Source organism: Hibiscus syriacus, unplaced genomic scaffold (genome assembly GCF_006381635.1).
Source record: "Hibiscus syriacus cultivar Baekdansim isolate YM2019G1 unplaced genomic scaffold, ASM638163v2 tig00111848_pilon, whole genome shotgun sequence".
In the NCBI taxonomy this organism is placed as follows: domain Eukaryota; kingdom Viridiplantae; phylum Streptophyta; class Magnoliopsida; order Malvales; family Malvaceae; genus Hibiscus; species Hibiscus syriacus.
In genome coordinates, this window is record NW_024063201.1 from 2776870 (window position 1) to 2848958 (window position 72089).

A 72089-nucleotide genomic window follows, 5' to 3' on the forward strand; every position below is an offset into this window, starting at 1 on the left:
CTTTCCACCAACGGTAAGCTTGACCATCTAGAAGAGATATCGTACCCTTAAGTTTTTGCTCATGGGTATCAACATTTCAGGTTAAATTAATTTACCATGTGCAATATCAACATCAATAATGGAGTTCCTTCGGCGTTGGTTGCGAGTACGGTACATGTGTGATTAGGGGCATGTAGGTCTCATATGTTTTTATGTTGAGGCTATAACTTGTATTTAGATTGCACCTTATTGGATTATGTTTTTATTACATGTATGATTTTTTGGACTTGTAATTTTATTTATAAATTATTTCATGGTATTTAAAATGGTTTAACAAAAAATTTATTTTTTCTGAACTTTTATTGTGGGTCACGTCGGTGGCCCTAATGTGACACCTCTTATCAGTTTGGGGTGCTACAGGTTCCTAGATAGTGGGTGCTAGAATCACATGAGTGGTGTGAAGTCGTTGTTGAACAAGATTGATGAAACTTTCAAAGAAAAAGTAGCACTTGGTGATAACAAGTAGATTCAAGTGGAAAGGAAAAGTAATGTGGTAGTCAAAAGCAGTCCTGGTAATGTGAAACTTCTCAATGATGTTTATTACAATACTAGTTTGTCATAAAATTTGTTGAGAGTAGGACAACTTATGGCTACTGGATATTCTATCATATTAATGATGTCTGTTGTGTGATAAAAGATAAAAAATATCAAACCAAACTACTGTGGATGTTCGCATGACATCAAACAAGTTATTCCCACTTGTTATTTCTGATGTTGAAAACTATGCACTTGTTGTCAAAGAAACCAATGATTCAAAATTATGACATTTAAGGTACGAGCATTTAGATGTCAAAAGTTTAAAATTGTTGTGTCAAAAGGAAATGGTTTTTGGATTTCCTAGAATTAAGTCTTTAAATAAGTGTGAAGGGTGTACTTGAACTTGTAAGAAACCATTTCCTGTGGGGAAGTCTATAAGGGCAATGAGATATCTTGAACTTGTACATGCTTATGTGGTGGGTCCCATGAAAACACAATCATTTGGTAGGAGTAGATATTTTTATTATTTAGAGATGACTATAGAGAGATGAGTTGGGTGTACTTCTTAATGCTTAAATCAAAAGCATTTGAAAAATTCAAAAAATTCAAGGCACTTGTGAAGAAGCAAACTGGAAGATGCATCAAGGCACTGTGTACAGACAAAGGCAGTCAGTTTGTATCACAAGAGTTTAATAATTTCTATGAAGAACATGGTTTTAGAATAGAGTTAACTTCTCCATACACTCCGGAGTAAAACAGAGTAAAATGGAAAGAAGTATGTTGAAAGCCAAAGGAGTCCTGAATCAATTGTGGGCAGAAGCTGTAGCAACTGCAATCTACTTGTTGAATTTGTTACCAACAAGAGATGTTCTCAATCAAACCCCATATGAGGCTTGGTAAAAAAAGACCGTAGGTAAGTCATTTAAAGGTTTTCGGTTGTGTTGGTTATACTTTTTTTTATTCACATAAATGCAACAAACTTGATGAAAAATAAAAAAATGCATTTTTGTTGGTTATTGTTCTCAGTACAAAACTTACAGGTTGTATAGTCTTATTTATGGAAAAATAATAATCAATAGAAATGTGGTTTTTAATGATGATGCAAACTGGATTTGAGAAGAAAATGCATGTAAATTGCGAGTGAAGATGCAACTCCACAAATTGAAGTGTTAGAACCCCCTTCTCCAAATATGTCATCTCCTCCAACTTCATCAAGTGAATCTTCAAATAGTAGTAGTTCATCCAATGATAAGACCCCTCCAAGGAAGTTCAATTCTTTGGTTAGATTTATGAAGCTACACGAACCTTGTTTGTTGTTGATCCTACAACTTTCGCAGAAGTGGCAAATAAAGAGGAATGACAAAAGAAGAAATTAAAACAATACAACGCAATGAGACGTGCATGTAACACCTAAAACCCGTATAATTATACCAATACATATTATAGATGTCACATAAATTTCTTAAAACATTTTTCAATTCCAAAAGTGATTTACAAATTTAATTTTCTTAAAATAGTAATTGCTAATATAAAAATATTATCTCAAGTAAAACTATCACATGATATTTAAAACATATATATTTATATTAAATACGTCTACTCAAAATAATAATATTGGTTCATATTATCCATATTTAAAATAGCATAAGACGATTCAATTTATCCATTACAAACCAATTTTCAAAATAGTTAAACAGAGCTGATAGGACATCCGTAAGTACATGCCACTGAACTAAGTCAAAATTAAATCATAGGATGTCTTACTGATATTGTAGTATATTCCTTGATATTTGGAGTTGCTATGTACTCTTTACTTCTAATCATGGCTTTTACCTACGCGTGAAAATCCTCACACGCTAAGTATATACTAAGTGAGGCAATTAAAAACAATAAACATTGCAATACAAATCATGCATGAAATTTAATATCATTTTCCAATGTAAAAATCAAAACGAAATAATATAAATAAAATCATTTTTATCAACAACTATTGCCCACAATTCTCAATCCATGAGGAACCCGGTGTAGGAGTTAAATATTTCACAATAGTACTGAGGTCGACCTTTGCTCAGCTAATAATGCACTGTAGTGCTGAGGTCGGGCTTTGCCCACCTGACTTGTACTATTCGTCTTTATTTGACACTCTAGTACTACTTAAACCTGCAGCTGCTAGACTCTATGGCATGCCATTAATACCACTAAACCTCAATAACATACTTGGGCTTCTAGTCATGAATTAAATCATCCATGAGAACATATAACCATGTAATAAACATTAGGGCAGTTCATACCCAAAATAATATCCATGTCAAAATCTCATAGTGATAAAACAAGGTAGACTTTTCGCAAGTCTTCATGATGATTAATAAAACATCTATGTACATGATGTATAAAATATCTATGTACAATTTCATGCACTTATTTCACTCACCTTGACACTTTATATCTATCAAAAGATGTGCCTTACTATGCTCCTAACTATATCCTTTTATATTCGATTTACTTCGATCACAAAACTCAATCACAATCTGTACAAAATCGCAAATTGATATCGATACGTATGTTAGTATTTTACTAACATAAACACATCTCTAAAACAAAATCGATAATATACTTGAAACGTATTTTCTACCAAATACTTAAACACTTAATAATTCCTTTTAATATTGACACCAAATTTTCCAAATTACACAAAATTGTCCTTCACTATTTTATCACATAAATTTTTAATACCAAAATTCCATAATTGAAATTATTACCATTTCAGTGCTTTTACAAAGGCACAATTACATTTAAGCACCCCAACTATACGAATATTTCACTTAAATCACCAAACTTTTCAAACTTCTAAAATGGTCATATTTCACATCTTAACACTCATTTCAATTCCAAAACATTAATTTCCAACATAGTACATCAACTAAACAATTACACAACCATTCACAACTTTTCAAAATTTCCAAATTGATCTCTCAACTTTTAAAAAATTCTAGAATGGTCCCCAAATTTTTCTAAGGCTTGTAACATACTTCCTACATCAGTTCGAGACCTTATATAAAATTTCCATAATTTTTCTCATGCAAATATACCATGGCCGAATGTTTTAACCTTTAAAACTAGGTTTTCATGATTTTGCTCGATTTTGATTCGATTCAAGCATGAAATCAACATCCAATCAACCTTACAACATCCCTACAATCAAAGCCCTAATCAACTCTCATCAAAACACAAAGTTCTACAATTTTCTCTTTTGACCGAAAATCATAGAATCATTTTTAGGAAGTTTGGACATGTTTTAATCATAAATCAAGCTTGAAAATGAATCTACAACTTCAAAAACATCAAGATTCATCATCAATTTCAAGAACCCTAGTGTTAATACAAATCCTAAGATTTGGGATATTTGAAATCAAGCAAGTTGAGCAAACATAATTGGTACCAAAAGATAGCATTTTTGAATAGATTGTTTTTCTATTTATGACTTGATTACTATTTTCTCTTATTTGGTTTGATGTTTTGCTATTTTGGGCACTGTGTGGCTTCTGTTGATGGCATCGACGGCTTGGGAGTGCTCGGCGGTAGCTCACACGACGGTTGGAGGAGCGCGTGCATCTCACACGCAGGTGGACGGTCCAAATTATGCTTGTCGACAATGGTTGGATGATAATGTTTAAGGTTTAAAACCCTAATTGGTTTAGGTTACATCTTGGGCCCGGTTTAGGTCGGACCTTGGGTCAGATCTTGGGCCTCCTGTTAGGCTTGGACCGAGTTCTAGTTGGGTTGCTAAGTGGGCTTTGATGTAATCTGGGTTTGGGGCTTGCTTGTAATCTGGTTTGGGCTTCATTTGGCTTGCAAAAATGTAAATATATAAATAATAATAATAATAATTTTTTTAAAACCCGGACAAAAATAGGTGTCTACAACTGCTCCTCTTTGCACATTATTGTATTAACAAGAATAGGGAAAAGACGAAAAAATACAACAAGTTTTTGTCCGGTTCTCTTTTTGTCCTGGAAATTTGATATGTTTATTGTTGAGGATGAAATTACTCATACGTGATGAAGAGTTCTGGTCGTCTAAGGGTGACACGACTCCTACATGATGAGGAGATCTGGTCGGTGGATGACATAGTTCCTACGTGATGAGGACGGTTGGTCATCTTTAGGGATAATGATAACACAGTTCATACGCAATGAGGACGACTGGTTATCTAAAGTTGACGCGGCTCCTACGTGATGAGGAGATCTAGTCGGGGGATGACACGATTCCTATGTGATGAGGATGGCTAGCCATCTTTAGGGATGATTACATGGTTCCTACTTGATGAGGTCGGTTGACCATCTTTAGGGATTTGTTTCAAGAGAAACTGTCTCAAGAGAGAAAAAATTCGTTTCAAGGGAAACAATCTCAAAGATGATGTTTCAAGAGAAACTGTCTCAAGAGAGACAAAATTTGTTTTAAGGGAAACGATCTCAAAGATGATGTTTCAAGAGAAACTGTCTCAAGAAAGACAAAATTCGTTTCAAGGGAAATGATCTCAAAGATGATGTTTCAAGAGAAACTGTCTCAAGATAGACAAAATTCGTTTCAAGGGAAACGATCTCAAAGATGATGTTTCAAGAGAAACTGTCTCAAGAGAGAAAAATTCGTTTCAAGGGAAACAAACTCAAAGGTTTTTTTTTCAAAAAAATATGTCTCAAGAGAGACAAAACTTTGTTTCAAGATAAAAATACTCAAAGACTTTTGTTTCAAAAGAAACAAACTCAAAGATTTTTTTTAAGAAAAACTATCTCAAGAGAGACAAAACTTTGTTTCAAGAGAAACATACTCAAGGACTTTTGTTTCAAGAGAAACAAATTCAGAATATATGTTTTAAAGAAAAACTGTCTCCAGTGAGACGAAATTTGTTTTGAGAGTAATTGTCTCAAGCGAGACAATATTTTTTTAGAGAAAACTGTCTCAAGCGAGATAAAATTTATTTCTAAGAAAAAATTATCTCTAGCGAGATGACACTTTGAGAAAAACACACTTAAAGGCGATAGACAATCTGCTTGTTTCCTACATGTTGAGGAAATGCCTCTAGAAGATCTGATCATTCACTTCAAGATGTTGAATCTCCAAAGATGCCCCAACATTCACCATTTATTGCTTCAACACTGATTCTAAGCATGAGCTTTGTATCTAAAACCACGTGTCAACTACCAAGATCCACTCCAGAGAGAATGTCTTGTTTGAAAAATGTTTTTCTTCTTCTTTTATTTTCAAAAGTCTGAAAATATCAATTAAAAGAATATTGAAGAATATTTAATCAAAAATTTGAAAAATATTGCCCCTTTTTAGGTTCCACAATTGAAACAAATCATAAAACAAGAGTTCATTTGATATCAAAAAATTAATTACACTTTTAATCTTCCAAAAATTATAGCTATTTGATAAGTGTTAAGATTAATGCTATGTTTGAGGTATGGTTAAGTAGGGAGAGGATAAAATATCTCAAGTTGTTGCCTTTGGTCAAAGGTTTGATATTCTCATTTCTTTAATGTTCACTAATATGATGGAGTAACTTTTATGCTCATCTACTAGAAGTGTTCTCTGACTCCCAGCTCTCATGATCACACTTGGATTGTGAGATGCCTTATCAAGGGATTTGTGCGATCACCTTCTATACAACAACTGCACAGTCTTTATATTCGAGCCACCTTTTCAGGTTTTCAAATCGAATCCTCCTTTGGTTTCAAGATGTTACTTAGAATTTTACATCTTGAACTCCCTTTGTTATTATTTTTTATTTTTTTCATCTATCATACATTAAAGATTTTAGGAATCTTTTTGCAAATAAAAGATTAATCCTGATGGGCAGGATGAAATATGAAGATAATCTCTTCTATTTAGAAATCCATGTATGATTAGAAGGGACTTTTTAAGCACGTAATGTAGGCTATGGTTCATGGTTATAAAAGAAAGTAAAAAATAGGCCCAAACAAGTGTTTAAAGGTAGTTGAACCAAGGAAGAATTCATTTTGATGCCTTCAATCTTGTCTTGCTCAATTTGGATCTACTCATATGTGTCTTTTATGATCTTCTGGTGAACTGATCTTCAAACCGGTCGTTCTTGATCATTCTTATGGTTTGAAGCTTGATGCGTCATTTGACTCGAGGGACTATTTACAGGTTCTTCTTGTCCTCTTTTTTTCTTTTTTTTTTCTTTTTCTTTGCTTTTTTCTTTCTTTGCTTTTTTCTTTGTATTTTGATCTTTGCACTATGCATTTGGTTCACCTTTCAATATCTTATCTGGATTGATGTCTTCACTCATGCAAGCATATTTCCTCTACCTTGCCCCCCAGTGTAGAGGGTGATCCTTGGTTAAGGTTGAATTAAAAGAAAATATCATTCATGCTCAAATGGGGACACAAGGGATATATTTTCTCTTTTTGTAAAGGGATAATGAAAGAAAACGATTCATCATTTCATACACAAAAGCCCTTGAAGAAAGGGTATGTAACATCACAAAAGATGGGTCAGTGACTTAAATGCAAAATTTGAAAACTTAATGCTCAATTCTGAAATAAGTTAAAAGTTCATAGATTTAATTGGAGAATTTTGATGTTGGATTTAATAATGAAGTTTGAAAATAATAAGGGTAGTACGATCATTTTGCAAGAAAGATTTTTATAATTCCTTTATAAGGAATTAACTCACGTGGAAGAGGAAAGAAAGGCCATGTTGATTCCAGAGTTTTCTTATTCTCGCTCTTTCTTCCTCATACGTAAGAGCTCAAAGAAAAGGTAAGTTTTATGGGTAATTGATTATTTGTTGATTTTAAGAGAAGGTTTTGAACCTTAAGTGATACTTAAGCTTAAGGAAAGCTTAAGTCATCTTAAAATCAAAGAATGAAGAAGTTATGAGAGATTAAGTAAAAGGAGTTTTTAAGTGAATTATTGAAATAGAAGGTTTAAATGAATTTAGAAGTCGGATTTGACTTGTCATCTATGAGAATAAGAAGTTATAAGAATTAGAATTAAGTTTGGATAACATGAAAAAAGTGGTAAAATTCTTGGTTTTAAGGATTTGGGAAATATATGGAAGAAAATAAGGTGTTAGAAGGATAGAAGTTGGTTAAAGTGATCATAGTTAAGTTTAGTAGCATAACTAGGGCTTTATACTGAAAAATTGGGTGAAGTGTCGATAATTTTCGGGTAAAAACAACCTATTCTGGGAAGGTGCATCGATGCACTATGAATGTGTACCGATGCACTAAGAATAATTTTGAAGATGCATCGATGCACACTGGAAGGCATCGATGCATGGTAATTTCGAAGCTATTTTGTGTACCGATGCACCCATAGTGCATCGGTACACCCCTAAGGAAAAAAATGAATTATGGTTCATTAAATTCGTTTAAGCTATCAATATTAAATTAAAAGGTTTAGACATCTGATAATTGCCTTAAATCTTATATTTATGTAGATATCGAGCCTAGACAAGTTCCGGAACATTGGGCAAGTAAGATCGATCGAGGAATGATAAGAGATCAGTATTGATTGGTGAGGCCAGGTGAGTGCTTATTAGTTATTATACGAGGTTTAATGGAAGTAAGACTTGTGACAAGTCTAGTTCCTATATTAGAATGCATGAGTTTAGGATTATATACATGTGTTTGATCTGAGTATCTGTGATATATGTTATGGTATGTGACATAATTTATGTGAATACATGTAGTGCGATAAGCCATATGAACTAATATGAATGATCTATATGATTAAATGATAATAATGATATCAGTGCTAATATAATCATTGTTATAAGATATATGATATGAGTATAAGAGAATGTATGAACATGAAAGATGTGAGTATGACTGAAATGTTAAGTGTCTATATTAATATGTGGTCAAAGCTACATGATATAATGAATGTGAAATATTGTAGTGTAAACAATATGACAAGAAGGGATAAGAGCATACATTTATGAGAAGACATAAGTGAATAATTATAAACTATGAAATCATATGAAAAGATCATACAAGATATGTGATAAGAAGTCAAAATCTTATGAGATATGAATATGTGAATTATGTGAAAGTGAATTATATGTATATGCAAATCTGAGATATATGAAAATAAGTGTAGTGATTATATGATCGTAATAGATTAAGTGATATGAGCTATATGAGCATATAAGAAAGTATATGAGTTATATGTGCTACATGCCACAAGTTATTTCATAAGAAATGATACGAGATATGTGATACAAAGTCATGTGATATGTAAGTGATCAATGTGTACTTGTGAATATGTGATAAAAATAAATGATTATGCCCATGTATAGAAATTGAGAGCTAGAGGTATAGTTGGCATGCCAAGAGTCGAGGGATTTACAGTGGTCCTTCGGGACATAGTGGTCCTTCGGGACATAGTGGTCCTTCGGGACAAAATGGTCCTTCGGGACAAACATTCAGTGCCCCTAGTGGGAATTTATACGAGCTGTGGTGACAGCATTAATGCACAACCTTAATAGACTCACATATCTTTAGCTCTCCACAGTGTACATGGGCCAATAAAGATATAATATAAATAAGAAGTAATATGATTTTTATATAATTGTGTAGTTGGAGATGAGTGTGGGTTGAATATATTGAATATGTTACATGAGTTAATGTCATAGTTTATGATGGATTGATATATTGAATTATAAGTAAATAAATTGAATTTATATGATATGTTATGAGTAAATACTTGAGAAGTGTTATGAACTCTATAAGTTATAGTATATAAATGTAGATGATGTGATGTTGCATATGTATGCATATGTTCATTATGTGAAATGCATAATATGAGTTATGTGATGATGTGTGTGTTGATTGATTAATAAGATTATATATATGATTACATGAAGTGTGCATAGTAGGAATGAGTGATGATATGTTATATTTAAGTTTATCTATGCCTCACTAAGTCATAGACTTAGCGTGTGAATGTTTCACACGTAGGATTCAGAGAAGCAAGAAGAGGAGCTAAGAGGAGCAAGATAGGTCAGCCACTCATTTACGAAGTTCATATCAGAAAAGAATTTATGAATTATATGGATTTGGTTTTATTTAGTTGGCATGTACTAAAAGAGTTGTATTAAATATGCTCTGATAAGTTTTGAAATACAAATCATTTTAATTTTATGTAAAATAATGATTTTTATTTAATGAAAGTTAGATTTTCATGATTTTATGCAAGAGACAAGTTTTGAAAAGTCAATGTGACACCTCAGACTCGTATCCGGGCCGGGTACGGGTTGGGGTGTTACAGGGTATCCCCAAGGGGCTAGATTTTTAGGATTAACTTTTATTCACATGAAAACCATGTAATTAATGCATGATAAAATTATTTCGAATTAATTTCTTTTTTTCCCTTCTTGCTTCCAGCATGTCTAAGTTGTTTAGGCTCATCTTCAGAAAATTGATTCGAGATGCTCCATCTTGTAGAAAGGTTTACGTCTAAGTGAACATCTTGTACTCAATGTCTTTCAGGTTTTATTGGTAGAAAAAAATGTTGATTTTGCATCTAAGAAGATGATAGTGACTTTATTGGCTCAACGAAAGGTAAGGGTATGAGTTTTTTTGTGTCTCGAAAAAGATAAAGGCAATATTTCAAAGTCTCAAAGAGAGACAATGTCAAAATTTGTTTTTGGTAGTGACCATGAATTTTTCCGGGTAAAGAAACGAGAGATTTTATTTCTGGTTCTAGATGGTATAAAAATGGTCAAATCTTGTCATATGTCAAAATTCTATAATTCCTGAAAAATTAAAAGAATATGTAATTCATTCGATATTCGAATAACTACAAGATTAAAGCTCATTCAATTATTCAACCTTAGAAGGTAGCATAAATTCAATCATTAAAAGATTTAAAAAGATTTAAGCAAATATTAAAGACATAACAAAAACGAGTTCAAACAAAACAATGCTCTTAATGCAAATGCTAGATGCAATGAATTCTTGATCAGTTTGCCCCACCATTCTTCCACTGTCCATGCCCTTGAATCAATCAGATCTTGGACCTTGCGCTTCAATGCCCCACAATTCTCAGTAGCATGTGAATGAAGTTGATCAGTTAGAAACACTTCCTCGGAGTCCCCACGAGATACGATTAATACATGAAAAGATGCTTAAATGAATGCCATGCAGAATGGAATGATGCAAATGTAGATGCAAAATGTTCATCTTAACGGTGAATATCATAAAATAATTTTCACCAGAGATAAAAGCCTTCACATTACAAGGTAGTCCATTTTACATACATGCTTTTATTTAAATGTTGAGTCTAAAGTGGATCACTGCTTCATCTCGGATCTTCATCCTTGAAAATTATGCCCCTCAAGTTCTCTGTAACCTAACTCCGTTAATGCCCCCGATAATGCTGAAGTCAGTGTGTCGCTCCTTGATGACTAGTGATGAAATGATCATAAATAATAATATATTGTTGGATCCCTCCTCGAATCAATGGATGATCTTTTCAGTATCGAATATTGTACGATCTTCAAGCAAGTCTCCTTCTTCTACTCTCTGAACTTCTTTAAGCCCTCGGTGCATGTCTATGTATGCAACTACTTGATTGAAAACTTTTACCTCTTCTTGCGAAAATTTTCTCTTGAATATTCCCTTGCAGATCAACATTTTTTGCATTATGTTATGAATGCAAATGCAATGCAAAAAAGGTAAAAATGACACAAACAAAAGAAAAAAAATAAGTTAATACAGGTAAGATAATCGATAGAATTAAAACATGCTATCTAAAGATAAATACAACACTTACCCAATCATGATATCTACCCGAGCATGTTTTCATTAGATAATCAATCCTACCCAGACATGCTTTCTACACAAAATGATTTGTTTTCAAGATAATATTCCTAACCGCATGGTATCTAGTTCGCATGCTTTTATTCCAAAAGAATAAATATATTCTATGAACTTAAAGCAAAAGGTAAAGGTTTAGAGTCGTTTCTCCTTCGTGTATACTTATTTTGGGTACCTACTGATGGACAGAGATTCAATATGACTATACCTAGGGTAATCGTTCTACAGTTCACTAAATGCATGGTTTCGGCTCTATGAAGAAAGGGTATTCGAATTGTCCTTGATATCGGTGCCCCTTGGGCTACCAAACCCTCGATCCTCACCCATTATAGGTTTCGAATGGAACGAGTTCAATTTGAGGGGATTCATTTCCTTATATCCATACGAGGAATAAATCCCTACGAAGGTATAAGGCATGTATCCCAGGGGTTATTTGCTAAAACTCATACGAAAAATAAATTCTTACGAGAGTAAAGCATTCACCCCGACTTATTTGGAACGAAGCTCGGGTCTAGAGCTTATGTTATGGAAATGTTCGTGATGTGTGTGAGGAGGAACATACAAACCTTTGACTCAAAACGAAAAAAAAGAAAAACTTGCTTAAAACCTTAACTGAAAACATAAATGGAAATGTTAGTACGATAATTTAATGAAATAAAGAAATTAGAAAAACTTCAATAAATGGATTATAAATTGTCTAAAGACTGGAACTCATGATTTTCACCACAACGACAATGTGTAAGCGACTTACAATCTGACTCTATAAAAAAAGTCCTTAGCAGAGTCACCAAGTTGTCATAACCAATTTTTTTGAAAAATAATTATGACTTTTATTTGGAAAATTGGTGATTTTGAATTAATTTGAATTCGAGCCGCCATTGACCTTTGGACTAGGTAGGTCGAATACCTAAAAGCTTATTTTAAAACAATTTTAAGGAAAAATCATTTTTTAAGACTAAAATTGGTATGTGCTTACCATAAATCAGATTTAACGGGTCCGAGAGTCGATTACGCTTGGGGAAGGATAAGAACCCCCACAACGCCCGAAAATCGAGTTCGACTTGGCTCGTTTAACAAACGACGTTGTTTGGTTTAATTTAAAAAAAACAAACAAAAAATGCGGTTTTTTCGGTTTTTCCCGGTTTTTTCCGATTTTCAGCTGGTTCGGTTTGAACGGTTCAGCGGTTCTGGCCGGTTCACTAATAGCGGTTCAACTGGTTTAGATTGAACCGGATTAGACAACGGTTCCCGATTGAACCGATTGAACCGGCCGATCCGATCCGGTTTTCAAAACAGAGATTGATGGTGCCTCTGATGGGCTGGTAGTGAGTTCAATTTCAAATAGCAAGGAATAAAATCCAATAACCTCATGCCTAGATTTGTTTTACGATGGTTACCAAATTAACAAAAAACAATTTTACAAAATTAAGTTTATGACTACATTGTTTTATAGCAACCATCTAAGTCTTATTATATCAAAACTATAAAATATAAATCTTATAATAGAAACAAAATATTAAAGTATAAAAATCCATCAAAATATATAATCTCATGCCTAGATTTGATATATAAAGTCATTAATAAAATTCATACGAAAAAAAAAATTGAGACTATGATCCTCTAAGTATCGTATTGTTCCTAGAATCCTAATCGATCTGAAAAGGGAGACAAGAGGGGGGTGAGCTATAAAACACAGTGCGGTCAAAATGTGCGAACAAGTAAAATATTCAAAAAATTCAAACGAGCATAAACAACATATTTGTTAAGACAAACAAACCAGAATGCAAACACGAGCTAGTAAGCTCCTAACTACCTAACTATCCGCTAAGCTTTATAGGATGAGTTCCCCAGAATTCGTAATTAATCGAACACCAAACAGGATGTGATGAATCGCATAAATACGAGCAGTGACTACTAAAATTTAGAAAAGTAGTTTGTGAGAATCATGTCACGGATACACCACCGGAAGCAGTAATCTGCTAAAACAGGACTGGAGGACTACTGAACTTCCTCCTTCACATCCCAACCCATGAAACCTGACTTGTGTGACATGCTTATACATATTACTAGACAGTACAAGAAATGTAATACATAATTCAAGTATTTTTCAAGAATATGAACAATTACAGATAATCAGAATTCAAGAAACACATTGTTCGAACATCTCACAGGTAATTCAAAAACATATTTACCAATCAACGAATGAATTTTACAGTTCATAACACTTTTTACAGTAACACAAGCAAAAGCATTCAAAATTTAAAATACTTAAGCATAACACCGATCAGCATTTAACTATTTACGGAATTAACAAATTAAATAATTAAGCTTAGTAAATAAGACCAATATAGTTGTAGCAAGATATCACACATACGAGTAACCAGTCAAAAATAATAAAATTCCACTTCCTCAACGCTTCACCAAATTGCCAACGGGTGCTCACATCAATCCTATTTGATCCTTAAATTAATAACAATAACGATAATTACCTATCGATTTCACAACAGTGGAATTCTTTATGCTTTATAAACTACGATTAAACAAAGAGACTGTAGCACGATTTGTTTATGTTTGGATGTGTTTTAGTTTTCTGTATTCCCTTCAGGGTGTAGTCTGCAGCTCTTTGTTAGCTTGTTATGGGCTGTAAATTAAAGAAATAAATTAAAGAAATTGATTTAATCAAGTGCTGTAAATGACAATTGGGTAACCGAATTTCGGTAGAACGATTCCAACAGCATTAAAAAATCTCAAGGTGCGACTGTGCAGCTGTTAATATAAACAAAGATTTATGAAAGAAATCTCCAGCAAATCAACTCTCTTTATTTTAAAACAAAGCAGGATTTATTCACATTATAACTCTTTAAATTCAATTTCATTATATATACATACATATATATATATATATATATATATATATATATATATATATATATATATATATATATATATATATATATATATATACATACATATATATATATATATATATATATATATATATATATATATATATATACTCATGTATTAAACAAATGGTGTATGTTGGCTTACCAATCGCCCACGATTAGCTTGAAGGCGGTTGATCAAAACTTGAATTTCGGTTTTACACAGAGACGACTTTTTGGGTATTCAACGACAGAGGTGGGATTTTGGGTGTTTTACGGTTGAGGTGAGTTTTTTTCTTTTCTTTTCAAAATACATTTTTCTTTTCAATTAGGAAAATATTCATTTATAAATATATTTTAGAAAATAAAAATAAAATGACATATAAATTAATAAATAATAGTTGAAATAGTAGCCAAGCAATTGGAATTCAAATTCTAAAAAAAAGGGCCATTTTCACTACAAGTCTCTAAGATCTTTAAGGTTTAAAACTTTGTCTCCATGAATTCTAAGAATTATAAAATTATCCTCAAAATTTTACATTATTCACAATTTAATCTTTTTTTATTTCTTTTTAACTACAATTCATTTAAACTTTTAACCCATATTTTAAGGTGTGACAACTCAGCCCTCCTAAAAAAAACCATCCTTGAAATTTTTTTGACTAACTAATAATTCGATGATATTCCATTCTCAAAGTTTCACACTATTCTGTATATATAATTAGTGAGGGTATTTGGATAATCATCCAGTGTAACTTGGTTTTTACGTCGTCTGGTTACATAAACTAATGCTAGTTGTCTAGCTTCAGTACGATATGAATCCTGACCTCGTGATCTTTGATCTCCCCCAAAGGCATTAGCCTCACCAACTGCAACTTTAGAACCATCATGCCTACTATAAAATCGACCTCTAGAAGGTGTTCGATCTAAATCTTGCGACTGCATCAGAGTTTGCACCAAACTAGGAGGGTGAGGACAATCCCTCAACCGATGCTTCGAAAATCCGCATTGGAAACAAGCTCCAGTCTTTTTCCTACACTTTCCAAAGTGCCATCTACTACAATAAGTACAAGTCGAAGTCTTTTGCCTACACTCTCCAAAGTCCCAGAACAATTTTGGTGTGACCTCTCCTCTCTAGGACATTTAGTGGGTCATGAATATGAATCGGTTGGAACAAAATCCCTCTTAGACTGAACTTTATTTTCATCACGTCTAACATACTCCTCAAGATCTATATCCCCCACAGTTTTTTGCCTTATCCACTACAATCTCAAATACTGGCTCCTGCTGAGGACCAACATGTCTTTTTATATCATATCGAATACCATCTTGAAAACGAACACATTTATCTCGTTCAGTGGGAATTACACTTGAATCATCAGTCCCATACTTTGACGTGGTCATACCATTCTCTTTTAAATCAAGAAACTCTTGACAACGAGCCTCCATGTACCTAGTGCCAATGTACTTTCTCTAAAAACCTCATGAAAATAGTCCCAATTCAATTAGTCAATCTGAACACTCAACTTTACGTCTTTCCACCAACGGTAAGCTTGACCATCTAGAAGAGATATCGTACCCTTAAGTTTTTGCTCATGGGTATCAACATTTCAGGTTAAATTAATTTACCATGTGCAATATCAACATCAATAATGTAGTTCCTTCGGCGTTGGTTGCGAGTACGGTACATGTGTGATTAGGGGCATGTAGGTCTCATATGTTTTTATGTTGAGGCTATAACTTGTATTTAGATTGCACCTTATTGGATTATGTTTTTATTACATGTATGATTTTTTGGACTTGTAATTTTATTTATAAATTATTTCATGGTATTTAAAATGGTTTAACAAAAAATTTATTTTTTCTGAACTTTTATTGTGGGTCACGTCGGTGGCCCTAATGTGACACCTCTTATCAGTTTGGGGTGCTACAGGTTCCTAGATAGTGGGTGCTAGAATCACATGAGTGGTGTGAAGTCGTTGTTGAACAAGATTGATGAAACTTTCAAAGAAAAAGTAGCACTTGGTGATAACAAGTAGATTCAAGTGGAAAGGAAAAGTAATGTGGTAGTCAAAAGCAGTCCTGGTAATGTGAAACTTCTCAATGATGTTTATTACAATACTAGTTTGTCATAAAATTTGTTGAGAGTAGGACAACTTATGGCTACTGGATATTCTATCATATTAATGATGTCTGTTGTGTGATAAAAGATAAAAAATATCAAACCAAACTACTGTGGATGTTCGCATGACATCAAACAAGTTATTCCCACTTGTTATTTCTGATGTTGAAAACTATGCACTTGTTGTCAAAGAAACCAATGATTCAAAATTATGACATTTAAGGTACGAGCATTTAGATGTCAAAAGTTTAAAATTGTTGTGTCAAAAGGAAATGGTTTTTGGATTTCCTAGAATTAAGTCTTTAAATAAGTTTGAAGGAGTAGATGCTTATGTGGTGGGTCCTAAGTAAACACAATCATTTGGTAGGAGTAGATATTTTTATTATTTAGAGATGACTATAGAGAGATGAGTTGGGTGTACTTCTTAATGCTCAAATCAAAAGCATTTGAAAAATTCAAGGCACTTGTGAAGAAGCAAACTGGAAGATGCATCAAGGCACTGTGTACAGACAAAGGCAGTCAGTTTGTATCACAAGAGTTTAATAATTTCTATGAAGAACACGGTTTTAGAATAGAGTTAAATTCTCCATACACTCCAGAGTAAAATGAAGTAAAATGGAAAGAAGTATGTTGAAAGCCAAAGGACTCCTGAATCAATTGTGGGCAGAAGTTGTAGCAACTGCAATCTACTTGTTGAATTTGTCACCAACAAGAGATGTTCTCAATCAAACCCCATATGAGGCTTGGTACAAAAACGACCGTAGGTAAGTCATTTAAAGGTTTTCGGTTGTGTTGGTTATACTTTTTTTATTCACATAAATGCAAAAAACTTGATGAAAAATAAAAAAAATGCATTTTTGTTGGTTATTGTTCTAAGTACAAAGCTTACAGGTTGTATAGTCTTATTTATGGAAAAATAATAATCAATAGAAATGTGATTTTTAATGAAGATGCAAATTGGATTTGAGAAGAAAATGCATGTAAATTGCGAGTGAAGATGCAACTCCACAAACTGAAGTGTTAGAACCCCCTTCTCCAAATATGTCATCTCCTCCAACTTCATCAAGTGAATCTTCAAATAGTAGTAGTTCATCCAATGATAAGACCCCTCCAAGGAAGTTCAATTCTTTGGTTAGATTTATGAAGCTACACGAACCTTGTTTGTTGTTTATCCTACAACTTTCGCAGAAGTGGAAAATAAAGAGGAATGACAAAAGAAGAAATTAAAACAATACAACGCAATGAGACGTGCATGTAACACCTAAAACCCGTATAATTATACCAATACATATTATAGATGTCACATAAATTTCTTAAAACATTTTTCAATTCCAAAAGTGATTTACAAATTTATTTTTCTAAAATAGTAATTGCTAATATAAAAATATTATCTCAAGTAAAACTATCACATGATATTTAAAACATATATATTTATATTAAATACGTCTACTCAAAATAATAATATTGGTTCATATTATCCATATTTAAAATAGCATAAGACGATTCAATTTATCCATTACAAACCAATTTTCAAAATAGTTAAACAGAGCTAATAGGACTTTCGTAAGTACATGCCACTAAACTAAGTCAAAATTAAATCATAGGATGTCTTACTGATATTGTAGTATATTCCTTGATATTTGGAGTTGCTATGTACTCTTTACTTCTAATCATGGCTTTTACCTACGCGTGAAAATCCTCACACGCTAAGTATATACTTAGTGAGACAATTAAAAACAATAAACATTGCAATACAAATCATGCATGAAATTTAATATCATTTTCCAATGTAAAAATCAAAACGGCATAATATAAATAAAATCATTTTTATCAACAACTATTGCCCACAATTCTCAATCCATGAGGAACCCGGTGTAGGAGTTAAATATTCCACAATAGTACTGAGGGCGACCTTTGCTCAGCTAATAATGCACTGTAGTGCTGAGGTCGGGCTTTGCCCACCTGACTTATACTATTCGTCTTTATTTGACACTCTAGTACTACTTAAACCTGCAGCTGCTAGACTCTATGGCATGCCATTAATACCACTGAACCTCAATAACATACTTGGGCTTCTAGTCATGAATTAAATCATCCATGAGAACATATAACCATGTAATAAACATTAGGGCAGTTCATACCCAAAATAATATCCATGTCAAAATCTCATAGTGATAAAACAAGGTAGACTTTTCGCAAGTCTTCCTGATGATTAATAAAACATCTATGTACATGATGTATAAAACATCTATGTACAATTTCATGCACTTATTTCACTCACCTTGACACTTTATATCTATAAAAGGATGTGCCTTACTATGCTCCTAACTATATCCTTTTATATTCGATTTACTTCGATCACAAAACTCAATCACAATCTGTACAAAATCGCAAATTGATATCGATACGTATGTTAGTATTTTACTAACATAAACACATCTCTAAAACAAAATCGATAATATACTTGAAACATATTTTCTACCAAATACTTAAACACTTAATAATTCCTTTTAATATTGACACCAACTTTTCCAAATTACACAAAATTGTCTTTCACTATTTTATCACATAAATTTTTAATACCAAAATTCCATAATTGAAATTATTACCATTTCAGTGCTTTTACAAAGGCACAATTACATTTAAGCACCCCAACTATACGAATATTGCACTTAAATCACCAAACTTTTCAAACTTCTAAAATGGTCATATTTCACATCTTAACACTCATTTCAATTCCAAAACATTAATTTCCAGCATAGTACATCAACTAAACAATTACACAACCATTCACAGCTTTTCAAAATTGCCAAATTGATCTCTCAACTTTTAAAAAATTATAGAATGGTCCCCAAATTTTTCTAAGGCTTGTAACATACTTCCTACATTAGTTCGAGCCCTTATATAAAATTTCCATAATTTTTCTCATACAAATATACCATGGCCGAATGCTTTAACCTTTAAAACTAGGTTTTCATGATTTTGCTCGATTTTGATTTGATTCAAGCATGAAATCAACATCCAATCAATCTTACAACATCCCTACAATCAAAGCCCTAATCAACTCTCATCAAAACACAAAGTTCTACAATTTTCTCTTTTGACCAAAAATCATAGAATCATTTTTAGGAAGTTTGGACATGTTTTAATCATAAATCAAGCATGAAAATGAATCTACAACTTCAAAAACATCAAGATTCATCATCAATTTCAAGAACCCTAGTGTTAATACAAATCCTAAGATTTGGGATATTTGAAATCAAGCAAGTTGAGCAAACATAATTGGTACCAAAAGATAGCATTTTTGAATAGATCGTTTTTCTATTTCATGACATAACTTGAAATCCAAAGGAAAATGCTCAAAAATGGAAACCAAAATTTTTTTTCTTACCTTAGGAAGCTCACGACACTTAGAGAAGATGATAACAAATTGGAATGAAATTTACATAAATTTCATGCTAATTTACCTTTAATTTAAAATTTAATGAATATTAAATTCATTTAACTAGGAAAAGACCAATTTACCCTTAAAGAAACTTCATATTTACCATCTAACCAAGATACCTCAACCTTATCATCTTCTTAAAGTCAATGATAAACAAACAAAATCTTACTTTACCGATTTGCCCTTGCCTTTTTCAAAAAATTACAATCTTACCACTTTAATCTAACGGTCCAATTTAAACATGGAATTAAATCCTCAAATCCAAAGATTTATATTATTTTCCAACATTTTAAAATGTGGAAATAATATTTTTAGATCTAATTTATCATCCTTCATATTTTCCTAAATTTTCTATTCGATCTGATTTACCGAATTTTTCCTCAAACTTCATCACTGTATAACATTCAATACAAAATCCATACAAAAAATTTAATTCCCAAAGAAACATTATTCTTGAAGTAAACTATTTATTTACGGGTCCAAATTTTAATTTTTTAAAATTATCATTTTGGTCCCTAATCTTTTCCAAAGTTTATACCTTGGTCACTTAATTTTTAAAATTTATATTTGGATCACTATCCAAATTTTGGGGTATTACAACTCTCCCCCTAAATAAAATTCATCCTCGAATTTTAAGACGTACTTGATGTGAAGAGGTGTGGATATTACTTCCTCATGTCCTCCTCTCTTTCCCAAGTAATATCCTCGACTTTATGATTTTGTCGATGCACTTTGACTAGAGGAATCGTCTTGCTACGCAGTTCTTTGATTTCTCGAGCCAAGATCCATATTGGTTCTTTGTCATAAGTCAAATATGGTAAGATCTTTATTTCCTTTGATGCAATGACATGTGAAGGATCCGATTGATACTTTCTAAGCATCGATACATGAAAAACATTATGAACTTTGTCTAACTCAGGATGTAATGGTAAATGGTAAGCCACCAGTCCGACTCTCTTTAAAATTTCATCATCATGTGGAATGCAAACGATAATGTGCATCGACTTAACTTCATGTGGGATAAAAAGCATCAAGTGCCTTCGGTCCACTGTAATGGATCTGACTATGACTTCATGTCTAACTCAGCAAACGATAATGTGCCTCAGCAAGAATATATTTCTTGAACTCATCATCATGTGGAATGCAAATTCTTCCACTATAATACAATCATCCATCAGACTTGACTTCAAAGTCCTTAGTCTCACATTTTTCCACAAGTGCAATCTTTTCCAAGCATCTCACGTATTTCCTTTGTAGCTCTTTTATCCAATCTAAAAGCATCAACTTTATCTTTAATTCAGCCAACAGTGCATCGTTTTATTTCAACAATAATTAAACATCCATAGCTCGCAAAGCTGCAAAAGTTTTCTGACTAAGTGCATCTGCTAAAACATTTGCCTTCCCTGGATGATAATCAATGATCAAATCATAGTCCTTTAAAAGTTCTATCCATCTACTCTATCTTATGTTTAGCTCTTTCTGAGTCAACATGTACTTCAGACTTTTATGATCCATGTAGATGTAGCATCGCTCATCATACAAATGATGACACCAAATCTTTATAGCACAAACCATCATTTCTAACTCAAGATCATGAGTGGGATAATTTCTCTCACACATCTTTAGTTGTCGGGAAGCATACGCTACCACCTTTTCTTATTGGATAAGTACATAGCCTAAACCATTATGAGATACATCACTATACACCACATACTCTTTGCCAAATTTTGGTTGTACCAACACTAGTACTTCTTTCAAAATCTTCTTTAGAGCTTTAAAACTCTCTTGACACTTCTCGGTCCAAGTAAATGAAACATCATTTCTCAAGAGCTCGGTCAACGGAGAAGCAATCATCGAAAAGTTTTTCACAAACCTTCGATAATAACTAGCAATTCTTAAGAAACTTTGAGCCTCTGTAATATTCTTTGGAGGTTTTCACTCCACTATTGCCTAAAACTTCTTAGGATTAACCTTTATGCATTCTGCCGTGACCACATGACCAAGAAAAGTAACTTTTGACTGTCAACACTCACACTTTGACAGCTTGGCATATAAATTTTTATTTTTATGTATCTCGGGCACAATACAGAGATAAACATCATGCTCTATCTTTGTCTTCAAGTATACCAGAATATCCTCAATAAATACTATCACAAACTGATCTAAGTAAGGCTGAAATACTTGGTTCATCAAATCCATGAATGTTTTCGGGGCATTTGTCAAACCAAACAACATTACTACGAACTCATAGTGCCCATACCGTGTTATGAAAGTTGTTTTTTGAATATCTTCCTCTTTAATCTTTAACTGTTGATATCCCAATCAAAGATCAATCTTAGAGAAAATTGCTGCTCCTTCAAGTTGATTAAGCAAGTCATCAATCCTCGGAAGATGATACTTGTTCTTGATAGTCAATTTGTTTAACTGTCGATAATCTATGCATAATCACATGGATTAATCTTTCTTTTTCACAAACAAAACCGGTGCACCCCAAGGTGAAACACTCTGTCTAAAGAATCCTTGGTCTAGTAGTTCTTGTCATTGGACCTTTATTCTCTTAACTCAATTACATCCATTTGATATGAACCCATAAAAACAAGATCAATATCTTGAGAGTCATAATTCTTGAATTTCACCTCTCGATCTGGAGGTAACCCATATAATTAATCTAAAAAGACATCTGGAAATTCTCGAGTTGTAGGAATATCATACGATCTTACTTCAGATACTTGAGTATCTATCACCTTAGCTAGAAAAGCAATGCATCCTTCTTACATCATTTTAATCATAACAATTGCTGATATCACTTTAGTGATGATTTCACTTTAGTGATGATTTCACTTTTTCATCAATCACTAAAATTTCCAATTTCTCCGCATCTTTCTAAAGTAATCGCTTCGCAACCATAACCCAACCATAGTACAAAGACAACTGATCCTTTCTCAATATGATCTAAAACTCGTTAAATGATAATCCCATCAGATTCATCAGGAATATAAGCTCTTGAATCTTTATCGGACATTTGCTACCTGTCCAAGTCATACTTGCATCATGACCCATATCTTCTCCACTATAATATCACTTGATATCAAGTCGAATTGAATATATTTACTTTAGAATTCCTTATTTCATTCCTAATATAATATATATATATAACTTTTCCAGATCCATAGAAATTATTCTCAAGCAGTTGAAACATTTTCCATCTCAAATGAAAATCTAAATGTCGACGTCATTCAATAAGAAAATTTGACAAATTTGTAGCAATAACTTCATAGCAGTTAATGCTAAAATTACACTATTAAACAAATTTACTTTTTTTCCTATCACTACGAACTTGAAACTTATCAAGTTCTTGAGAATCAATCTCAATCTAAGCAATAATTCACTGTAGCATGAAATGGGTAGACAATCCATTTTTTTTTTGTAAATTTACCTTCGCAAGGTAACTCTATCAAGTCCATAAAACTTAACATCTAGTCTCGTTCAAACTCACAAACATTTGATTTACTAATAACTCAGCTTTCTTTAAACTTTTAGCGGACAACTTATTTACCGCTTACTTATTTCCACTTACTCAAATCAACAATGATTTAAAAAATTTAATGCTTAACTTAAATATTTCTTAAATATTTAAGCTTACATGAAGAAACCTTAGACTCTTCACTAGATTCAGTAATCTTCTCTTGTAATCCGTTTAAACTTTTTAACGGATTTCTCAAATGTAGAAACTTTGTTAAACGCCGGGCATTTGTTTCACAGAATAGAAGAGAATCCATAACATCATAAACTCTTCTAAGACGTGATACAGAAGTCATGTCGGGTCCTTTCGGGTCGATTTCGATCTCGACCTTACTTTCAACATTATCAACTTTCTTACCTTTTTCCTTAGTTTCTAACATCTGAACATAATCAAAATCATCTTACATTAGTAAAGTAACTTTACTCACTCATAAGCATCATCACAGTATATATACGACTATTAGTAAACTTTTGAAATCCTAGTGGCATGTATACATTCTTGGCTTAATATATACTCATTTCATGTCCATAAACGACTAAACCTGTAGCTCTGATACCAATAAATATAATATCTAAAACACTTATAATTATACAAATACATATTATAGATGCCACATGAATTTCTTAAAACATTTCCTAATTCCAAAAGTGATTTACGAATTTATTTTGATAAAATGGTAATTGCTAATATAAAAACATTATTTCAAGTAAAACTATCACATGATATTTTAAACATATATATTTATATTAAATACGTCTACTCAAAATAATAATATTGGTTCATATTATCCATATTTAAAATAGCATAAAACGATTCAGTTTATCCATTACAAACTAGTTTTCAAAATAGTTAAATAGAGCAAATAGGACATTCGTAAGTACATGCCAATAAACTAAGTCAAAATTACATCATAGGATCTCTTACTGATATTGTAGTATATTCCTTGATGCTTGGAGTTGCTATGTACTCTTTACTTCTAATCCTGGTTTTTACCTACGCATGAAAATCATCACAAGCTAAGTATATACTTAGTGAGACAATTAAAAATAATAAACAGTGCAATACAAATCATGCATGGAATTTAATATCATTTTCCAATGTTAAAATCAAAAGGACATAATATAAATAAAATCATTTTTATCAACAACTATTGCCCATAATTCTCAATCCATGTGGAACCCGATATTGGAGTCAAATATTGTACAATAGTGCTGAGGTCGAGCTTTGCTCATCTAATAATGCACCATAGTGTTGAGGTCGGGCTTTGACCACCTGACATGTACTATATGTCATTATTTAACACACTAGTACTACTTAAACCTGCAACTGCTAGACTCTATGACATGCCATTAATACCACTGAACCTTAATAACATACTTGGGCACCTAGTCATGAATTAAATCATCCATGGCAACGTATAACCATGTAATAAACATTAGGGCAATTCATACCCAAAATAATATCCATGTCAAAATCTCATGCTAATAAAACAAGGTAGACTTGTCGCAAGTCTTCCTGATGATGTATAAAATATCTATGTACATTAGGGGTGTGCAAATCCGGGTACCTAGGTTTTTGGGTACCCGAAGTGCCGGGTACCCGGATCATCGGGTAATCCCAACCCGGATGTTGCGGGTACCAGGTAAACAGGTACCCGGATACCCCTTTTTTAAATTATTAATTAAAAAAGCATACACAAATTTAAATGTTCCAAACTTCGAACTACTTAGTCCAACATCCAAACATAATTAAAAAAATTTCATGTTAGCATCATTGTTCTTTTTTAAATATGAGTGACTAAAAGAGAATCAAAACGCAACGTTAGGTATAATTTTGAAAAAAATATAATCAAGTGACCAAAACATAAATTAGATAATATATAAGTGACCAAATTGGAAGTTTACCCTAAATAAAATATATATGAATTATATTAGATAATTTATAAGTGACCAAATAGGTAGTTTACTCTAAATAATAATCGAGTGACCGAAACATAAATTAGATAATATATAAGTGACCAAATAGTAGTTTACCCTAAATAATAATCGAGTGACCAAAACTTAAATTAGATAATATATATGTGACCAAATAGGTAGTTTACCCTAAATAATAATTGAGTGACCAAAACATAAATTAGATAATATATAAGTGACCAAATAGGTAGTTTACCCTAAACAATTCCCTAACCGAGTACTCGGGTAATTGAGTACCCAAAAAAAATTCAATTTTGTGACCCGGGTCCGACCCGGCCGGGTAAATTTCTTTAGAAAATTACCCTGTTTTTTTAGGTTTGGGTCAATGGGTCGAGTCAACCGAGTCGGGTAATTTTGCACACCCCTAATGTACATGATGTATAAAGTATTTATGTACAATGTCATGCATGTATTGCACTCACCTTGGCACATTATATCTATCAAAAGATGTGTCTCACTATGCTCCTCACTAGATCATTTTATATTTGATTTGCTTCGATCACAAAACTCAATCACAATATGTAAAAAATGACAAATTGATATCGATATGTATGTTAGTATTTTACTAACATAAACACATCTCCAAAACAAAATCCATAATATACTTGAAATTTATTTTCTACCTAAATACTTAAGCACTTAATAATTCCTTTTAAAATTGACACCAACTTTTACAATTTAGACAAAATGGTCATTCACCATTTTATCAATTAAATTTTTAATACCAAAATTCTAGCATTGAAATTATTACCATTCAAGTTCTTTAACAAAGGCACATTAACATTTAAGCAACCCAACCATACAAAAATTGCACTTAAATCACCACACTTTTCAAACTTCCAAAATGGTCATATGTCACATCTTAACACTCGTTTCAATTCCAAACAATAATTTACAGCATAGTACATCAACTATTAAATAATTACACAACTATTCACAACTATTCTAAAATGATCGAATTGGTCCCTTAACTTTTCAAAAATTATAGAATGATCCCCATATTTTTATAAGGCTTGTAAAATACTTCCTACATCATTTCCAGCCCTTATATAATTTTTCCATAATTTTTCTCATGCAAATATACCATGGTCGAATGCTTTAACCTTTAAAACTAGGTTTTCATGATTTTGCTCGATTTTGATTCGATTCAAGCATGAAATCAACTTCCAATCAATCTTACAACATCTCTAAAATCAAATCCCTAATCAAATATCATCAAAACACAAAGTTTTACAATTTTCTCTTTTGGAAAAAAATCATAGAAACATTTTTAGGAAGTTTGAACATGTTTTAATCATAAATCAAGCTTGAAAATGAATCTATAACTTAAAAAACATCAATATTCATCATCAACTTCAAGAACTCTAGTGTGAACAAAAACCCTAAGATTTGGTATCTTTGAAATCAAGCAAGTTGAGCAAACAAAATTGATACCAAAAGATAGTGTTTTTCGAATAGATCACTTTTCCATTTCACGACATAACTTGAAATCCAAACGAAAATGCTAAAAAATGGAAACCAATTTTTTTTCTTACCTTAGGAAGCTCACATCACTTAGAGAAGATGATAACAAATTGGCATGAATTTTAGATAAAGTTCATGCTAATTTACCTTTAATTTAAACTTTAATGAATATTAAATTCATTTAATTGGGAAAAGATGAATTTACCCTTAATGAAACTTCATATTTACCATCCAACCAAGACAACTCAACCTTATCATCTTCTTAAGGTCAAAGATGAACAAACAAAATCTTACTTTACCGATTTTCCCTTGCCTTTTTCCAAAAATTACAATCTTACCACTTTAATCCAATGATCCAAATTAAACATGGAATTAAATCCTCTAATTCAAAGATGTGAGCACCATTTACAAATCTAACCCAACTAAAAAACCCCAACCCCTTTTTACAAATTAAACCCAACTGAGACCCATCTAAAAAAACCCAGACCCAGGGCTAAAAATTAGACCTGACCAGATCCAACCCGACTTGGGTATACTTTACCCAACTGGGCAGTTGCCCAGTTCACCCAATCATCATCCACCTTTTTTCCCCCAACCAGCAGTCACCCGTTTCTGCATCAATATGGGTAAGACCAACCATGTACGCCGGCCACCATCAAGCCCCCACACAACCTGCAGAAACAAAACACAAGAAAATAACAATCATTTCAATTTTCCTTTTTCAGTTGTAAATAGGTATTTAACCCATGGAAAAGCACTGTAAATGGATCTGAAATATTCCCCAAAAAAATAAACTGTAAACTCTATTTTCAAGCAATAACAAACTTCAAAACTTATCTTACTTACTGGTTTTTATTTTAATTATTCGAATGCCTCTTTATCTTTTTTAAATCTGTTCATTCTATTCCAGTAGTTAGATACTTTTTTCAGCTCGATTTAAACCTCGTATTATATCCTCTTTCCTTAAAAAGTTATGATAATTTTTTTTCTAAAAGAAACCATGCATGCATGTTCGAATAAAAAGAAAACAACCAATGTAAATATATATTTTTATTACTTTCGAATCTAGCCTAAATACCCACCAATAACAGAAAATAATATAAAAATAGAAGGAGTAGATCGAGAAGTTACCTGGTTCGAAAAGGGGTCGTCAGAGTTCGGGGTAGCAAAATGGTTTAGGGTTATTTTTTGGTAATTTCGGGTCGTTTTAGAGGTTCTAGGTCCTAAAATAGGTTTCGAGGTGGCTAGATCTAGGACCGGGCTAATTTTGAGTTCATCGCGGCGGCTGGTGTAGGGGTCGGCCGGCAGCCGGAGCTAGCTAGGGGTGGCCGACCTACTGCCGGCTGGGGGAAGGGTAGAGCATCTCCTAAATTTTATCCTTTTTCTTGAGTTTTTGGTGAAGAATGGAAATTAAATAGGTAAGTTGGTATATATATAGAGAAATTATTGGTTTATTTGCATCATAAATCCCTTGAGAATTGTCATGTTTTTACGTTTTGGTCCCTAAGGGACCAAAATTGTTATCTTACATTTTTTCCGTGCATACTTTAATTTTTGGGTAAATTCACTTTTTTAGTCCCCAAACTTTTCTGTGTTTTTATATTTTGGTCATTGGACCTTTCATTTCTAATTTATTGCAAATTTATTATTATGTTTTGTTTTATTTTAATTTAGTCACTGTTAGTTTTTGATTTAGCTACCATTATTTTATTTTTTCAATTTTGGTCACTGTTTATTTCTGATTTGGTTATTAACTTTTATTTACTTGCATTTTAGTCATTTTTATTTTATTTTATTTCGAATTAAGCTTTAAATTTTAATTTATTTTAGTTTATCCCCTTTTCATGTTTAATTTTAGTTTAGTAATTTAAAATTTATACAATTTGGTCCTTGCACTTGTATTTATTTTACTTTATTTTATTATGTTTTTAATGTTTCTTTATTTTTTTAATTATTGTTATTTTATTATTTTAATTATGTTCATTAATTGTCTTAATATTTCATAGCTTTATTTCTTAAATTTAGTTTTAAATCATTTTAGTACTCGAATCAAACTTAGCAATTAGGATTACACTCTAGTTTAATTAGGGGGCAATTCGAGTCGAGTTTTCGCATAACATGCCCGATTACTCGAATCGATTGCTCTATTCTAAAATTAATTAATAATTAATATTTTCTAAAAAACCTTTAAGTGTAGTAATTTAGATAATAATTAGGCTTTAATTACCCCCTAACTTTAGAAAATGCCTATTTAGGTCCTTAGACTTTTAAATCTTTTAGAACTCGGTACTTTAGACCTTGACCTTTTTAGTCCCCAAACTTAGATTAGACTCTTAATATTAACATAATTAAATAGGTTAAATCGAGCCTCCGTTTTAACTTAGAATTCAAATTAGTATTTAATTTAGGGGATAATTCGAAGTAGCTCTCGCTTGAAAGCTTGAGGGACCATTTCAGTTATTTGACTCAATAATCGATTAAAATCAAATAAGATTAATATTAGAGCCTAAATTTTTTAGATTTAAGCCCCTAGATTCTTTAATTTTCATAAATTGACACCGTAAGTTAGAAAAAACCTTAATTTATTTTTAGTATAATTAGGATAAATAAAATTTTGCTTGATCGCATAGTTTTTATAAATCTAAGGCATTGTTCACTTATTAAGGAAATAATAGTATATCTCCCGCAATCATGCTCAGGGGTGACTACTGGTAATTCCCTTAATAAGTCGACATCCTTTTCAAAATTGCATCATGTTTTCTAAAAATAAGGCAATGTTCGGTTAATAGGCACAATAGCTGATCTCCCGCATTTATGCTCGGGGGCGAATGCTATCGGTCTCAATAAACGAATACCCTTTTCAAACTTTGCATTCCTAATGATTTTTTAAATTTAATAAAGATCGAACTCAAAATTTCTGATTTTAAATATAGGGTAATCAACTAGATACCAATTTTTGGGCTCTTGTGGGGGTGCTAATCCTTCCCCACGAGTAACAGACTCCCAAACCTGATTTTTGGATTTTTGTAGACCCCAAAAGTCTATATTTTAATAAAAATAAAATGTTTTATTAAAATCGCTCGGTTTTTATGGTGATCCAATATCAAATTAAATGATTGGTGGTGACTCCTCACATTTCGAAATGATTTTCAAAGAGAAAACCCCTAAGTCGATATCGATCTTTTGCCCGCCCAGGCGAAAAACGGTGTTGACAAAAGATTTATATTATTTTCCAACATTTTAAAATGAGGAAATAATATTTTTAGATCTAATTATCATCCTTCAATTTTTCCTGAATTTTCTATTCAACCTGATTTACCGAATTTTTCCTCAAACTTTATCACTTTATAACTTTTAATACAAAATCCGTACAAAAATTCTGATTACCAAAAAAACGTTATTCTTGAAGTAAACTATTTATTTACGGGCCAAATTGTAACTTTTAAAATTAATATTTTGGTCCCTAAACTTTTCCAAAGTTTATACTTTGGTCACTTAAGTTTCAAAATTTATATTTTTATCACTATCCAAAATTTGGGGTATTATAGTGTAAGCTTGTAGATCTTCCAAATGATAGAAAAATCATTGGTGTCAAATGGGTCTTTAGAACCAAGTTCAATGCATATGGAAACATTCAAAAGCACAACATGTCTAGTTGTAAAAGGGTATTCACAACAACCAGGAGTAGATTTTGGTGACATTTTCCCTCTGGTTGCATGATTTGAAACTGTCAGGATTATTTTGGCGTTGGTTGCACATTTGAAAAATATTGTGTATTAGTTTGATGTTAAGTCGACATTTTTGAATGACAATTAGTAAGAGGAGGTTTATGTTTCTCAACACAAGGGATTCATAATCAAAGGCAACGAAGAGAAAGTGTACAAGCTACGAAAAGCACTCTATGGACTAAAACAGGCCCCACGTATATGGTACAACAAAATTGATGTATTGTTTCTCACAAATGGCTTTGAGAGAAGCCAATATGAGTACAATCTTTTTTTTTTGAAAAATCAAGGTATCCATGATTTTCTCATTATTTGCCTTTATGTTGATGATATGATATATCTTGGAGTGCTGGAATATTTTCTTGGGCTTGAATTGAAGTAAGTTGAATATGGCATCTTTGTGTCACAAAAGAAATATGTTGTTGATTTACTTCAAAAATTCAACATGACAGGTTGTAAAACTACAACGACACATATGTATTTGAATGAAAAGTTTAAGAATGATGATGGTACCGAAGCAATAGATGCAAGGATCTTTAGAAGCCTAGTTGAAGGCTTGATTTATTTGACTAATACGAGGAAGGCATTTCTTTTGGTGTTAGAGTTATTTCCAGGTTCGTACATTGTCCATCAAAGCATCACTTTGGAGCTGTAAAAAGAGTCTTACGGTATATTGTCGAAACTCTTGATTTTATGTTATAGTATTATAAAATTTCAGAGCTGAAGTTGAGTGATTATACAAATGGTGATTAGCCTGGATATTTGTAGGATAAAAGAAGAATATCAAGTTATGTCTTTGGTTTTGGGTCGGTGTAGACACCCGTTTTTTGTCAGGGTTAAAGAATATTATTAAATTATTATTATTATTAATATTAATTGTGTTTATATTTTTATGCAGGCCATATGTGGCCCAATTATAAGCTACAACCCAGTTCAATCCCAAGAACCGGATCCACTCAGTAATCCACCAAAAGCAGACCAACTCCCAGACGTCAGCTGAGCCATCGCCGAGCCATGGCCTAGCCATTGAGCCAACACCGACGCACTGATTTGCACAAATCATCTACAGTGATAGATTACCTGCTTCAATCAGCTAAAGTCAAGAAAATTAATGATTTCACCTAAATTAGTCAGTATCTTACCAAATACGAAGAAAATCAAGATGCAACCATGAAGATTTGGTGAGGATATCAAGCATAAATTAAAGGGTGTTTGAACAGATTAAGAGGGGGAGAAATCAAGAACATAAAAAAACATTCAGAAGGGAGGGGAATTCATTGTAAGAAAAAGGACAATGATGAATATACAAACAATACGTTGAGCATTTTCCCTATCTTTGACAGCAAACAATCAATAAATCCAAGGGCAGCAAAATTAAACAATTTACAAATAGGTTGTCTTCTTTGTTTTATTCTAAATATCTTTGTAGTTTACTCATTTCAATAGGTATGTAAATTGAGAAGATGGCGTTGTTGGGTGTTAGTTTTTAGGGTCGTTACTTTTAATTATGTAGAGTATGTTTTGGATTTAGATTAGAGGGGAAGGTGTTTATGTTATAAGTCAGTTTAAAGTTCAATCGACCACCATGGCATGGGGTGGCCAATTTAGAGAGTTTTAGAGCTTCTCGACCGAAGAAGATAACAAGGTAAGGGAAAAAGAGATAGAGAGAGCATCATATTCGAACCAAATAACAACAGAAATAGTAGAAAACAAAAATAAAACCCAGTTGGAAATCATAAAAAAATAGAAAAAATAGGAGACTTCCCTTCACCGGTTTGTAGTAGTAGTCGACGACTTGTGGTTTTGGGTTGCAAGGGTTCTCGGTCCTGGAAGGAAAAGGGGAGAGCTTGGGTACGAATGGTAATGATGGCAACTTGGATGAGGTAGCACCGGCGTGAAGAACATCGGAGTTCTTGGAGAAGAAGATGAGAGGGTTGTTGGAGAAGGAAAAAGTGGTGCTGTATGAATGTTGAGTGGTTCTCGGATGTGGAGAAGAAGAGGGGTCAGAGGAGAGAATAGAGAGCAATGCAGCTGTGCAAGTTTAGATTAGGTTTTCATTTAGTTTAGATTTTATATTAAATTGTTTGGGTAAAATTAACTTTTAGTCACCTTGTCCTTGGGGGTAAATTAGTTTTAGCTCCTTCATATTTAGGTGTCTTTTTTGCAAGATGATCCTTTGTTAAATTGTTCTGAGTTTAATGATATTTTTACATTTAGTCGATAATTTTGTTAATTTACGTTTTAGCTCTCAAATTGAGTCTTTTTGTAACACCCCAATTTAGGGGCTAAATTTAAGAAATTATAAAGTTGTGGATTTAATTGGTATTTTTGAAAGAAACGAGGGATTAAATTGTAAGATTTTAAAGTTGGCAGACCGTTTTAAGAGGTACAGGAAATTCAGTGGCTAAACACATGATTTAACCATTTTTTTATATATGTTGAAATATAATCCCCCACCCGTGCTCAGTTTCTGGAAATTTTTCCAGTTTCCCTCTCCCGTCAACCCCTCTTTGAACTCCGATCTACTCGCCGTCTGACCTCCGATCGATGAGCCGAAACCACCATCGTGTTCGTTGTCAATCGAGGAACAAAACCCCTCAAACCTTTCGTCGTGAATCATCGCCGTTCGTCGTGAATTTCAGTCGGAAGTATCGTCGGTAATAACTCGTTTTAGTTGGTTTTTCATCGATTCACGACGATCCGATGATCCGTTTACGACACCTCCCGCCCCATCGTGTTCCTTGTGCCGTTCCGAGTCCACCGGTGTTCTCCTTTTTCTCCGGCGGCGGCAGCGTGTGTGGAGGTGAAGCGGTCAAAGTTTCCGACGTTTCAAAATCGAGCTCTCCGCCGTTCAAAATTGTGAACCGAGCTTTGTAAGTATCTCGAAATCGCTCAAAATAATTTTTAGAAATTTTTCTGTGAATTTTACGCTGCCGGAACAGTGCCCACGCGCCCCCACGCGCCGCCACTACGAGTGGGGATAGTCTAAATGACCGGTTTGACCGGTTTTAGTGAATAGTTGATCGGTTTGACCGGTCACAACCCGACCCGACCCGTTGACCCGACCCGACCCGTTTACCCAACCCATTGACCCGACCCGACCCGTTGACCCGACCCGTTGACCGTTGACCCGTTGACCGTTGACCGGAGTTGACCACTGTTGACCAAAACTTTGACCGGCTTTGATCGGGCATTAAACGACCTTTGCCTTCGACCGAGTATACCTATCCTAATATTTTTCGACGTTCCAAATCTGATTCCGCTGTCCGTTTTTCGAAATTCGAACCCGAAGGCCTCAAAATTACCGGTCAAACCCGTTGACTTTGATTTTGACCGAAAATTCCAAATTTCCGAAAAGTTATATTTTATGCTTTCGACGTCCTGAATCCGAATCCGAAGTCCGTTTCGCCAAATTCGAACTCGGTAAGCCGTCTTTCACTGATTTATCACCCGATTCGATCCGTTTATCGTAATTAAGCTCCGTTTCTGATATAATTTATGTTGATATGCATCTGAGGAATTATTGGAAGTTGAATTGAAGATCAAAGGCGTTCGAATGGAATTTTTATGGTCGATCAGTATTGCACGAAAATCGAGGTAATACTTTACTACCTCTTTATGCTTTATAGAACATGTTGGTATTGGTAAATGCATGAATGGAAATGTTTGGTCTTATATGTGTAATAAATGAAGATCTACACTAGATATGAATACGGTAGAAAATAGATAACTGAATATGGCTCAGATGACTATTATAAGAAATTGGAGGACAGTTGGAATTAAATACAAGTTCTGAAATTAAGTGATAAAAGAATCAATCATGGATTGTAGATTATAATTTATCTCATTAAATGTACTTAGATGATAAATTATGAGAATATTTCGATTAGGTAAAATTACGAAATTACCCTTATGGTGGAAAATGACAAGAATTGTCTCTGGAAGTAGATTAATAAATCTGAAAAGAATTATTGATCTGCTAAAACTATTCATGTGCATAAGGAATGTTAGTTTTACTTGGAAATTATGGATAACCGTTTTTTAACACCAAGAGGGTTTATGAAAGATACTATAAGTCTGTTAAGGAATCACTTCAAGATCAGAGAAGGTTCGGGAAAGCAATTAATCATAGGATCTCTAAATTATATTATTTTCGTTAAAAGCTAATATCGAAATTATCTGGTTAAGAAATTACAGAAATACCCTTAAGAGATCGAATAGTCTGAGTTAACCCTGAATGAGAAAATACTTAGAGGATTCGTACTTAAGTCGATTAAGTACAGATTGATTGTTAAGATCATGACTTAGCAGGAAAATTCATGATATTCCGTTTGTAAAATTTGAGAAGACACTTGACTCGAAAATATCTGAATAATGAGTAAATTCTTGAAGAATAATTTAATGGGGGTATTTTGCTGTTTGAATTGTTCGAAAGGACTAAAGTAAAAGATATAAATTGGAATTAAATAATAAGACCGAATGGAGGAAAAAGATTGAAATATCGTGGATCTGTAAAATGACCAAAATACCCCTGTAATGGAAATGACTCAAGAATGTCACCAAGCTAAGGAATGATTGGATATCCTCGAGCTCTGAAATGAATGGAATAAAACTGAACATCAAAATTACCAAAATACCCTTATGGCCTAAAGTAAGTAAATATCTTGGATTAATTAAAGAATCCAAATAAGCATAGGTATTGGCCTACCTTTAAAAGTAATGGAACACAATTTAAGTGAGTAGATCAACCCTAAAGCTATGTCAATACCTGAATGACATATATATTACTGGAATGCGTGTTCGTCTTCTTAAGTTTGACTCGATGATAAATTTTAGAAGTATTCAACTTAGTTTAACTCTGGATCGCATTCAGTACTAAGAATTGGACGTTTGCACGACAAATCAGCCACAAAGACCAAATTGAATGTAACGGAAGTGCAGCATGTGTCTGAAAAATCAGGAACGCTTGAATTACTCTGGAAAACCGAAGTATCGGAATGGACTTGAATGCTAAATAAATTAAGTAACCACAAGGACTGAGGATTGAATAAGTGAGTTGGATGAATCTGGAAATGTCTCAAGTTGTTCGATTATCCGATCAATTGACATGGATGCAAAGGATTCTGAATACCCTTCTGATTACGTACAACTTCTGAAAATTGTCCGAATAAGATATGATCCTGATAATTCATTTGAATAACTGATGATTCCGTAGTTATTGAACTTTTTACAATAGTGATTCTAAATTCTGACATTCTATCGGTATACTGATCCATATTTCTCTACTTGCTAAGATTATCCAGTACTTTGAATAATATTGTAAACTCTGGTGTGTTCCCTACTTATTGAATATTTTATCTGATTTCTGATTTGAATTCTGTTTGGAATCTGATCTGAAATCTGTTCTGATTCTAACCTGGATTCTGTTATGATAATCTATGAATTATGTTTTGATTTCTGATATCTCCGTTTACCGACGGATAAATGTTTTATCGGGGGGTTTATTGTTGGAGGAAGATTATCTGCAGATCCTCGGCTTTGTGCTCGGGTCTAAATGGCATGTGCGGTTGGGTGTATGGTTCTGGGGAACCTACACATTTATGATGTGAACGGATGGGGGTATATATATATATGTTTTAAAAGATCTGTATCTTTTTACTGAATTTTTCGAGAACACACTAGAAACCTATTCTGATCTCTCAACTCAGTCATCCGAAATATTCTCTGAACTGAAAGCTCATTGACCGTTACCACCGAAATATCAGAAGAATCTGTCAGCATAAAAATATGTAAATGCTCAGAAGCAATAAGGAAATAAATATTATCTGTATCTGCACGTTCATCAGCATCATCTGGTAGTTGTATTACTGATTTATATGTATCTGCACGTCATCAGCATCATTGGTAGTTCTGTATTACTGAGCTTCCAAAGCTCACTCTATTACTCACCTTTTCAGGTTGAAAGAATTGTACCAGTGCATCTATCGACTTCAGTAAGGGAGTTCGTCCGGCGTTGTTGCAGAGTAGGGTACATGTGATTAGGGGCATGTAATTGTATTTTAATTTATATACGAGTTTGGAAATATGTTTTATTTTTAAATAGTGAAAACTAATTTTATAAGTTACACGTTTCAATAAAAGTTTTAAATTTTCCGCTATTTTTACAATGGGTCGCTCCGGTGGCCCTAATGTGACTTCCCGGATCGGATCGGGCTACCCGCATCGGTCTGGGGGGTTACATTTAGTGGTATCAGAGCTATGGTTTGAGTCAAAATTTTTCAAGATAGACCGGCCGGTCAAATGTCAAAATATGTCTAATCAGTACATGCCCCTAGGCTGCAATCGTACCTCTCTGAGCCGGAACTCCAGGGCTGAGTCCCTATCTGTATTGAGTAAACCAAAGTTTCTATCTACTAAGGCTATACTTGTACAAAAAGGAATACCAGTAACATCTGTCTAAACGCTGTAAAGTATCTCATGAGCCATGTGAGAGTTATTCATTTGAGAATTTCTGACTCGACTCCGGAAATGAAATTGAGATATGTTGATGCTCTACGAGCCTATTCACGTATCCAATGCTGAATTGATTTCACAAGAATAAAGTTGTTCTGATTATTTACTTGGACTGAGGGAGAATTCTGAAGAGATTGATTACTCGAGAAAATTTTAAATTCTTTTATTGAAATAAGGAAAATTTATGATAAGAATGTATGCTCAACTGGTTAAGGATAAGTGGAGGAATCGTACTTTTATAAAAGCTATTGATAGATTTGAAAGAACTGATGGAAGTTTCATTTATGCAATTATGTGACATGAATGAATTTCGAGGACGAAATTTTTTGAGGGGAGAATTGTAACACCCCAATTTAGGTGCTAAATTTAAGAAATTATAAAGTGGTGGATTTAATTGGTATTTTTGAAAGAAACGAGGGATTAAATTGTAAGATTTTAAAGTTGGCAGACCGTTTTAAGAAGTACAGGAAATTCAGTGGCTAAACCCATGATTTAACTATTTTTTTATATATGTTGAAATATAAATCCCCCACCCGTGCTCAGTTTCTGGAAATTTTTCCAGTTTCCCTCTCCCGTCAACCCCTCTTTGAACTCCGATCTACTCGCCGTCTGACCTCCGATCGATGAGCCGAAACCACCATCGTGTTCGTTGTCAATCGAGGAACAAAACCCCTCAAACCTTTCGTCGTGAATCATCGCCGTTTGTCGTGAATTTCAGTCGGAAGTATCGTCGGTAATAACTCGTTTTAGTTGGTTTTTCATCGATTCACGACGATCCGATGATCCATTTACGACACCTCCCGCCCCATCGTGTTCCTTGTGCCGTTCCGAGTCCACCGGTGTTCTCCTTTTTCTCCAGCGGCTGCAGCGCGTGTGGAGGTGAAGCGGTCAAAGTTTCCGACGTTTCAAAATCGAGCTCTCCGCCGTTCAAAATTGTGAACCGAGCTTTGTAAGTATCTCGAAATCGCTCAAAATAATTTTTAGAAATTTTTCTGTGAATTTTACGCTGCCGGAACAGTGCCCACGCGCCCCCACGCGCCGCCACTGCGAGTGGGGATAGTCTAAATGACCGGTTTGACCGGTTTTAGTGAATAGTTGACCGGTTTGACCGGTCACAACCCGACCCGACCCGTTGACCCGACCCGACCCGTTTACCCGACCCATTGACCCGACCCGACCCGTTGACCCGACCCGTTGACCGTTGACACGTTGACCGTTGACCGGAGTTGACCACTGTTGACCAAAACTTTGACCCGGCTTTGATCGGGCATTAAACGACCTTTGCCTTCGACCGAGTATACCTATCCTAATATTTTTCGACGTTCCAAATCTGATTCCGCTGTCCGTTTTTCGAAATTCGAACCCGAAGGCCTCAAAATTACCGGTCAAACCCGTTGACTTTGATTTTGACCGAAAATTCCAAATTTCTGAAAAGTTATATTTTATGCTTTCGACGTCCTGAATCCGAATCCGAAGTCCGTTTCGCCAAATTCGAACTCGGTAAGCCGTCTTTCACTGATTTATCACCCGATTCGATCTGTTTATCGTAATTAAGCTCCGTTTCTGATATAATTTATGTTGATATGTATCTGAGGAATTATTGGAAGTTGAATTGAAGATCAAAGGCGTTCGAATGGAATTTTTATGGTCGATCAGTATTGCACGAAAATCGAGGTAATACTTTACTACCTCTTTATGCTTTATAGAACATGTTGGTATTGGTAAATGCATGAATGGAAATGTTTGGTCTTATATGTGTAATAAATGAAGATCTACACTAGATATGAATACGGTAGAAAATAGATAACTGAATATGGCTCAGATGACTATTATAAGAAATTGGAGGACAGTTGGAATTAAATTACAAGTTCTGAAATTAAGTGATAAAAGAATCAATCATGGATTGTAGATTATAATTTATCTCATTAAATGTACTTAGATGATAAATTATGAGAATATTTCGATTAGGTAAAATTACGAAATTACCCTTATGGTGGAAAATGACAGAATTGTCTCTGGAAGTAGATTAATAAATCTGAAAGAATTATTGATCTGCTAAAACTATTCATGTGCATAAGGAAATGTTAGTTTTACTTGGAAATTAGGATAACCGGTTTTTAACACCAAGAGGGTTTATGCAAGATACTATAAGTCTGTTAAGGAATCACTTCAAGATCAGAGAAGGTTCGGGAAAGCAATTAATCATAGGATCTCTAAATTATATTATTTTCGTTAAAAGCTAATATCGAAATTATCTGGTTAAGAAATTACAGAAATACCCTTAAGAGATCGAATAGTCTGAGTTAACCCTGAATGAGAAAATACTTAGAGGATTCGTACTTAAGTCGATTAAGTACAGATTTGATTGTTAAGATCATGACTTAGTAGGAAAATTCATGATATTCCGTTTGTAAAATTGAGAAGACACTTGACTCGAAATATCCGAATAATGAGTAAATACTTGAAGAATAATTTAATGGGGGTATTTTGCTGTCAGAATTGTTTGAAAGGACTAAAGTAAAAGATAAATTGGAATTAATAATAAGACCGAATGGAGGAAAAGATTGAAATACCGTGGATCTGTAAAATGACCAAAATACCCCTGTAATGGAAATGACTCAAGAATGTCACCAAGCTAAGGAATAATTGGATATCATCGAGCTCTGAAATGAATGGAATAAAACTGAACATCAAAATTACCAAAATACCCTTATGGCCTAAAGTAAGTAAATATCTTGGATTAATTAAAGAATCCAAATAAGCATAGGTATTGGCCTACCTTTAAAAGTAATGGAACACAATTTAAGTGAGTAGATCAACCCTAAAGCTATGTCAATACCTGAATGACATAGATATTACTGGAATGCGTGTTCGTCTTCTTAAGTTTGACTCGATGATAAATTTTAGAAGTATTCAACTTAGTTCAACTCTGGATCGCATTCAGTACTAAGAATTGGACGTTTGCACGACAAATCAGCCACAAAGACCAAATTGAATGTAACGGAAGTGCAGCATGTGTCTGAAAAATCAGGAACGCTTGAATTACTCTGGAAAATCCCGAAGTATCTGGAATGGACTTGAATGCTAAATAAATTAAGTAACCACAAGGACTGAGGATTGAATAAGTGAGTTGGATGAATCTGGAAATGTTAATGAACATATATGATGTAATGTTCTTATGGATTATGAATTACAAAATCAAGTACGTCAGTATTTCATGATATGGTGAAAACGTGAACATGAAATAAAGACATTAGAAGATTTATTCAACGTTAATTTCGAAAATGAAATATGAACAAGAATTTGTGGTATTAAAGGGTAAATACCCTGGAAGGAAAATGAATTGACCAGTCGATATAGATTGTTAAGGTTCTGAATCTTCGTTCTCAAGTTGTTCGATTATCCGATCAATTGACATGGATGCAAAGGATTCTGAATACCCTTCTGATTACGTACAACTTCTGAAAATTGTCCGATAAGATATGATCCTGATAATTCACATTCTGAATAACTGATGATTCCGTCAGTTATTGAACTTTTTACAATAGTGATTCTAAATTCCGACATTCTATCGGTATACTGAAGATCCATATTTCTCTACTTGCTAAGATTATCCAGTACCTTTGAATAATATTTGTAAACTCTGGTGTGTTCCCTACTTATATGAATATTTTATCTGATTTCTGATTTGAATTCTGTTTGGACATCTGATCTGAAATCTGTTCTGATTCCTAACCTGGATTCTGTTCTGATATCTGATCTGAATTATGTTTTGATTTCTGATATCTCCGTTTACCGACGGATAAATGTTTTATCTGGGGGGTTTATTGTGGAGGAAGATTATCTGCAGACTCCTCGGCTTTGTGCTCAGGGTCTAAATGGCATGTGCGGTTGGGTGTATGGTTCTGGGGAACCTACACATTTATGATGTGAACGGATGGGGGTATATATATATATGTTTTAAAAGATCTGTATCTTTTTACTGAATTTTTCGAGAACACACTAGAAAACCTATTCTGATCTCCTCAACTCAGTCATCCGAAATATTTCTCTGAACTGAAAGCTCATTGACCGTTACCACCCGAAATATCAGAAGAATCTCTGCTCAGCATAAAAATATGTAAATGCTCAGAAGCAATAAGGAAATAAATATTTATCTGTATCTGCACGTTCATCAGCATCATCTGGTAGTTCTGTATTACTGAGCTTTCCAAAGCTCACTCTATTACTCACCTTTTCAGGTTGAAAGAATTGTACCAGTGCATCTATCGACTTCAGTAAGGGAGTTCGTCCGGCGTTGTTGCAGAGTAGGGTACATGTGATTAGGGGGCATGTAATTGTATTTTAATTTATATACGAGTTTGGAAATATGTTTTATTTTTAAATAGTGAAAACTAATTTTATAAGTTACACGTTTCAATAAAAGTTTTAAATTTTCCGCTATTTTTACAATGGGTCGCTCCGGTGGCCCTAATGTGACTTCCCGGATCGGATCGGGCTACCCGCATCGGTCTGGGGGGTTACACTTTTGATGTTTTTAATTCGGTCTTTATATGTTTTTGCGCATTTAATTTCAGTCCTAAGAATTATTGTATTTAATCTTTACTGTTTTATACATTTAACTGTTAAAGTTGTGTGTGTTGTATTTTGGTCCTGAGTTTTTATTCATATTTTCTAATTATTTTGAATGAGGTACTAATTTTTTATTGTTTTCATTTTGGTCCTATATATTTTGTATAATTTATTTTCTTTATCAGTATCTATATTATGTTATTTTTTTATTTCTATCATGATGTTTTCCATGTTTGTTATTATGTCTTTTAATTTACCGTCACTATTATTTTATTAAACATAATTATTTTATTTTAGATTGTCATGTTTGTAAATGTGCATGTTAGTCCAAATTTATAATTTTATTTTATTTATCGTTATTATTTTATGTATATATATAAATATATTATGCACGTAATTACATCTATTATAACATATTTCATATTTTATATATATTGGTTTGATATGTTTTGGTTCCAAGTATTATTTATACATATCATTATTTTTAAATATAAAATTTCATATTCTTTATTCATTAATAATATATATATATATATATATATATATATATATATATATATTATTTTATTAATTAAATATTTTTATATGAATGAGTCAATGTGGTTCTATTAATTTATTTTTATTTTTTATGCAAAACATCAATTTTCAATTTATATTCGATTCGTATTTTATCACTAAGGAGAAATATTTTTACGAATGAGAAATAATTTAAATAGCTTTCCCGACGGAGGATATCAAATTTCAAGATTTTTTATCGAGTTAAAAGATTTTCTTTAAATTACTAATTCGAAACAAATTAATTAAATTTCAGTAAACGGATCATAGTTTAACTTTGTATGTGAATTCATAATTTTTACCATTACGACAATATATAAGCGACACGGTACCAGTTTTGGGCGTTGTGGGGGTGCTAATCATTCCCCACGCGTAATGACTCCCTAACCCATTTTAATCGAATCTTTGGTAAACGCATACCAGCTTTTGTCTGAAAAAATTATTTTTCTTAAAATTGTTTTTAAAAGACGTTTTTAGGTATTTGACCTACCTAACCCAAAGGTCGATGGCGGCTCTTTCCAATTTAATCCAAATTAATTCAAAATAACCCATTTTCCAAAATTTAAATCGTAATTATTTTTAAAACAATTAAACGATTGTTCCTCCGAAAAAAACGGTTACGACAGCTTGGCAATTCTGTTGGGGATATTTTTTAGAGAGTCAGTCTGTAAGTCGCTTACACATTGTTGTTTGGTAGAAATTATGAGTTCGAGTCTTTAGTTAACTTATGATCCTTTTATTGAAGTTTTTAATTGCTTCATTTTATTATTGTCTTACTAACATTTTTATCTTTGTTTTCAGATTTTTCCAAAGTTTTGTCGAATGGTGTCATTTTCCTTTTGAGTCAAAGGGTTGAATGTTCCTCCTCACACACGTCATGAGCATTTGCATAACATAAGCTCTATACCCGAGCTCTGAACCTTTCTAAGTGGGGGCGAAAGTGACGCCTTCGTGAGAATTTATACTCCGTGCAGGCCTAGTAAGTAACCTTCGGAATTCATATACCTTATGTTTTCGTGAGAATTTATTCTCCGCATAGACATAAGGGAATGTATCCTCTCAAATTGAACTCGATCCGTTTAAGCCTATAATGGGTGAGGAATGAGGGTTTGGTAGCCCAAGAGGGCACTAACATCAAGGACAATTTGAGTACCTTTTTCTGTTAGAAACGAAACTATGCATATAGTGAACCATAGAACGATCACCTTAGGTATAGATATATCGAACCTATGTCTGTCAGTAGGTACCCAAAATAGGTGTACACAAAGGAGGAGCGTTTCTGAACCTTTTCTTTTTGCTTTAAATATTGTTTAATAACAGCATGCGAACTAGATACCATGTGGTTAGGATTAATTTCTTGAAAAATCATTGTGGGTATACAACATGTTTGGGTAGATATCATGACGGGGTAGGTGTTATATTCATCTTTAATTGACATTTTTATTTGTATTAATTTTCTTACTTATAATAATTCATTTTCATTTTTTTTTTGTGTTTTTTGTTATCTGCATTGCATCATTCAAGATTAAGGGTGTTGATCTTCAGTTAATCGTCAAGTTGGAAAGCTTTCAATAATGGACGAAAGGTATTTAAATCAAGTAGTTCAAAACTCTGAGGTACGAAAGTGGGCTGAAGCATTGCAAAGATTGGAAGGGGACAGTTTGCCAGCTGATCATGTGTCAGATTTAGCGGGTTATGCTTTCGTTTCTCTTAAAAGAAATGACATCCAGAACTTATGAGACATTTGGGAAAAATGGGAGTCAAGTAAGAAGCGGCAGTTTTACCAGTGTTATGGGGATATTTCCTATCTGCTATATGTTGATATATATGATGAGTTGATCCGAGCCTTGATTCAATTTTGGAATCTAGTGTACAACTGTTTCACTTTCAATAAAGAAGACATGGTTCCTACCATCAAAGAATATATTGCCTTGTTGTGCATAGAGGATGCTCAAGAGAATCGGATTTATTCCAAGTCCATCAAAACTCAACCCTTCAGAATCAAATTAGCCAAAATCGCAGGAGTGCGTGAGGAATGGGTGGTTGCTTGTACCAAACAAAAAGGTGAAAGTGAAGGCATTTCTTGGATTGCTATTAAAGGAATCATTCAAAGTCATCCTGACGAGAAGGTGCGATTTGACCTCTTTGCACTGGGTATTTATGGCTTAGTCATTTTCCCAAAGGCTTGGGATTTATTGAGGATACAGTTGTGGATTTATTCGAGCAATTACAAAAAATGATCAACCCTGCTCCTGTGATTTTAGCAGAGACTTTTCGATCCTTGAATGCTTGTCGAAGGCTTGGAGGTGGTCGGTTTTCAGGATGCACGCAATTACGATATGTCTGGATCCGTAGCCACTTCTGGAAAATTGAAAAAATTTCATATCATCGGTTTAGTACCAGTTACTCGCCTTTGAGAGAATTTCTAGAGAAAGATTGGCCAAAAAGAGTCACTAAAGACATGTGGATAGATGCCCTTAAAAATATATAAGACAAGGATATCGTTTGGCGTGTCCCTTGGCAAATACAAAGTGAGTTCCTCTATAAGTGCGGTGACTATAATTGGGTGATGTTGCTCGGTTCATGGGGAGCAATTGGGCACACACCCCTTTTGGTTATGAGGCAATATGGTGGCCGTCAATTTATCCCAGTCACTGCTGGACTGCACTCATCTAAGTTTGTATTCTACGGAAACAATTACAAGAAAAACATCTCGGATGCAGTTAGAGGATGGAAGAAGACTTTTTGTACTAGAGTCGATATAGCCAAGGTAATGTTGATGCCAAATTATGAGGAATGGAGGTCTGTAAGAAAGAATGAAAATATTCCTCTACCTGACCAAAGTAAGGATATAACTATGGAGGAACGAATTCAGATAGTCCCATCGGAGATATAGGTCTTTAGAGCGGAATTTGAAGCTGAGAAAAAAGGTTGGTTGAAAGAGCTGGAAGAGATTCGACAAGACAAATTCATGTTGAGTATTGATGTTGACTTTCATGCCGCACAATTTGCAATGCTAAGAAAGAGAAAAGAAAATGTAGATTCGGATTTGAAAAATATGAAGAAGGGTTACTACAAACTGCAAAAATCTAGGATAACAGTTGGGTTAAGCAGAGCATCGCCCAGTTAACCAAAAAGTTAAACGCAGAGAAACATCGAAATAGAGATTTGAAGGAAAAAACGATCGTCTACTCAAGAGCTTGGAGAAAGGGAAAGAAAAAATAGAAGAGCTTGAGCTTGATAAGAGGGAGCGGATCATAAGATATAAGGCTTAGAGTCGCGAAGCTATAGAAGAACTAAAAAGGGAGAAAGATCGAGACAAAGAGCTGGAAGCTGAAAAGAATAGCATTCTCAAGGGGATCGAGGCTGAGAAGACTATCACGTCCAGGGGGTTGAAGTTGAAATGAATAATATGCTTGTCGAACTTGATATTAGAGGACAAAAAATCAAAGAATTCGATATTAAAAGAAAGAGGTGGGAAATAGAAAAGGAACACTTCAATACTAGGCTCGAAGCAAGACAAGAGACGATTAACAACTGGATGAAAAAGGTGTGGAGATAAAAATGTACAAATACAGAGTCTCAATCGAAGGATACATGAAACAAAAACGAGACTTGAAGAGGATCTGACTCAATGTTGGGCTAAAAACACAGAATTCAGTGACTATATCCTACAACTCGAAGAATCCTTATTTCGAGGAAGGATTCTCATGGAACCAAGTAACCTTCAGGAAAGTTATGAAGAGAATGCCTTACTGCGAAATCGAATTCGAAGTCTAGAAAGTACACTGCAGAATTATCAAGAACGAATCACTGAACTAGAGCAAACTCTCCATGGAACTATTGAACAGTGGCAAACATCGAATGATTTCTATGAAGAACATAATGCAGATAGAAGCAGCATGGTAGTCGAGGCCATAATACAGATGAGTGAAGTTGCCAGATACATTGGGGAATTAGCTATTGAAGCAAAGGTCATCGAGCATCACATCAATCCGGCTTCTGAGTTAGGGAAGAAGATGTCTTGGTTGATTAATGAAGTTGTAGAGCTAAATTGGAGAGCTAGGCCGTATCTGTAAAAGTGAACTATTGTGTAATGAAAACTTTGTGTTCTAATGAAAGTTGTTCTATGACAATTAACTATTTGAGATCAATACCTTTTGCATTCTTCATTGCATTTATTTTAAATATTTGGCATTAAGACATGCATTCATTCTCAAAATATCAAAATTAACAAAGGGTACACTACAAAAATACTGGGACCTTCCAAGCATCCATACAACACAAGAAAAAAAAGCCATGGATGATAAGATTATTCAAATTGAAAAAACTCAGTTGGAATTGCAAGAGAGTATAAAGAAAATGCAAGAAGACATGATCAACTCTCAAAAGGATATGTTTTCTAAGTTGGCAAGTATGTTGGAAGGGAGAAATCCAGAACATGGAAAGGGCCCTGTGCCAAGAACTGAGGAACCACTTTATCCTCCAGGGTTTGGGCTAGGAACATCACATCCTGCTGGGTTTACGCCTGACCCCCAGTATACACCAGGGTTTACACCAGAATCCGGTCCTCCTCCAGGTTTCACAGCTATACACATCTCTGCTCATACTCCGGTACCTTAAGAAGCCCGACCTCATGTATATGTCAGCAATGAGAATCAGCAACACCACATGGGATGCACATTCCCAAACAATTATCAGCCTGTTACTGAGCACTTAACCCCGGATCTGAATGAGTTAGCCAAAAAGGAAAAGGCCAATGAACAAATAACTCAACAGTTGAAGAAATTAGAAGAAATGGTAAAATCAGTAGAAATGTTTGAACCGTTCTATGGGTTTGACACCAAAGAGCTGAGTTTGGTCCCAGACTTGATCATCTCTACAAATTTCAAGGTTCCTGAATTCAAAAAATACAATGGAACCACTTGCCCTTCATCTCATATTACCATGTTTTGCCAGAGGATGGCTGGCCATGTGAATGATGAAAAACTGTTGATTCACTATTTTTAAGACAATTTAACATGTTCTGCCTCCAAGTGGTATAACCAATTAACTAGGGCTCACATTAAATCATGGAAGGACTTGGCAAAAGCATTCATAGAACAGTACCGCTATGTTACAGATATGGTTCCTAACTGATGGACTCTTCAGAATATGGAAAAAAGAAGCAATGAGACTTTCTAAAAATATGCCCAAAGGTGGTGTGATGTTGTTGCACAGGTTCAACCCCCTTTACTCGAAAAAAAAGCTACTATAATTTTTGTTAACACTTTGAAAGCTCTGTATTTGGGGCATTTCCTCGGAAATGCCACTAAAAATTTTGTTGATTTGATCATCTCTGGTGAGCTCATCAAAAATGCTATAAAAAGTGGCAAGATTGAAGTAGCTGAAGGGTCTAGCTCCAAAAAACATGTATACCGGAAAAAGGATAATGAAGTTGCAAGTGTCTACCACAAGAATACTGTAAATAGTGTCACAATAACACAATCAAGGGTGGAGAGGACTGACATGAACACCACCAAAAATGATTCCAGGGGACCTCATAAGGAGAGAGGAAAGGTATCCTTCACACCACTACCCGTACCCTATTCAGAGATATACGCCTCATTATTAAAAGCAGATGTGGTACGCCCCTACCGTTTGACTCCTCTTCAACCACCGTATCCTCATTGGAATGACGCAAATGCACATTGTGATTTCCATGATGGAATTGTTGGTCACTCTATTGAGAATTTTTTTGCCTTCAAAAAGGTAGTGCAAAATTTGATTAACACAGGAGGATTACAATTTGACTCGCCAGATGTATCAACACACCCATTACCGAATCATATAGGTAAATGGGTAAATGCAGTTCATGAGGAGAATAGGAGGAAGGCAAAGACAGACATTCATAAAATTAAATCTCCCTTCAGTTGGGTATTCCAACAACTCTGTCAGGCTGGCATGATTCGACAAGATCTTAAGCCAAAGACCAATGAGTGTGGACACTATTGTGAATATCACTGAGAAGAAGGACATGAAATTCAGCTTTGCCCTGAATTTAGGGGGTTATTACAAAGATTAATGGATAATAAGGAGGTAGAGTTGTTTGAGGAAGATAAGGAAAAAAGAGAAGAAGATGTCTTCACAACAAAAAATTCTGAGCTCTCTCACAGAACAAGCAAGCCAGTAGTAATCATTGTGAAACCAACAGCAATGAATTCTGGGTCGTCAATGCCAAAAGTTGTAATCACAGCCCCTTCACCATTTCCATTTAAAAACACCCGCAAGGTGCCTTGGAATTATACTGCCAATGTTTCATTAATAAGGGAATCTGGTTCGCTAGATAAAATAAAAGCAGTTGAAGATGAAGCACCAAGAGGCAACTTGATGACTGAAATAGTGAATGAAGTCGGGTACTTTACAATAAGTGGGAGGTGTTATTCTCCCGAGATATCGAAAGAATAAGACAAAATAAAAGCAAAAGGAAAAGTTGTAGTGGTACCGCAGAAGATATTCAATGATGAACCCCCACCAATGATCAACGAGCCGGTAACAAAAACACAAGCTCAAGAATTCTTGAAGTTTTTAAAACATAGTGAGTATAATGTAGTTGAGCAACTACATAAGCAACAAGCATTGATTTCAATTCTGGATTTATTATTGAATTCAGAAGTACATCAGAATGCTTTACTAAGAGTGCTTGATCAAACGTTTGTGCCTGAGGATATACCAGTGAACAAGTTGGATCGAATTGTAGGGCACATAGCTGCTGACAACTATATAACTTTCACTGATGATGAAATTCTTGATGGTGGAATGGGATCGGTAAAAGCCCTCAATATCACAACTCATTGCCATGGTGATGTCTTACCAGGTATTTTGATTGACAATGGGTCTGCACTTAATGTTATGCCTACATTACGAAGGTTACCGGTGGACAACTCACAAGCTTACCAAAACATTGTCAGATCCTTTGATGGAACCCAACGGGATGTGCTTGGAAAGATAGAGGTACCACTGTTGATTGGACCAACTGTCTACAATATTGATTTTGTGGTGATGGATATCAACCCCTCATATAATTGCTTGCTTGGGAGGCCATGGATTCATTCTGCAGGGGCAGTCCCTTCGTTCTTACACCAAAAGTTAAAATTAGTGTCAAATGGTCAATTGATTAGTATTAGGGCAGAGGAAGAAATTATTGCTTTTGTGATGACTGACGCCCCATATATTAAGACTAATGAGAATGCTCTAGAATGTTCTTTCAGAGCCTTAGAATTTATCAACGCTACTTTCATTGCTGAAGGAAACAAGATTCCTCGCCCACGTTTATCTAATTGTACTAAGATGACTGTGTGAGAGACTCTAGGGAAAGGAGCCAAGATAAAAAGGGGTCTTGGTAGATGCTTACAAGGGACTTTATATCCCAAATTTGTCATGATGAAGAGTGATCGCTTTGGGCTAGGATTTAAGCCTGATTTTCAGTAAAGAAAGAAATAATTAAAAAAGAGAGGTAAAATAAGAAGAGCTAGACTAAAAGGAGAGGACATTCCGTGGGAGCATATCTCTTTCCCTCCCCTGATAAGCTCTTTCAAGTTTGGAAGAGTGTTTGATATAGAGCAACAGTTAGCTGGAGCAATTGATGAAGAAGAGCAGATGAAAGATAGAGACTTGTTCAATGATGCTATTGAGGGTTTGATTATTAACATGATAACTGGGGATGATAAAGCAGAAAGATATTTGGCTGGAATCCGTCCTTGCTTCCCAGGGGAAACACTGAAAAATTGGACTGCAGAGGATCTCCCTGTAGTTTTTAAGATTAATTCAGAGTAATACCCAGTGCTAATCCTTATACTTGTGCCCATAAGTATTAAGGAATTTTCGTAAGGGCAGCTATGTTAACTTTACTTGCTTGCAATAAAAGACAGTCCTTTGTTTCTTAAATGGCCATTATTATTTATATTTTCATTTTCATTCTTTATTCTTTACATTCATTTTATAAATTTTGGTCTTCTTCCAAATATATATTTGATTCAATTTTTTTCCTTTGTAGGTGTCACAATACCAATAGCATGAATGTTTCTGAATTTAATACTGAGATAAACTTTGAGCAACCCATATGTATGGAAGAAATCAGTGAGTGTCAAAATGAGGTAGAATGTGATGTTCCTAACGAACTATTAAGACTGGTGGAAAATGAGGACAAACAGATCTTACCTCTTTAGGAAGAAACATAGGTTATAAACTTGGGAACTGATGATGACAAGAGGGAAGTGAAAATCGGCAGCGTACTTTCTGTTGAGATAAGGCAAAAATTGATAGATCTGCTATGAGAATTCAAGGACATCTTTGCATGGTCTTACCAAGATATGTCAGGGCTGAGTACAGATACAATAGTGCACAAGCTTCCGATAAAGCCTGAGTGTAAGCCAGTTCAGCAAAAGCTTAGAAGAATGAAGCCAGAAATGTTGTTAAAAATTAAAGAGGAAGAGATGAAATAGATTGATGCAGGGTTTCTTCAAGCGGTAAAATATCCATAATGGGTTGCTAACATAGTCCCTGTGCCAAAGAAAAATGGGAAAGTTCGCATGTGTGTGGATTACAGAGATCTTAATAAAGCAAGCCCAAAAGACAATTTTCCATTGCCTCATATAGATACTTTAATGGATAACATTGCTGGTCATTCGTGGTTTTCTTTTATGGATGGCTTCTCGGGGTATAACCAAATAAAAATGAACATTGAAGACAAGGAAAAAACCACATTTGTGACTATGTGGGGTATATTTTTCTATAAAGTGATGCCATTTAGTTTGAAAAATGCTGGGGCGACTTATCAAAGAGCTATGGTTACCCTTTTCCATGACATGATACATAAAGAGATTGAAGTGTATGTGGATGACATGATTGCCAAATCCAGGACTGAGGGTGAACACATTCAAAACTTGAGGAAACTTTTCCAAAGTTTGAGGAAATATCAATTGAAACTCAATCCAACTAAATGCACCTTCGGGGTAACGTCAGGGAAACTTCTAGGTTTTATGGTTAGTCAAAGAGGAATTGAGATCGATCCAGATAAAGTAAAGGCCATTCAAGATCTTCCACCACCTCGTATACAGAAAGAAGTTCGAGGTTTCCTAGGAAGGTTAAATTATATATCTCGATTCATTTCACAATTAACTAAAAAGTGTGACCATTTTTCAAATTGCTTCGAAAAAATAACCCCAAAGTTTGGAACGATGAGTGCCAAAAGGCTTTGGAGATAATCAAGGGATATTTGTCTAATACCCCAATTTTGGTGTCACCAGTCCCTGGTAAACCATTGATCATTTATCTAACGGTCTTTGAGAATTCAATGGGATGTATATTGGGGGCAGCATGATGAATCTGGAAAGAAAGAAAGAACTATCTATTATCTAAGCAAAAAGTTCATTGATTGTGAGATTCGATACCCGCCAATTCAAAAGCTATGTTGTGCTTTGGTGTGGGCTACTCGAAGGCTTAGGCAATACATGTTATATCATACTAATTGGTTGATATCTAAGCTTGACCCTTTGAAATATTTAATGGAATCACCAGCTTTAACTGGTAGATTGGATAGATGGCAGATGTTGTTATCAGAAATTGACATTGTATATGTGAACCAAAAAGCAATCAAAGGGAGTGTCATAGCAGATTTCCTTGCAAGTTGTGCTTCAGATGATTATGAGTCCTTGAACTTTAATTTTACATACGAGGATCTGATGTGCATCACAACCAATGAGGAAACAATTTCAGATGATAAATCTTGGAGATTGTATATTGATGGGGCATCTAATGCTTTAGGATAAGGAATTGGAGCAGTACTGATTTCCCCAGAAAATGTCTATTATCCTTTTACAAGCAGATTGGAGTTCTTTTGCACCAACAATATGGCAGAGTATGAGGCTTCTGCTATGGGGTTAAGAGCAGCTATAGAAAGAAAAATCAAAGTGCTCCAAGTATATGGAGACTCCTCACTAGTGGTGTATCAATTGCGAGGAGAATAGGAGACAAAGGATCCAAAGCTAGTGGAATACCGAAGATTGATCCTTGAATTGGTAAAAGAATTTGAAGATGTCACTTTCAATTTTCTCCCTCGAGAAGATAATCAAATGGCGTATGCTTTGGCCACGCTTGCTGCAATGTTCCAAGAAAATAGAAGAGCTGACATGATGTCAATTAAAATGCAAATGTATAACACCCCAGCACACTGTTATGATATCGAAGAAGAGGTAGATGGTCTTCCATGGTATTATGACATTTTGCAATACATCAAGCATCAAATTTACCCACAAGATGCGACTGAGATCAATAAAAAGACAATAAGGAGAATGGCTGTCAGATATGTATTAGATGGGGAAGTTCTGTACAGAAAGGGTAGTGATAAAGTTTTGATGAGATGTGTGGATGCCCGAGAAGCAAGAAGTATACTTGAAGAGGTGCATGAAAGGATATGTGAAACAGATGCGAATGGGCTTTCTATGGCTAGGAAGATCATGAGATATGGATACTATTAGGTCACTATGCATTCAGACTATGTTAATTATGCAAGAAAATGTCACAAATGTAAAATCTATGGAGATAAGATCCATACATCTCCGTCACCTTTGCACGTGTTGACTGCACCATGGTCGTTTTCTATGTGGGGCATGGATGTCATTGGGGCAATTACACCAAAGGCTTCGAATGGACATTGTTTCATATTTGTGGCAATTGATTACTTCACCAAATGGGTTGAAGCTGCCTAGTATGCAAATATCACGAGATCTACAGTTTGCAAATTCATAAAGAGAGATAATTTGCCTGTATGGGTTGCCAGAAAGAATTGCCACAGATAATGCCATCAATTTGAATAACAAGATGATGGTAGAACTTTGTACTCAGTTCAAGATAAAACATTCTAATTCAGTGACACACCGTCTAATGATGAATGGAGCAGTGGAAGCAGCAAATAAAAATATTAAAAGGTCATCACAAAAACCACTGATACTAACAGAGATTGGCACGACAAATTACCTTTTGCTTTATATGCATATCGAACTACAGTGCGAACTTTGACAGGGGCAATGCCTTTCTCTTTAGTTTATGGGATGGAGACAGTCTTGCCAGTGGAAGTAGAAATCCCATCACTTTGAATTATGAAAGAGGTGAAGTTGGATGAAGCTGAATGGGTTCAGGCTCAGTTTGACCAGTTGAATCTCATTGAAGAAAAAAGATTAAGAGCTATTTGCCACGGTCAGATGTATCAGAAACGGATGATGAGAGCTCATGATAAGAAAGTTCATCCAAGAGAATTTCGAGAGGGTGATCTAGTGCTAAAAAAGATCTTGCCAATTCATAAAGATTTTCGAGGGAAATGGATGCCTAATTGGGAAAGCCCATATGTTGTTAATAAGGCCTTCTCCGGAGGAGCGTTAATCTTGGCAGAGATGGATGGAGAAAAACTGAGAAATTCGGTAAACTTAGATTCTGTCAAGAAGTATTATGCTTGAAAAAAAGGAACAAATAAAAAGAAAGAAAAAAGAAAAAAGAAAAAAGAAGAAGAAAAAAATAAAAAATGAAGAGAGAAAAATAAGGGTTTGAGATGAAAATCCACAAAGGACATCTTGAAACCAAAGGAAGACTTTGAGTTGAAAACTTGAAAAGGCGGCTCAAAGGCATTTGGAGATTAGGCATCAGGCAGTTAAATTCTTCTAGAGAGTCTGATATTTTGAGAGAAGTTGTACATCTATAGACATTTTGGCAATTCTCGAAGTCCTCCAGATAGAAGCTCAACTCAATAGTTATATCAAGTGGAACTTTCGTGCTAATGATTCATAAGGACATTTGACTTATGGTTTTAAATTTCCATTATTCATGTGATTGCCATAACTTTGTAAATTCAATTTCTTGTCAGTAAATTCGAAGTTTGTTATTTCAAGTCCTAATTTTATTCATTCTTCTTATAAGTAAATTGACATGGCATTAAAAAATAAAAGATTTTTGGTATTACTCTGAATTAATACTTCCATATCAGATATTCTAACCCTAATGATCGAAAAGATTAGGGTATGACATGGCCAAAGAAAATGCATGTGAGTTGAGAAAAGAAAACACATTGAAAACACTTATATTTTGATACGCTGACAAAGATGAGCAGTTCAAAAGGAAACAGAAAAGGATTTGCATGGGAACAAGAGAAATGAGAATTTGCATAAAATAACCCAAGCAAAATATGGAATGCAAACGAAAGGACAAATGACGCATTTAAAATGAAGATTTGCAGGGCCACAAAGTTCATAATATTAAAATGACATCATGCATACATCAGTAAGCATCTATAAATAGGAGCATGCTCATTCATTCATATTCATTGAAATGCTTTGAATGTTTTGACATAAATTCAGAGAGAGTCAATAACAATTAAGATTCACTGCAGAAAGAGGTGAACCGACATTTTCAATGGAGAGTTCATAATGAGAAGAACTCATCTGACAGAGGGAGAAGAAGTTCATAATAAGAAGAGCTTGTTCGACCTATCACTCGATTCATGGTATTTTGAACCAGTGACACCTCGCTTAAGGGATTGACATTTTCAAAAGAGTTCATAATGAGAAGAACTCATCCTAAAAGAGAAGTTCATAATGAGAAGAACTTGTTCATTTCAAGTCCATCACAGAAAGAGACTGATCAACATTTCCAATAGAGAGTTCATAATGAGAAGAACTCATCCAACGAGGGAGAAGAAGTTCATAATTAGAAGAGCTTGTTCGACCTATAACTCGATTCACGGCATTTCGAATCAGTGACACCTCGCTTGAGGGATTGACATTTTCAAAAGAGTTTATAATGAGAAAAACTCATCCTAAAGGAGAAAGTTTATGATGAGAAGAACTTGTTCCTTTCAAGTCCATCACAGAAAGAGATGGATCAACATCTCCAATGGAGAGTTCATAATGAGAAGAACTCATCCAACGAGGAAGAAGAAGTTCATAATGAGAAGAACTTGTTCAACTTCGCATCAACATTTTCAATTGAAAGTTCATAATAAGAAGAACTCATTCAAAAGAGAGAGAATAAGTTCATAATGAGAAGAGCTTGTTCGACCTATCACTCGATTCACGACATTTTGAATCAGTGACGCCTCGTTAGAGGGATTGACATTTCCAAAAGAGTTCATAATGAGAAGAACTCATCTTAAAGGAGAAAGTTCATAATAAAAAGAACTTGTTCCTTTCAAGTCCACCACAGAAATAGGTGACTCAACATTTTCAGTGAAGAGTTCATAATGACAAGAACTCATCTACGAGAGAGAAAAAGTTCATAATGAGAAGAACTTGTTCAATCCAACGACGAAGGAAGAATGGACAAAAAATTGGTTGTCTTTTTTCTTTTCCCTATTCTTGTTAACACAAGAATGTGCAAAGATGGGCAGCTGTAGACACCCGTTTTTTGTCAGGGTTAAAGAATATTATTATTATTATTATTATTATTATTATTATTATTATTATTATTATTAAGTGTGTTTATATTTTGTGCAGGCCAAATGTGGCCCAATTATAAGCTACAACCCAGTTCAAGCCCAAGAACCGGATCCACTCAGTAATCCATCAGCAGCAGACCAACTCCCAGACGTGAGCTGAGCCATCGACGAGCCATGGCTGAGCCATTGAGCCAACACTGACGCACTTATTTGTACAAATCATCTACAGTGATAAATTATCTGCTTCAATTAGCTAAAGTCAAGCAAATTAATGATTTCACCTAAATTAGTCAGTATCTTACCAAATACGAAGAAAATCAAGATGCAACCATGACGATTTGGTGAGGATATCAAGCATAAATTAAAGGGTATTTGAACAGATTGAGAGGGGGAGAAATCAAGAACATAAAAAAAACATTCAGAAGAGAGGGGAATTCATTGTAAGAAAAAGGACAGTGATGAATATACAAACAATATGTTGAGCATTTTCCCCATCTTTGACAGCAAACAATCAACAAATCCAAGGGCAGCAAAATTAAACAATTTACAAATAGGTTATCTTCTTTGTTTTATTCTAAATATCTTTGTAGTTTACTCATTTCAATAGGTATGTAAATTGAGAAGATGGCGTTGTTGGGTGTTAGTTTTTAGGGTCGTTACTTTTAATTATGTAGAGTATGTTTTGGATTTAGATTAGAGGGGAAGGTGTTTATGTTATAAGTCAGTTTAAAGTTCAATCGGCCACCATGGCATGGGGTGGCCAATTTAGAGAGTTTTAGAGCTTCTCGACCGAAGAAGATAACAAGGCAAGGGAAAAAGAGATAGAGAGAGCACATTATTCGAACCAAATAACAGCAGAAACAGTAGAAACCAAAAATAAAACCTAGGTGGAAATCATAAAAAAATAGAAAAAAAATAGGAGACTTCCCTTCACATGTTTGTAGTAGTAGTCGATGACTTGTGGTTTCGGGTTGCAAGGGTTCTCGGTCCTGGAAGGAAAAGGGGAGAGCTTGGGTCCGAACGGTAATGATGGCAACTTGGATGAGGTAGCACCGGCGTGAAGAACATCGGAGTTCTTGTAGAAGAATATGAGAGGGTTGTTGGAGAAGGAAAGAGTGGTGCTGCATGAATGTTGAGTGGTTCTCGAATGTGGAGAAGAAGAGGGGTCAGAGGAGAGAATAGAGAGCAATGCGGCTGTGCAAGTTTAGATTAGGTTTTCTTTTAGTTTAGATTTTATATTAAATTGTTTGGGTAAAATTAACTTTTAGTCACCTTGTCCTTGGGAGTAAATTAGTTTTAGCTCCTTCATATTTAGGTGTCTTTTTTGCAAGATGATCCTTGGTTAAATTGTTCTGAGTTTAATGATATTTTTACATTTAGCCGATAATTTTGTTAATTTACATTTTAGCTCTCAAATTGAGTCTTTTGATGTTTTTAATTCGATCTTTATATGTTTTTGCGCATTTAATTTCAGTCCTAAGAATTATTGTATTTAATCTTTACTGTTTTATACATTTAACTGTTAAAGTTGTGTGTTGTATTTTGGTCCTGAGTTTTTTATTCATATTTTCTAATTATTTTGAATGAGGTACTAATTTTTTATTGTTTTCATTTTGGTCTTGTATATTCTGTATGATTTATTTTCTTTATCAGTACCTATATTATGTTATTTTTTATTTCTATCATGAAGTTTTCCATGTTTGTTATTACGTCTTTTAATTTACCGTCACTATTATTTTATTAAACATGCTTATTTTTTATTTTAGATTGTCATGTTTGTAAATGTGCATGTTAGTCCAAATTTATAATTTTATTTTATTTATCGTTATCATTTTATGTATATATATAAATATATATTATACACGTAATTACATCTATTATAACATATTTCATATTTTATATATATTGGTTTGATATGTTTTGGTTCTAAGTATTATTTATACATATCATTATTTTTAAATATAAAATTTCATATTCTTTATTCATTAATATATATATATATATATATATTATTTTATTAATTAAATATTTTTATATGAATGAGTCAATGTGGTTCTATTAATTTATTTTTATTTTTTATGCAAAACGTCAATTTTCAATTTATATTCGATTCGTATTTTATCACTAAGGAGAAATATTTTTACGAATGAGAAATAATTTAAATAGCTTTCCCGACGGAGGATATCAAATTTCAAGATTCTTTATCGAGTTAAAAGATTTTCTTTAAATTACTAATTCGAAACAAATTAATTAAATTTCAGTAAACGGATCATAGTTTAACTTTGTATGTGAATTCATAATTTTTACCATTACGACAATATATAAGCGACACGGTACCAGTTTTGGGCGTTGTGGGGGTGCTAATCCTTCCCCACGCGTAACCGACTCCCGAACTCATTTTAATCGAATCTTTGGTAAACGCAGACCAGCTCTTGTCTTAAAAAATAATTTTTCTTAAAATTGTTTTTAAAAGACGTTTTTAGGTATTCGATCTACCTAACCCAAAGGTCGATGGTGGCTCTTTCCAATTTAATCCAAATTAATTCAAAATCACCCATTTTCCAAAATTTAAATCGTAACTATTTTTAAAACAATTAAACGATTGTTCCTCCGAAGAAAACGGTTACGACAGTCGGCTGATGTTTGTTGGAGTTCAAAAAAAAAATAAGCTACAACAACTTTATCTTCACCTGAAGCTAAATATACAGGTGCAACTTCATTAGCTTTGCCAAGCCCTATGGTCAAGAAGGATCCTAGCCGATGTCAATATGAAGTAGAAGAAAGCAACTGTGATCTACTGTGACAATCAAGCAACGATTTTCATGTCCAAAAATTCATCCTTTCAAGATAGAACAAAGCATATAGATATTCCGGTACATTTCATTCATGATCTTGTGTTTGATGAATCAATTATTTTGAAATATTACAACACAAATGAACAAATGGAAGATATTCTACGAAGTCACTCCCTAGAGAAAAACATGTTCACTTCAGACTTCAGCTTGGTGTTTGCAACTTTGAATCAAGGGGGTGTTGAAGAATGATTCAAAGTTAATTTTCTAAATTTAGATTTGACTGTGATGTGGTTAGTTTGTTGTTTCTTTACTTTTTCTATTTTTTGTTATGATCGTGCAATAGTGTTGTTGCACATTTTATGATACTTTTAAATATGAAAGTCCTTTTTTGTTTTGATTTTTCTCTTGGAAAAAGATGCATCAGTAATATTTGTAAATTGTATATCAAGAAAAGTACCTTCCAAAAGAGTACATTAACTGCTTAGAATGTAATAAACCAAACTGTTTGTTTGTTGTTTTTTCTTCTACTCTTTGTTTTAAGTCTCCCCTAGAGAGTACATTATTTAGATTCCACAATAGTCGTTTTTATGGATTCAACTCTGTAGAAATGTAGGTAGAATTCCCTTTGTTGCACTTTTGTGATTTTTGTACTTGTAAGGTTCACTCTGAACACATTTATGTCTTATATAACATTTACTTCAATCAAATATTCTTTAACTATTAGTTTTCTTCAATCTCAATCTAACAGTAAAATAATACAATATTCTTTTTTATTTATTATTCAAAATCAAGATCCATATTATACTTCCATTAAAAAAAATTTATTCTCTCGGTTGTATTTAAGGTATTTTCTTAACAAAACAATGAAAATAATGTTCGAAAAATAATCATTTTTCTAATATTTATCAGCATAATATTTAATTAATTGTTTAAAATAATGCAATGTAATTTAATTATATAAAAACTTATGTTTGTGTTTTTGCTCGTAGCCTCGGAAATGTCCAAGAATACTCAGAACATGACAAATAATTCTGATGATTGGCAATAAGTAAATGACCCTCAATCATGTAATCTCCATTCCAACCTTGATTGCTAAAGCTTTTTTGTTAATATAAGGAAACAAGGCTTCGTCCATGATGCGTGGTTATCCAGCTCTTGCTGGGGAATTTGTTTTTCCACTTGAGATGGTTGATCTTTTCCGTTGGTCCTACCTGACGACTCGAGCTGAGTTTAAATGTTATTGAGTTCAACTCAATTCAAAATGTTTAAAACTGTGTTCGACTTGTAAATTTACAATTTTATAATTGTCAAGTTCGATTTGAATTCGAAATCAGAAATTGAAGTGCAACTCGAGTAAAACATTCACGAACTTGGGATAATATTCATATTAGCCATATATTCTATGATATTTTCCTCATATTTAAATAACTAAAATTGCTTAAATAATGGATTTTGATTATATTTCGTATTTTGTGGATTAGGTTGAAGATTTGGATTAAACAAGTTCAAAATCCAATGAATAGCATGATCTTCACGAAATCCCCAAATTAAGGAGGAAAAATCAGAATTCAAGAAGTTGGCAAGACCAGAAGAGGTTTTCGCATAAGGCGTGGGCACGACTTACTCATCCTGAGCTATCGCAGAAGAAGTCTGCAATTAAGGCGTGGGCACGCCTTACTAGTCTGTACAACCCTAAATTAGGGTTATGAATTTATAAGGGAAAAGGAGTTTAATGACAACTGAAAGACTCTATTGAATCATTCTTATCTTTAGAGAATGATGAGGGTATTTAAAAATCCCTATTTTGGTGGGATTCACTTTTGAGAAACTTCCTTATCTAGAATAGGACAAATCTTATAAAAGAGGAGTTAGGGTTTTCATAGTTTAACAAGTTTTCTTTAATTTTAAGTTTTTCTCTAGGATTATTTACAGACTTCATATTTATTTTCTTTTGAGTGTTCTTTCAATTATGAGTAGCTAAATCTTTTGTTCCAACTAAAGGATAATTGAAGTTTTGGTTCTTTAAGGATTGTGATATCTAAATAATTTTCATTGTTCTTTTACTTCTTCGCTATTTATATATCTTTTGTTTTTATTAAGAATTATTGTCTTGATTGATTGTTGCAAAGGGTCTGTTGTTCAATTATCAGGTTGATAAATTGCCATTTAGAACTTTAAACCCGTAATTGTTTAAATGTTCTAATATTAGTGGTAAAGTAACATAATTGATTTTTGATTATGTTATGAAGGTATATAATCTAGTCTAAATGAATCGAGCTTGTGTATTTGTTGGCTAGAATTGGTGGTCTCTCTAGTGGTTAATGTTGTTGGTGGATTATATCTTAAGCGCTTGTCTAGGGTTGTTCATTAACAAGAGAAATAATCAAAGAGCTTCTCTTTATTATCAAGAAACTAAGGAGAGACAGATTGTTAGAGCTTGTCAATAACCATAACCAATTTAGCAAAAAGTAGAAGATTTTATCATTGCGTCTATGATCAATTCTCTGAATCAATTATGAAATTATACCTTTAGTTGGATATTTGCTTGATATTAATTTCTCTAAATTCTTGGTTGATTATAATTGGTTTTCCTTTTAATTTTTCTCTCAATTTCAAAACCCTTTTTCTTTGCTTTAATTTTCATTAAAATAAGTCTACCCAATCCCTGTGGATTCGAACTTGCTTATCACTACTAAAATTTTATATTTCTAAAAGCAAGTATTATTATTTGTTGGATTTGACACCCACCAAATTTTTGGCATCGTTGCCGGGGATTGGTGTCATTTAGACGTATTTTGATGCCCTGTTCATCTCGTGCAGGTGAACTCCAGTACGATCCTGAGATCGAGAAGACCGCTCACAGGTTAAGAAAAGAAACTAAATTGTGCAACATACAAGCTTCTTCTTCATCATCCCCTGAATCAGAATCTACACTCAACTTGGTTGATTCATCCAGTAATTTTGAAATAGAAGGAACAATGGCCAACGAATAAAGAACTCTAAGAGAATTGGTTGCACCAAATGTGAATCAACAACCGCTCTACATTGACTACCTAACTTTGGAGGTAGCTTTTGAATTAAAATATGGTTTGATTCATTTGTTGCCTACTTTTCATGGACTTGAGAATGAAGATCCTCAAAAGCATTTGAAGGAATTTCACGTGGTATGTTCAAGTATGAGACCACAAGGAGTGACTGAAGAGCAGATCAAAATGCGTGCTTTTTCGTTCTCGTTAACCGATAAAGCTAAAGATTGACTCTTCTATTTACCCACTGGTTCTGTGACTACTTGGGTAGATATGGTGAGGTTGTTTCTTGATAAATTTTCCCTGCTTCAAGAGCCGTTGGCATTCGAAGGGAGATATGTGGAGTAAAACAAAAAGATACTGAGACCCTTCACGAGTATTGGGAAAAATTCAAACAACTGTGTGCAAGCTGCCCTCAACATGGGATTTATGAGTTACTTCTCATCCAATATTTCTATGAAGGACTACTACCCATGGAGAGCAAGATGATGGATGCAGCTAGTAGAGGTGCCATAGTGAATAAGACTCCCTGCGATGCTAGGGAATTGATCTCCATCATGGCCGCCAATTCACCACAATTTGGCTTTAGGCAAGACATATCTTTAAGAAGGGTGAATGAGGTAGGTTCTTCCTCCATTGAGCATCAATTATCGCATCTCACCTCCCTTGTTCAACAACTAGTTGTTGGAAACACGCAGCAAGTGAAAGCTTGTGGGATATGTGCTGCGATCGGTCACCCAACTGACATGTGCCCTACACTTCAAGATGATTCTAATGAGTACGCCAATGCAGTTCGAAGGTTTCCCGATCCACCACAAAGGAATTATGATCCTTACTTAAATACCTATGATCCAGGATGGAGGGATCATCCTAACCTTAACTATGGACCAAGACCATCGCAATTCCAGTGTTTTTCACTTGAGCAGTATTCTTCAAAGGCAGGGATGTCTCTAGAAGAAATTTTCAAATCACTTGCAACTACTACACAACAATTTTAGCAAGAGATAATAATAAACATACAAAATTTGGAGAATTAAATGAGTTAATTGGCATATTCCATGAGTCGGTTAGAATCCCAAGGTAAGTTACCTTCACAAACCATTGTTAATCCAAAGAAAAATGCTAGTTCAATCACATTGAGAAGCGGGAAGGAATTAAAAGGACCTAGTCCATTGGCACATGGAAGAGCCTTAAAGGAAGAAACTGAAAAGGAAGTTGTTTCTCCCCAGACTCAAAAAGACCAACCCAAAGGACTCGAAAGCAAACAACCGAAGGCATTGGTAACAAATCCTCATTTTCCCACTAAATTCATTAATTCCAAGAAATAAGTAGAAGAAAAAGAAATTCTTAAGACATTTCGTAAGATCAAGGTAAATATTTCTTTGCTTGATGCAATTAAACAAGTACCTCAATATGCTAAATTTCTTAAAGAATTGTGCACCAATAAGAGAAAGCTCAAGGGTAATGAAAATGTAAGAATGAGGGAAAATGTTTCAGTTGTCCTTCAGAAAAAACTACCCCCAAGTGAAAGGACCCAGGTATGTTTACTATCCCTTGTAAACTCAGTAATGTTAGGATTGAGAGAGAAATGTTAGATCTATGAGCCTCAATAAATGTCATGCCTCTTTCTATTTACTCAAATTTGAATGTTGGTCATTTGAAAGAAACCAGAGTGATTATTGAACTTGATGATAGATCTAATGTATATCCTAAAGGAGTTTTAGAGGATATTTTGGTGCAAGTTAATGAATTGTTTTTTCCCACAGATTTTTATGTGCTTGATATGCAAGAAGATGATTCTTCTAAATCAACATCAATTTTTTAGGAAGGCCATTTTTGAAAACACCTAGGACAAACATTGATGTAAATGATGGTACACTTACCATGGAATTTGATGGTGAAATTATTAAATTTAATATTTATGATGCCATGAGATATCCTAGTGATGTATCCTTTGTTTTTGTCATGGATGTTATTGACTCTCTAGAACAAGAAACTTTTGATTTAAATGATGATGACAAGTTGAAAGTTGCACTCAACATGAATTTCACTTCTGAAGGATTGCAGGGAATCATGAAAAAGTTTATGTTGGATCTTGATTTACAAGATGCAATCCAAGAACTAGAATCACTCAAAACCCTTAGGCATAATGTATCTTATATCGAGTTATCTCTTTCTCACACCAAACTTCTTCCTTCTCTTGTGCAGGCACCAAAGTTGGATGAGTCGGATGTACAAAGGAAATTACAACTGCAAGAGCTAGAGTAAATTCGTAATGACACTTATGAAAGCTCGAGAATCTACAAGGGAAAGACCAAAACCTTCCATGATCATATGATTTCCAGGAAAAAATTCTACTTTATCACTCTCAATTGAAATTCTTTCCTGGTAAATTATGTTCTAGATGGGTTGGACCCTTTGTTGTTACTAATGTTTTTCCTCATGGTGCAGTTGAAATGTAAAGTTTGGATACATGGCAAATATTTATGGTCAATAGTCATCGTTTGAAACCTTTTTATGAAGGTTCTCAGGTGCATACTATTGATCAAACCATTTTGGAGTACCCAACTTAGGATAATTGAGAAGCTACAACGTCTAGCCAAAGACGTTAAAGAAAGGCGCTCTTGGGAGGCAACCCAATTTTTTCCTTTTCAATTTCTATTTTCTTTCTTTATATGTTATTTTTATTCTTGATTTTTCGGAGTACAATTAATCTTGTTTTATTCTTTAGTTCAGAAGATGAATTTTTGTAACCCGTGGGCACGCCTTAAAAAAGTAGAATTATTCCTAAAGTCTCTCACTATCCAGAAGATGTTTTGTATAAGACGTGCTCACGTCTAAACTCAACATCACTTCTGGTTTAGGAAGCAAAATTCAAATAAACTCTTTAAAATATAAATATCATTGTGCCCTATTTTTTTTCTATTTTCTCTGCTCCTTCTGAAGAACTTGAACAATCCAGTCGTCCTCCCTGCTCTAACGCCGACGTACAATATCGCTCTACCAGACCCACGTCACCGCTCAGTCCATGAACTAGCCCAGCCGCGCACGACGCCACTCCACCACATCCTCCTAAGGATAATTTAGCAATTAGCTTGCAAGACTCGAAGACCAAGTTATCCGAATGGAAAGAAACATGATAGCTTTCTTTGCCTACATGGGATTCACACCACCTTCACCCCCAGCTCGTGACAGGTATCGTGGTTGATGCTCAACATTTTCAAGGGAGTTTTCTACTCTTATTTTTTTTATGGTTTTTGAGCATCTACTTTTGTTACATTGAGGACAATGTATGGATTAAGTGTGGGGGAGAATATTTCATATATGGTTTTGCTTTGAACAAAATTTTGCTTCGATTTTTGAAAAAAAAAACAAGTATGATTTAGTTCTTGTTTGTGATTATTCTCTTCGAAATTCAAGATTCTTTCGATGTTTGTCCTTACATGATTTGGATTGTTGTGAATTATCAAATTAAGTTGAAGCATAATAGGGGATTAGCTTGAGCAGTTGAATTCTTATTTGCTACATAGTGGCATATTACTCTTGATGACTTATTGAATGAAAAATGTGTCGAATTTGATACATGTTTACCCTTTATGTGAGTTTTTGGGCCAATGAGCACTCATTTTACAACATGCTCCATTTCTTGATTGAGTGATTGCCATACATAGTTGATTTTTCTAGAACTTGTTTTGCTATACATGTTGAATACCACATTTTAGAATTGGATGCATCAAGAACGATAAGGGCACTTAGGTGAAACTATTTTAGCTTTCGTAAAGAGCCTACCCTAATTCTCATCCTTAGAAAGGTAATTTTGAGCCAGAGCCTTTTTGTTCGAAATTAACCATGGTACAAGAAAATATCAAATCCTTTTTGTTAATTTTCCCTCTTTTGAACCTTGAATTAGAGGATTCTATGAACATCTTCACATAGAAATTTCAAATTATATTGAGAAGATTGGAAGATGTTGGAATATAGTGATTCGGGTTGGAATCTCTTTCATTTGAAAAAAAAGAAAAAAAAAGTGCAAAGGAAAGGAAGAAAGAGAGATTGTGCAATGAAAAAAGTTATGTGGCTTGAAGAGAACATTTGAGATTGAGTTCCATGTGGATAAGTTTGTATGACTCCTTCGATAAAACATCTCAAATTCATTTCCTACCAAACCTTACCTAAGCCCCATTACACCCTGTTTAAGACCTTGAGGTTTTCATGCATTCAATTAATTGATTAGTGGTGGGGATGTGATATATTAGCAAGCGTATGGTAAAAATCTTTCTATGTTTTGTCTTGAGAGATTATTGACACTCTAAACACTTCGAGCGTATTGAGTGAATCCAATGTGAGGGTACTAGATCCCACTGCATTTTGATTTCAGAAAGATTGATGGAGTAATTACTCATGTGAGTTGGTTTATGAGAATTTCTTCTACGAATTGCTCATTCCTTTATTTGTGTCTATATTTGAGTCTTTAAGTCATGACAATTTTGATTGCAGAAGGATGAGCAAAGGAAGAAGAATGATTGATGTTGAGAAGGGTTATGGATTTGCACTATTGTATGCTTGAGGACAAGCATTGGTTTAAGTGTGGGGGAATTTCATAAGATGCATATTAGTCATGTATTCTATGATATTTTTCTCATATTTGAATAACTAAAATTGCTTAAATAATGGATTTTGATTATATTTCGTATTTTGTAAATTAGGTTGAAGATTTGGATTAAACAAATCCAAAATCCAATTAATAGCATGATCTTCACGAAATCCCCAAATTAAGGAGGAAAAATCAGAATTCAAGAAGTTGGCAAGACCAGAAGAGGTTTTCGTATAAGGCATGGGCACGGCTTATTCATCCTGAGCTATCGCATAAGAAGTCTACAGTTAAGGTGTGGGCATGCCTTTCTAGCACATACAACCCTAAATTAGGGTTACAAATTTACAAGGGAAAAGGAGTTTAATGATGGCTGAAAGACTCTATTTGTAACACCCTAACCTGTATAATTATACCTATACAGATTATAGATGTCACCCGCATTTCGAAAACCATTTTCATTTCAAAACTCGATTTAGAATTTTAACTCCTTAATTTGTAATTGATATTATAAAAATATCATATCATATAATTTATATTACGTTATAAACCAATTTAATTCAAAATATTTTTTATGAATAGTGAACAGTACACGTGAACAGTGTCGATGAACAGTGGGGGAATCGGTACCCCAAAATCATTATGGAAAATCTCTTAATTCGTGGTTACTGTTCATGTTACAGTAACTACTACAGTAACTTTCGAAAATACATATAAATTCAACAAAATTCCATTTAGTTTCCAAATTTTTTTAACAAAACAAATAAAACATTTATAATTACATGCCACTAATAAAACTAACATTACAACTTAGGATGTCTTACTGATATTGAAATATACTTCTCGATCTTTGATGTCATTCTGAACTCTTTATTCTTATTCTTTGCTTTTTACCTACGCGTGAAAATCATCACACGCTAAGTATAAACTTAGTGAGGCAATTAAAACAATATACAATGCAATACAATTCATGCATGAATTTCAATGTCAAAAATCAAATTTCCATAAAATCATTTTACTAACATATCCAATATTTTACCATGATCAAAATAATATAAAATATCTTACCATTTAAAATTCCATAAGCTCGTAAGCTTATTTTATCAATATACTTCATTATTCATAAGCTCGTAAGCTTATTTGCATACTTACCATTTATTAACCAATAAACCATAACTCATAGCCTATAGTATAACTATATGAGGAACCCGATATAGGAGTCAAATATTGCACCGAAGTGATGAGGTCGGGATTTACCCACCTAGTACACCGTAGTGTTTGTACTGTGTCTTCACTAGACACTAAGGCCTGCACTATGTGCCTTCTCTAGACACTCTAGTGCTACCTAATATTGCAGCTGCTAGACTCTATCGCATGGCATTAATACCACTGATCCTCAATAACATACTTGGGCATATAGTCAATTTTATTTGATCCATCCATGGCAAAGTATATTATCAATATTTAACATTGGGCAGTTTATACCCAAAATAACATTCATGATAACATCATATGCAAAAATCAGTGATCAATGCATTTTATATTCAACCTTTGACATTTTTAGAATATGTCAAATATATGATAAATGACTTAAATATCATGTCAACATAAACAAGGTCGACTTATCGCAAATCTTCCTGATGATGTATAAAACATCCATGTATAATGTCATGCATGTATTGCACTCATCTTGACACTTTATAATTTCCAAAATATGTGCCTCACTATTGTCTACGATAAACTCACTTGACTTTCTTCAATCGCAAATCAATCATAATATGTATAATTCACAATTTCATAATGATACATATGTTAGTATTTTACTAACATAAACATATCCCATAATAACTCCATAATATATTTTAAACTCATTATCTATCAAAATACTTATCTCTTAATAATTCCTTTAACATTGGAATCAACTTTTCCAATTTACACAAAATGGTCATTCAACATTCACAAAATGGTCCTTCACCATTAACACTCCCAACAATTCAAAAATTTGTATTACAATCACCAAACTTTCTAAAATTTCCATATTCTGATAACTTGTACTATCTTTAAAGAATGAGTATTTTGTACTGATATACACACTGGAATTTAATTTCATTTGTTCCATTAAAAACTAGACTATAATACGAATCTATCCATATAAATAACTCCTTCTAATTCATTCTGTACAATTTATGGTGAATTTTCAAAGTTGATCAACAGAATCAGTTTTGCAGAATCTGTTGTCCGATTTTTCTGACCTTTCCTTGGTTAAAAACTCATATATTTTTTACACACCTTGAAATTGATCCCCGTTTGTTTTAAAAGAACTATATCGATATATGAACACAATATATAAAAATAACCTTCAAATTGTTTTTATATAAGTTCTGGTGAATTTTTGAACCTACTGCCAGATTCAAAATTCAAACTGTTTTCTTTAACTTCATTCTTAGGTTCTTCATCAATTCTTTAAAATCACTTAACTCTTCAAAACCTATAAAACACAAGAATCAAAATCCCCTTCATCAACTCAAGATGAACTTGAACATGAAACCCTAGTAATATTCATGTCAAAATGTAGAGAATTGAACGTAGAACATTATTCCTAATCACACCCAAGTCTAATTCTCAACAAGATTGCTTCAAAATTCAAAACAAGAATACTTACCTTGCAAGCTTGGGGGTGTCGGTCTTTGATGAAGAAGAAGATGAAATGTTCCCCCAATATTGTTATTCTAATATTAATTATATCTATCACATGCTTAATATAATATCATAATGGAATTTTTTATTCCATTCCATAAGAATTTCCATTTTTTCCCTTAGTGAATCTCCATAATCACCATAAAACCAAGCCATCTGATCCATATCATATTACAAAGTCAAATATAAATTAATTTGACTTTGACTTACGAAAATGCCATGAAATTTTCAAAACTTGCGTTTTAGTCAATAAATTCCACTGTTTCGGTTAAATCTGAAAAATTGCACATTTCCAAACCAAATTTCTCTGATCCAAAATATTAAAATAATATTTCCAACCATTTTATAACATCCTTCAAATTTTTGTAAAATTCCAATTCGATCTGAAATACCAGTTTCCGTAGCGGCTTTAACCCTTTCTAGTTTTTCTTTACTAAAATTCCAAATCCAAAAATACGATTTCTATAAAAATCCACTCTCAAGAGTAAACCATCTATTTATGGAAGAAAAATTCTTTTTAGGAAATTATCACTTAATTCCCTAAATGTTTTCCCAATTTTCTACTTTGACCATCAAACTTTCAAAATTTTCATTTTGGTCATTGTCTAAATTTTTGGGGTATTACACTATTGAATCATTCTTATCTTTAGAGAATGATGAGGGTATTCAAAAATCCCTATTTTGGTGGGATTCACTTTTAAGAAACTTCCTTATCTAGAATAGGGCAATCCTTATAAAAGGGGAGTTAGGGTTTTCAAAGTTTAACAAGTTTTCTTTAAGTTTAAGTTTTTCTCTAGGATTATTTACAGAATTCATCTTTATTTTCTTTTGGGTGTTCTTTCAATTATGAGTAGCTAAATACTTTTGTTCCATCTGAAGGATAACTAAAGTTTTGGTTCTTCAAGGATTGTGAGATCTAAATAATTTTCATTGTTCTTTTACTTCTTCGCTATTTATATATCTTCTATTTTTATTAAGAATTATTGTCTTGATTGATTGTTGCAAAGGGCCCATTGTTGAATTATCAAGTTGATAAACTGCCATTTAGAACTTTAAATCCATAATTGTTTAAACGTTCTAATATTAGTGGTAAAGTAACATAATTGATTTTTGATTATGTTATGAAGGTATATAATCTAGTCTAAATGAATCGAGCTTGAGTATTTTTTGGCTAGAATTGGTGGTCTTTCTAGTGATTAATGTTGTTGGTGGATTAAATCTTAAGCGCTTGTCTAGGGTTGTTCATTAACAAGAGAAATAATCAAAGAGCTTCTCTTGATTATCAAGAAACTAAGGAGAGCCAGGTTGTTAGAGCTTGTCAGTAACCATAACTATTTTAGTGAAAAGTAGAAGATTTTATCATTGCATCTATGATCAATTCTCTGAACCAATTCTGAAATTATACCTTTAGTTGGATATTTGCTTGATATTAATTTCTTTAAATTCTTAGTTGATTATAATTGGTTTTCCTTTTAATTTTTCTCTCAATTTCAAAACCCTTTTTCTTTGCTTTAATTTTTATTAAAACAAGTCTACTCAATCCCTATGGATTCGACCTTGCTAATCACTACTACAATTTTATATTTCTAAAAGCAAGTATTATTATTTGTTGGATTCGACACCCACCAACTTGGCATTTAAAAAATAAAGCTCAAGACTACTCGACACCTGACTTGAAAGCTCACAAGCTTTAAATTGTCAAGCTTGGATCTCAAAAAAAAAAAGTGAAGCTCGAAAAACCTTTAACTCGAAATATTTTCAAACTTAGCTTGACTGAAGCTCAAACTCGAGCATGAACCTTAAGTACATGAAAACTTTATATTGTAGAAAAAACGTATAAATGTTAATATTAATAATAATTTAACTGAAAATTTTAATATATTATTTTGTGTTATAAGCATTTTCAAATTGCTGTATATCTACCAATATACAAAAAGTTAGGATAGCACTCAGATTTGGTAATCAAATTCCTAAAATCTGTGTATGGAAGTTGTGGATGAAGCAAAATCATTTTGTGTAGTATCGTGACATGTTTGTATGGTATTTGTTGTGAGTAATGCAATTGTCTCTTTATAAGTTTTGTTGTGTTATGTCTATATACTTAAAATTTTTAAAATATACTTGATTTCTAAACGTGTTATTCTGGTGAAATCAAAATCGATTTTGTTGAGATATTTTATCCCTCTTCTACACATTTTGAACTCTATCTCATACATATGAATCTTTCTACTTATTTATTTTCACACATCCAATATTATTTTATTTATCTCCAAAATCTTTCATCACCGGATGAAAGATTCCTCTCTCAAGTGTACGAAATAGGAGTATTATGTTAAATTTGGAGAACAATCATTCAATTTTACAATTACACCGGTTGGGGCAAATTAACTTTTAAAGCAGTGGACTACTATAACTCAATAACATGCTCTACTTATTATCTCTGTCGTATTAAATCTGCCCCTTATTTTCTTTTTAAAAGTCAAAATTTTTAACTTTGACCATTATTATTTTAAATATTTTAAATATTTAAATTTTTATAAAATATATATTCTAAAACTACTTGATTGAATGTTTTTAAAATATATATTCTCATGATTTTATTAACATTAAATTTTAAATAATATTTAATTAAAATAAATGATAAAAATTTAGTAAATACTAATTTAAGTGGGAGAGGGGGAGTATTTTTATAGTCCTAATTAACTTGTTTTGCAGTACATATTCCTTACATTTGAACGATAAATGATGTTGACTTATATTAGCAAGAGTGGTGGAAGGAAAGTTACAGAATGAAGAAATTTAAAATGGAAGAGCATGATATCTTATCTGTCTCTGCAGCCTGATATTTGCAGGCTGAAAGGGCAGTCTTGATACTACAAATATCTTGTGAGGTTTAATTATGTTTACTGCTGATACTCTTTTATCATTAAGGGGAGTATTAATCACCAAAAATCAAATTAGGGGAATTCCAAGAAAATAATCCTTGTCTGGGTTCAAACACTTCATAGACCCCTAAATCCCATTGGATGCCTTTCCCTATGCCTTTCCCCTGTTTTAAATAAAGTTTCTGATTCCTGTGTTATATATATATATATTTGCTTCGAAAGGTAAAGAAGATAACTCGGGAAGATTTTGTTAAAAAATTAAGATTATAGTTGGAGATCATTTGTTGAGGTCAACAATTACATCTCTGGTATAATTACAACTCCTATTCTTTTTCTTTGAATATTTTAATTTTTAATCTTTTAATTTTTATTAAAATAACTCATGTTAGATTGAACTCGTTAGTTGACTAACAATCAACACATATTATACATATAAAACATATCATGTCATCATTTTGAATAATGTGACACATATTATGTCATCAACTAAA